Genomic DNA, 72,089 nt, shown 5'->3' on the forward strand with positions numbered 1-72,089 from the left:
AGAATGGTGATTGAACTGGTAAAGGACTCTTTGTGATGACATTGTGAAGAAGAGATTGAGATTGTATGATTGGATGACTTTGATCAGTTATTTGTGTTGTCATTGATGGCCACTGATGTTTTCTATGTTGTATTTTGTCATCTAACTCTTTTTGGTCTACTGGAAATGCCTTACTAGTATTATAGACAGTAAACTTGGAATTAGGACCTTAACTGGTAAACAAGGAATGTTTTGATTTGATCTGGCGATTGGTGATGATTGAAGTGTTGTGGTTTGGAATGTGAACTTGTATCATTGTAATATGTATTTGACCGTAACTGCATCATGTTTTGGTTAACAAAAATCATAAACATTTTTTCTAGGGTTTAAGAAGGGTTTAAGGATCGATAAAGAATTCTCTTAACCGGTAATGATTTTTGCTTTGGCAGTGATCTACATCAAGTTCAAATGTTGGTGTTGATGTGGCACAAACTGCATGAAGTGTTTGAAAGATGTTTTGGCATGTTTGGGAAGCGAATTTCTTGGGAATATGCAAAGTTCTTAGCAGAGTGTTCTAAGGGTTTGACTTTGTATCAGATCGAGATGCGATGGTCATTCAACGGTTGTAATTGATTGAACATGATCCATGATTATCAATGATGATCTGTAATGAGTTGTAAAAGATATGTGATGATCTATGTTGTAAGTCTTAGGGTTTTTTAACCAAGTTGTAAAGATTATTTATGTTGGTAAAGTTGATGTTTGGAGTGTCAGCGATTTTGAGAAAAGTGTGAAGCCAAACCAGAGTATGAGATATGCTAGAGTGTAGCAGATTTGGAGCTTAATTGGATCTGATCAAGCAAGCAGTTAAGTGTTGTGCCCAAATCATTCACTGTTGTTCTCTAACAATTGCAGCGGTCAAAATCCCTTAACCGGGTGACTCCTAACAGGGTCTGCTCCTAACAGGGAATCATTGTAGGCTTCTAATCGGGCTAGGCTCCTAACAGACCGCATTCTGAAAGAGTGCACAATTTTTGTGGGTGCCTATTCCCACCATGGTTTTTCCCTACTTGGGTTTCCACGTGAAAAACATGGTGTTCATATGATGAATGTTTTTATGTGTTGTTATGCTTTACTTTCAGTTTATGCATATTGATGAACACTTAATGAGTTGTTCTGATAAACTAGTTTAACAGTTGGTTATCAGTGATTACCGGTAATGGTAAAGAGTTTACTACTGATTTATGTTTGATTTGAAGAAGTTTTATAAGTTCAAGTTTTAAGATTGAAATTATTGTTAATACTGATTCACCCTCCGCCCCCCTCCCCCCACAGTATTAACTGGATCCTCTAAGATTATCAATTGGTATCAGAGCATTGGTCATCTATGTGCAGAAAGCTTAACAGCTTGAGGGAAAGATCTTGAAGAAAGATTATGAAGGAGGGTCCCAAGTTTACCAAGGACAACTACCAGACATGGAAAGACTGGATGGATATATACATTAAAGGATTGGGTGCTTCATATTGGAATCATGTGATGAACAAGTATGTTTCTCCTATGACTAGCCCCTTGACACCAAATGAACTTAAAAAGCAAAGAGAAAACATTCAAGCCTTGGAATAATTTATACGTACTTTATCTGATTTTCAGTATATAGAAGTTCATGGATTGGAAATTGCATTTGAGGTATGGGAGAAATTGGAATTGATTTATGGAGGAGATGAACATGTTCAAAGAGCAAAATAAGAGAGTTTAAGAGGAAAACTTGACGACATGAAAATGGTTGTTGATGAGAACATTGCACAATATGGTCAACGGATTAAAGAAGTTGTAGGTGGTATTAAGAGTGTTGGAGGTAAGATTGATGATGATATTGTTGTTAGTAAAATGCTTAGAACTCTCCTACCACAGTATGCTATTAGAGTTTCTACAATTCAAGAACTAATATCTATCTCTAAAGATAAAGTCATTTTGGATTCTCTTATTGGAAAGCTGACTGTGTTTGAGTTAAACAACTTTGATAATGGTGTTTCAAAACCATATGAATATGCTTTTAAAGCTTTTGTTACCGATACATCTGTTAGGAAAGGAAAGGATATTTGTCATAATCATGACTGCAGGTCTAGTCATGGCGGTAGTAGAGGTGAGGATGATAATGAAGATCATCTGATGGAACTTGAGGCATTATTGGCTAAAAGGTTTCCTAGATGCACCGATAAGTATAAAGGTAAATTACCCTTGAAGTGTTTCTCTTACAATAAAATTGGACACATAGTTGCTAACTGTCCTAACACTGATAAGAAAGAGAAATTCAGAAAGTTCAAAGGAAAAGGACATAAACACTGTTATGTTGCAATTGATGAAGAATCAGAAGAAGATGATAATGAGGATATAGTGTTTGTTGATGTGAAGGAAGATCCGACTGATGAAAAGGCATTGGTGTCTCACATGAATAGCAGTGATGAATGGATAATAGATAGTGGTTGTTCACACCACATGACCGGTGATAGAACCAAGTTCTTATTCCTTGGAGAATTTGATGGAGGTATAGTAAGATTTGGTAACAACTCACCCTGCATGGTTAAAGGTAAAGGAACTATTTGATTAAATGAAAAAAGCAATGTAGATGATGTATTCTTGGTTGACGGATTAAAGCGTAACCTTTTGAGTGTTGACCTCAATTAAATGATATGGGTTATCTTTTAGAATTTAAAAGTGGAGTGTGCAGGATTCTTGGAAATAATGGAGAATTGATTGCTACTAAAAAGCAGACAAGAGGTAATCTTTTTCATCTGAATACTAATGTGAATAGTTTTTTGGTGTCAAAGATTGAAGACAACTGGTTATGGCACAAGAGATTTTTTCATGTTAATTTTGACAATTTGATAAAGGTTAGTAAATCAAGTGTTGTGAGAGGTTTTCCTCAGCTTGTTAAACCAGATAATGTGTTATGTAAAGACTGTCAGATGGATAAGATGACTTCTGTATCTTTCAAGAGTAAGTCTTTCTCTTTAGAAAATATCCTTGATTTGGTTCATATTGATCTTTGTGGTCCTATGAGGACTAAGAGTTATTTTGGTGATAAATATTTCATGATTTTCATTGATGATTTTTCCAAGATGATGTGGGTAACTTTTCTGAGAGAAAAGTCGAAGGCATTCAGTAAATTCAGAACATTCAAAACTTTAGTTGAGAAAGAAACTGAGAAGAATTTAAAATGTTTAAGATCAAACCGAGGTGGAGAATTTACTTCTAATGAATTTGTGAAGTTCTGTGATGAACAGGGAATCAAAAGGCGTCAGCTCCTAGAACTCCACAACAGAATGGGATAGCAGAGAGGATGAATAGAACAATTTTCGAAGCTACTAGAACCATGTTGATTCAAGTGAAGTATCAAAAATGTTTTGGAGAGAAGCAATCAACACTGTTGTTTACACTTTGAACTGGGTACTTGTCAAGAGAGGTTACAACAAAACACCTTATGAATTATGGCATGGAAAGACTCCTACTGTAAGTTACTTTAAAAAATTTGGGAGTAGATGTTTCATTAAATGTGATGAATACACTGGAAAGTTTGATGCAAAGTGTGATGAAGGTATTTTTCTTGGTTACTCTATAAAGAGTAAGGATTTCAAATGTTATAACAAAAGAACAAAAAAGATCATTGAGAGTGCTAATGTGAAGGTAGATGAACTCTCTAAGAAGTTTGATGAGAGCAACAGATCTGAACATGAGAAAGATGAAGATAAACTTGTGTTTATTGAACCGGAGGTACAAAAGAATGATGAGCAGAACAATGCAGAAATAAGTGCTCAACCGATAATACCAAGATATGTCAGACTGAATCATTCAAAAGAACAAATCGTAGGAGATAAAAATGTTGGTGTACAAACAAGAAGGAAAATCAGAGAAAACTCTTGTCTGATTTCAACTATAGAGCCTAAAATAGTAAGAGAGACATTAAAGGATGATGATTGGATTAATGCCATGGATGAGGAATTAGATCAAATTGAGAAAAACAAGACATGGACACTTGTTCCCAGATCAGAAGACAAGAATGTGATTGACACTAAATGGATCTTTAGAAACAAGTTGAATGAAGAAGGCAAGGTTGTGAGGAATAAAGCAAGGTTGGTATGCAAAGGCTATGCACAAGAAGAAAGAGAAGACTATGGAGAAACCTTTGCACTGGTGGCGAGATTGGAAGGAGTCAAAATGTTACTTGCTTATGCTGCCTTTAAAGGATTTAAGGTATACCAGATGTATGTTAAATCTGCTTTTCTTAATGGCATCCTTGAGGAAGAAGTGTACATAGAACAACCAGATGGATTTTCTTTAACTAAGAATAAATATATGGTTTGCAAGTTGCATAAGGTACTATATGGATTGAAGCGGACATCGAGAGCATGGTTTGAAAGATTGCATGCACACCTGATCAAGGTAGGATTTCAGTGTACCGGTGAGGACAATAACATGTATCTTAAGACTGATGGAGACAAAGTATTGATAGGTGAAGTATTTGTAGATGATATAACTTTTGGAGATGGCGATGATTTATGTATGGCGTTTGTTGAGGAGATGAAGAAAGAATTTGAAATGTCTCTTATTGGTGAAAATTAAGTTTTTCATCGGGTTACAAGTCCAGCAATTGGATGGTGGAATATTTATCTGTCAAAGTAAGTATGTAAAGGAACTATTGAAAACATTTGGCACGGAGGATTGTAAACTAGTTGGCACTCCGATGGTGATAGGTTGTAAACTATCTAAGCAAGATGATTCACCCTTTGTTGATGAAAAGGAATACAGGTCCATGATCAGTAAATTACATTATGTTGTTCATAATAGGCCTAATATTGCACATGTTGGTTTGGTTGCTAGATTTCATAAGGATCCCAAGGAGACTCACTTGGTAGTGATGAAAAGCATATTCTGGTACTTGAAAGGCACAATAGACTATGGTTTATGGTGTCCTTACAAAAAAAAAATATATTTAATGATGCAGATTGGGCAGGCAATGTTGATGATCGGAAAAGCACTACCGGTGGAGATTTTCTTCTTGGAGGTAGATTGGTTGCTTGGACAAGCAAGAAGAAAACATGTGTATCACAGTCAACAACAGAGGCAGAGTATGTTGCAGCATCAATTAATTGCATGTAGGCAATTTGGATGAGACATGTATTAAAAGGTTTTAAACTTGATATGTTTGAACCAGTAACTATTTATTGTGACAATACAAGTGCTATTAATATTTAAAAAAATATTTTGTTACATGAAAGGACAAAGCACGTAGAACTGAAATATCACTTTTTGAGAGAGTGTAGAAGAAGCAAGTCAGAATGGAGTATGTGACAAGCAAATAGCAGCTTACAGACATTTTCACAAAACCATTGTCGAAGACTACCTTTGAGTACCTTAGAGATAAATTAGGGGTCAGACCTCTACATAAGAAGAACTAAGATGCAGGAGATGCATCAATCCAGTGAGCTTAATGAATATTTTTCACTGAGGATTGATGAAATGGTGGCTACTCTACAGGGGGAGCAACTTAGATGAGATTCGATGACTAGCGATGCATATGCACCTTTGGCATTGTTGTCAAAGGGGGAGAAGAAATGAAGATTCAGTTCTAGGTAAAGATGAACTCAGTGAATCAACAGAAGAGTGAAAGTACAATAAAGAAGTTTCAAAACTGAGCAGCAAGATTTTAGTTGAATATGTTGGAGTTTATGTTGGTGTTTCCATCAATGCCAAAGGGGGGAGAATGTTGGCATAATTGGCATAACTGATGCAGATCAAGAATGGTGACTGAATCGGTAAAGGGTTGTTTGTGATGACATTATGATGAAGAGATTGAGATTATATGATCAGATGAATTTGATTAGTTATTTGTGTTGTCATTGATGGCAATTGATGTTTTCTATGTTGTATTATGTTGTATTTTGTCATTTAAGTCTTTTTGGTCTACCGAAAATGCCTTTTTGGTATTATAGACAATAAACTGGGAATTAGGACCTTAACTGGTAAATGAGGAATGTTTTGATTTGATATGGCAATTGGTGATGATTGAAGTGTTGTGGTTTGGAATATGGTCTTGTATCATTGTAATATGTATTTGACCATAACTGCATCATGTTTTGGTTATCGAAAATCATGTTTATGATTTTTGTTGTATTTTTGCTAAGGTTTAAGGATCGGTAAAGAATTCTCTTAACTGGTAATGATTTTTGGTTTGGCAGTGATCTACATCAAGTTCAAATGTTGCCGATGACATGGAAAAAGCTGCATGAAGTTTTTGAAAGATGTTTTGGCACGTTTGGGAAGCTAATTTCTTGGGAATATGCAAAGTGCTTAGCGGAGTGTTCTAAGGGTTTGACTTTGTATTAGATCAAGATGCGATGATCATTCAATGGTTGTAATTGATTTATAATTGATTGTAATGATCCATGATGGTAAATGGTGATTTTTAATGAGTTGTTAAAGATCTGTGATGATCTATGTTTTTAAATCTTAGTGTTTTGTAACCGACCAAGTTGTAAAGGTTATTTATGTCAGTAAAGTTGATGTTTGGAGTGTCGATGGTTTTGAGAAAAGTGTGAAGCCAAAACAGAGTTTGAGATCTACTAGAGTGTAGCAGATTTGGAGCTTAATTGGATCTGATCAAGCAAGCAGTTAAGTGTTGTACCCAGATCATTCACTGTTGTTCTCTAACAATTGCAACAATCAAAATCCCTTAACTGGGTAGCTCTATATCAGAGTGTTAAATCCTCTTGCGAGGTTGATCCTAACAGGGCTCATCATCTAAATCCCTTAACCAGGTGTCTCCTATCATGGCATCGTTGTAAGCTTCTAACCAGGCTAGGCTCCTAACAAGGCGCATTTCGAAAGAGTGCACAATTTTTGTGGGTACCAATTCCTAGCGTGGTTTTTCCCTATTTGGGCTTCCATGTGAAAAACATGGTGTTCATATGATGAATGTTTTTATGTGTTGTTATGTTTTACTTTCAGTTTATGCATATTGATGAACACTTGATGAGTTGTTATGATAAAACTATTCAACAGTTGGTTATCAGTGATTGCCAGTAATGGTAAATAGTTTACTATTGGTTTATGTTTGATTTGAAGAAGTTTTATAAGTTCAAGTTTTAAGATTGAAATTATTGTTAATACTGATTCGCCCCCCTTCTCAGTATTAACCAGATCCTCTAAGATTATCAATTGCATAGGAAGAATAAAGGAGGAAAGGAATTAAAAATTCACTAGGGAGAGAGGGCACAAGAATGTGCAAAGAATTTAAAATCCTTTGACATGACCAAAGTAGGTGCATTTAAGGTTTGGAAGATGGAGGGGACAAACCATTTATGGCAAATGGTTGACTTGCTCCTAATCTTGGGGATTTAAGATTGTGCAAATGATTAGGATAGGCGATTAGATGGGTTAATGAGTGATTAGAGTGCAAGTGAGAAAGTTAGTAGGATGTGACATGAGGAGAGAGAATGAGTGGAAGAATATAAAATTGAGGGATAATGCTAATCCTGGTTCTCGAAGAATTAATTAGGATAAGTGAAGATTAGAAAAAGTGATTTGTAGGAATCACGTGATTAAGTTAATTCATTAGAATTAACTAACCAAGAATAATTTAGAAGAATTAATGATTTGAACAACTTTAGAAGAATGGAAAAATAATTATTTATTGGACTATGGTGATAAAATTAATTAAATTTGATTTAATTAACTTTGTGAAGAATAAGGATAAACATAATTAAATAAATTAATTATGTAGAAATGCTAAATTAATTAAATTAAATATTTAATTAATTTTAAATGTCTACAACAGGTATTGCCAAAATTTTGTCAAATTAAAGAAAGAATTGTTGCATATGTACTTTTCTATTAAAGATTAATACATACTTGAGCCTCTCTTTGATGGTAGAGGTTTTTCCTAAATGATTTTCTTCATGTACACCAAATTTCATGTTTTGAATTACCATGTTTTTTTTACTTGTATTTGTTGCTATACACTTTCACATAACCTTGTAATAGTTAATATAATACCATATTAATAAAATTTAAACTCGCAACACACAGTTTTATAAAAACATTTCCTTAGTAAAATGAGCTTTGCATGTGGTGGATGGCCCTGGGTGGCTAATTTTTTTCAAAATTATTAGCAAAATGACTACAGGAAAGGTTAGGAATCGATTTAGAGATGGTAGAGATCGGGTTAGAGCAAAAGGCAAGCAAGGCAAAGTATAAAATTGGACATAATATATTGTGGGCAGTATACGTAACCACCTAGGGGTAGAAGGTATATATGGCAAAAAGGGAATTTTGAGAATCCTCTTGTGGAGAGAAGGTTTTTGAACCATAACCAACCCTCTTTCCCGAATATAATTCCTCTCTCAGTCCCTTCCTTTATTTCACGACCAAACAATATACGCATTAATCATGGTAAATCGTTCAATAGGTTTTCAAGCCCCAGAGTGCCCTTCAATCCAAATTTTATTCTTAGTTCTAGTCAATGGAAAGATAAATCTCACCCTCCTTGCAAAATTCTTAAAGTTTGGAGAAGGAAAAAGCCCCCTCTACAAACAGTTGATGAAGAAATCCTGACTATGACTAGTGTGGGTAGAAGGGATTGTGATGGAGGCTTTAAAATTTCACTTCCCGAACACTTATTGGAGCCACAAGTTGCTGACCTCCAGAACAGAGCGCTCATTGGTAAGGCTTGGAATTACTATCTTGATTCTTCTAGATTTCAATCTTGGGCTAAGGCGCATTAGAAAGAGCTTGTTGAAGTGTTCTTTATTGATAATGGATCCGGTTTCTTCATTGCCATTTTCTCCTCTAATGAATTCTGTAATGAGGTGTGTAGATTTAAAGGTTGGTTTTTTTAAGGATATGGACTTTATACCATGCTTTGTTCCCCTAACTTTCAATCTAAAGATGATGTTATGAAATGTGCATTTTTTGGGGTTTCTCTCCCTACTCTTCCTCTGAAGTTTAGAGATTTAGATTTGGTTAAAATTTTTGCAAATCAGTTGGGTATTTTCTTAAATCATGATCTCATTCCTTTTGAGGTTATAGATCTTCCCATAAGGGTTTTCCTTTTGTTGGATTTAACAAAGACCTTACCCAAACAATTGTTAATTATCTCTTCTAAGTTTGGGATTTGTTCGCAACTGATCATTATTGCAGATCCTCCCACAGTCATTTTGCAAAGGAATTCTTTGGGGCATTTTACCACTCAATGTCAGGGGGATCATGTTTTATAAGTTTGAGTGTGGGAAGATCACATTTCAGATCCACATCTTTGTAGATTCTCAATATCCAATTGCAATGTTGCTCTTCAAAAATAATCTAATGCAACCTTTGCTCCACCTCAAGGTCCTTGGTAAATTTCAATTATTGTTCCACCTCTAGGTAATGATGCAAATTTAGAGATGGTGCCTTTCACAAAGAAACATGATTTCTCAGGATTCAATAGATATGTCTTTTATTCAAAATATGTTGCTCAAAATGTATCAATGGGGCATTAAGAGAGGTTCAATTTCTATGGGCAAAAAAATTACGAACTGGATTCAATAATTTATAATTCCTACTTCTATATTCTCAGTGGAGAGTTCATTGCTTACGAAAAGGAAAGCCCTATCCTTAGGGTCACATTATTTTGTTTTAGAAGACGACAAAGATTTTATTTTGCATTTTAAAGCAGCCTTCATGAATGGGGATTTGGATCAGATTATTGAGGAGCAAACATTTAAGGCTTGTTGTCAATTTGTAGAAGCACAAGTGGATCAACAGTGGTATATGGAAAAATGTTCAAGGTATATCTCTAATGCATGTTGTAGACACATAAATTTGGATATTAATTAAATAAATATTTAATATTTATTTTTATGTACTAATATTCCTCTATTAATTAAATTCACATTTAATTCATTCATTCAACCCCCATTCTGCTATTTTAATTAAATAAATTACATAAATTTATTTAAATTAAAAATCCCTATCTATAACCCAATTACTAAATAAATCTAATTTATTTAATTTCTCTCATTCCTCTCATTTAAATAAATTTAACATTTATTTAAAAACACAAATCAAATTCCCCTTTTTAAATAAATCAATATTTATTTAAAATCACAACCCACTTGCATTTTCCTACAAATGCAAGTTGAACAAATAAATAGATTTTATCTCTATATAAAATCTTATTTTCTCTCACCCACCAAAACCACTTGCATATCTAACCCTTCTTCTAGACTCTTCTAACCCCTTCTAATTAGCCTAATCCCCCTCTCTAATCATTTGCACATCCCTTAAGAAAGGTCACTTCTCAAAACAACTCAACAGTCTTCAATAACCATTAAAGGATTTGTGCCTCCAACAAGCTAACCTCTAAAGTCTTCTAAAACCATTAAAGGCTCTTACATGACCATAAATGGTTAACTCAAACTCAACCTTTGGTTGGAGACTTTCTCTCTAACTCAACCATCCTTTAACTCATGGGTCTCTTCAAGCATTCATTGCTTTGACCATGGTTATCCCTTTTACTCTTGCACAAGAGTTTGTCCCTTAGATGATAGATTTATCCAATAACCCAACCCACATGAGGTTACCCTCATGTCTCCTCGGGCATTAAATGCTCCTTCCCTCTCCTCTCAATCCATCTCATGTTGACACTTGTCATCATGGGATTGGGTTGAAAGCCATCACATGGATCCTAAACCTATCAATCTTAACCCTTCACAAGATCACTCAATCTTAGCCATTCAATCAATATTTTTCCCTATAAAAGGACCTCATTCCCCAAGAAATTGGAGGCATTAGAGAGCGTTAGAGCATTGTTATTATAGTGGAATTTACATAGATATTAGGAGCTTTCTCATAGCAACCCTTTTACACTTGCATAACATTTGTTTATCATCTACAACCATCTCCATATGGCATACATTGATAGTGCTAAAAGTTGAGAGCTACACTCATTTGAGACTTGGAGAGGGGAGAAACAAGGAAGAAGCGTCAAAAGGCATCATGGAAGCATCTTAGGGAGATTTCTCTTCCTTATCCTCTTTTATCTTGCTTTAATTATATGCTTTTTAATCTTTCTTGATATGTTTGGACTGGTTTTAGTTCTTTGTCTTGGTTTTATGGTTGGAAACTAACATTTTAACTTTTTTTTGCCTTGTCCCCATTTCCTCAACATCACATGCTTATCAATGTGTTCTTCTAGATAGTTTACCCCTATGCCTAGTCAGATACAAGTACTCTCCTTGGCTAGTTTAGAAAGGGCTCATCCATTATTGTTGTTATTAACTGGAGGTGAAAAAATTCAGACACAATTCAAGATAATAGCCCTCAAAACCAAAAGTGCATGGAAGTGCAAGAGTAGTCTTTGCCAGTATTCGGAGGTCAAGGAGATTTGGAGATTTGTCAAAATAATAGCTTCCTAGATCAAGATTGCAGGGATTTACAAGTCCATTCTAATTCTCAAATATCCAAGGTGGTTTCTATTTACCAAACTAGATCTAAAAAGGTCATAAGCCCCAAGAAGTCAAAAGGGAAAGTGGGCAGACCCCCAAAGAATAAAAGAATTTCCAAGAAGGCAAAAGAGAAGGTTAAAACATGGATTTAGTCAACATTGGATGATAAATTTAGTATCAGGAGAGCATCAGGCTCTCTAGGTTACTAATGAAGATTGTAACATGGAATGTGCCCCTAACAAAAGGCACCTCATAAAGTCTCAAATTGAGAGTCATGGGGCACATTATTTTGATTCAGGAAACAAAGTTCACTGAGATATCAAAATTGGAAATACATTACCTCACAATCTTTGGGTGCATCGAGTGGTTTAGCCATCTTATGGAAGGAAGCTAGTGTAAAGCTACAAAGTATTGCAGTAAAATCTAATTTCATTCAAGTTCGGGTTTCCACTAATCAAGTTTCCTTTCATTTGATCTCAATTTATGGGCCCCATTTCAACAATGGGTAAGAAGTATTTGTTGGAAGCTATTTCTCTAACCATGGCATCTTCACTAGATACACCTTTCATTTTAGGTGGAGATTTTAATGCAGTGTAATCTCTAAGGGATAATTCAAGAGGCATAATCCCTCCCCCCCAGGACAATGCAAGATTTCAATGATTTCGTAGCAAATAATGGTCTGAGAGACTGCGCACCTGTTAGGCCCAATATGGAAAGCTGATGTACTGAGAGGGGAGGGGTGAATCAGTACTTCAAAACTTTTCTTCAACAATAACTTTACTGTTATGCATAAACCGAATAGTGCAGTAACATAATATAAAGTTAAAACAAATAGATAACAATCATACATGATTCACTCCATAACACATATAATTTGGTTATGCAGAAACTCTTGGTTAGAGAGAAAAACTGCGGTGGGGATGGCACCCACAACTTCACTACTGCAATAATAAAGGTTGCTCGGTTAGAGCTACATGTTTAGCTATTTTTGATAGCTTACCCTATTAGGAGTATCAAGATCTATTAGATCTACCTTGCTAAAGGATTTTACAACACTTAAACTAAATGTTGCACCTGGTTAGAGGCTTTACAATTTATAGACTTGATTAGAGTCTTTTACCCTGTTAAAGGTTTCTCTTACAACTTCAAAATATTACAATAAAATCATTACAAATATTTGCAACTTTACATCTGGAATGTTATAGCAGATTCTATGTGCTCAGAATAAGATTACCTTGCTTATAACATACCTCGGTAACCCATATAGTAACTCGGTAAACCCTTTTGTTTACTCTGTTCTTTGACTGTTCTCTGAAATCCTTCTCAGTAACCTCTGTGTCTTTGTAATAGTCATAACACTTAGTGCTTTCACATGTCTTGCTTCGTATATTTCTATATCTTCCTTTCTATCATGCTACATGTATATTTCTGATCTTAATCCATGTTGTATAAATAGATCTCTTATATCGGTGATCCATTCATTGCTTCGATCTTACAAACATGTTTTATCAAATGAATAACCATGCAAAATATTTCATTGGTTAGATGACCTCAAAATCATACACAATCTTTAAGTGCAATTTCCAATGTGATAACGGTTAGATGTTCCTCAATCTTGTAACACGTTTTCATATGTATGTCCAGGTTCAATGAATCTGGTAACACATTTCACTCGGTGTATATCAACTCGGTGTGTCATCTTTGCTGCTCGGTAGACATGAAATGATACTCGGCAGATAGCTCGGTGTATACTACGCTCTGAGACTACTTTCTTCTATAACCGACTGGATATTTTGGTAGAGATAACCGACTAGAGTATATAGAATAACTTTGATCTTACAAACATGTTTTACCGAATGAATAACCATGCAAAATATTTCATTGGTTAGATTAACTCAAAATCATACACAATCTTTAAGTGCAATTTCCAATGTGATAACGGTTAGATGTTCCTCAATCTTGTAACACGTTTTCATATGTATGTCCAGGTTCAATGAATCTGGTAACACATTTCACTCGGTGTATATCAACTCGGTGTGTCATCTTTGCTGCTCGGTAAACATGAAATGATACTCGATAGATAGCTCGATGTATACTACGCTCTAAGACTACTTTCTTCTATAACCGACTGGACTGTGCATACCAACTGAATATTTCGGTAGAGATAACCAACTAGAGTATATAGAATAACTTTGAACATAAAACTAATGGCAACTTGATAAGTAGCAACAATCTCCCCTTTTGACATTGGTTGAGATGTTTGACAAAAAACTACTTTCAAAGTTATAACTCAATAATCTATATACTTGCAAAATTTGACTATACTGACAGTATATACAATAGTCAATGAAATAGTAAATCCAGATATACTCCCCTTATCGATATACTGTACAAAACTCTGATTTTACATGCTCAGTGATCTACTCTTGTTCTTTGCTTACTATTCTGTTCACCGCTTGGTTCACTACTCTTGGATACTCTGCTTACTCTGCTCGATATACTCCCCTTGTATACTACACTCCTTTTGCTTGATACTATACTTTGATGCTTTGAATACTATATCACTCCTCTAATACTATATCACTCCCCCTTTTTGACAAACATCAAAACTTAGTTACCATTCGGTGGTGGCAACTGGTCAAAAATGGATTTGTACTTTGTTCGTGCTTCGGTGAGAGCGACAGAGAGTGCATCCTTTACACTATCCATTAAAGAATTATGGGCTTGAATGTCAGTCAATAATGATATTAAGCCATCTAAAGTGCTTCCCTCTTATGTAGTAGATAGGTATGTGGCTTGGTTGATCTGTTCTTGGACGGATGAAAGATGAGGAAGGAATAATGTCTGAAGTGTCATTATGTCCATCCTAATCTTGTGTTCTTCATTTCTTAGGTCCAATTGTTGAGCCACGAGCTGTTGTAGCTTTGTATAGAAATTCTGAACTGAATTGGGCTTTGTGGTCAACTTATTTGAGAGATCGATGATCTCTTTCTCAATTGCTTCTGTTTTATTTTTGATGTCTTTAATGAATAAAGAAAATGTACAAAGTTTCTGAAATAAATAATGAATGTGCTTGAGTTGAGGAGTCAACTCAGCAATAAATTTGACAAGTTTAACTTTGTCAATAGCTATAGCTTTCTGTACCTCTTCTATCATTTTTGCAGTGAGCTCCTTGTCTTTTAGCTTGCTCCAGATGTCTCTATCTTTGTTAGGAGTTCATCCAGTTGAATGTGGATGGCTGCATCTATTGACACTGTAGCTTCAAGTAGCATATCTATTAAGAGTGCTTTCACCTTCTGAAGTACTTTATTTTTCTTTTGAATCACCATTTGCTTCTCTTGTTTGGCCTTTGCTTTTCATAGTTCACCGAAATCAATGATTGCTTGCCCCTTTAATTTGGATATGTCAACATTGGGCAACACTATTGGTTTTGACAAATCAACTTTAAAAGTATTCTTTTTCATCTTCTTTTGTTTACCTTTCACCGATTGAACTAAGACAATGGCTTGTGAGGCTTGATGACCCTTGGTGGGTTGCTCGGTAGAGGCAACACTTTGGTCGGTTTCTTTAGCCTTTGTAGAGTCCTTTGGTGTCTTGGTACTCGGTGTCTCAGTTACAACATTTTTAGTGCTAGAAGGTGCCTGAGACGTCTGTTCTTGAGTAGTACCTTCTCTTGTTGTAGACTTGTGACCTTCGGTGCCTTGATCTGTATCCTGAGGGGTTTCGGTTGAGACAGGTTGATTGACCGGTGGATAAGGCTGAACTTGTTCCAAGACTGATTCACTGGATACAAGTTTTGCATATGCATTGCCTTCTATCATTTCCTATTCCGGTGCCTCTGTATCCATGATATCTTCATCTATTTGAATGGTGTCAACAGGGTCTTGCTCGGTAACATCAGGATCTTGCTTGGTTACATCAACAATTTCAATTGTAGCTTGCTCACCAGCATCCTTGATTTTAAAGATTTCCTGCCACTTTGCTTTTGTCTCATTTTCTGCTTCAATATACAACTGATTCATCAGTTTTAAGGTTCTTTGTTTGATGAGAAACTTTGTGTTGTAGGTAGTCAAATGTTCTTTTATTTTAGCTACCGACATGTCAGGAAAGAGATGTATCGGACTTCTTTCTCTGATCTGTTTCTCTGAGTCCATTACATACTTCCACCTATTGTCAATATGCAAATATAATTCATTTGGAAGTGACTTAGATAGTTCCAATGGAGCCAACCGGAATTTTAGAAGTGTGTAGATGACAACTTCTTCAATTTGTCTTTTTTCATCATTATTTCTGGTTTCATACTTAACATATCTAAATCCTCCAAATCCACCATATTCTTTCATATTAGCACAGAAATTTTCAACACTATGTACATTTACCTTCTTTCTCTTGACAATCTAAAATTTGCTTGCATCCTCAGATTCGATGTCACTAGACTCTTTTGCCAAAATGAGTCTCCGAGTAGTTTTCTTGTAAGTTTTTGTTACCTTAGGAACGGTAACACTCTTTGCTTTCTTACTCGGTGAAGCTACAGATGCTCTAGTGTTAGGTCGCTTTGCTGGTGGAGTCGGTGAGGCCTTTGATGAATCCAGTTTCTTTATTTTCAACACTTTTCCCTTAGGAAATTCGGTGCTCAGTGTTATAGCTGCCTCTTGGGCTTCAGATTCCTCTTCGGTAATGGCTAAAGTGGCTTTGATAGGTGTGGAGGAAGAATCTTCTCCAAATTTCTCTGATAATGCCTTTATCATCTTTGTTGCCTTTCTTGTAGCTTTGGGTACTACAATGCTCATCTTTACTTTTTCCTTCACTTCTTCATAGGTTCCATACCTTAGCTCGATAGCATGCCTTGGTAATGTGAGAAATGCATCAATTTGTTGTTGCGTGATGTCGAAATCAATCTCGTAACCCATAGGTGACAAAGATTGAGTTCTCGGTTCCACAACATTCACATAATAGTAATCAGTGTCTTCTTCAAAACATATGTCATTTTTGTATTTCTCCACTAGCTGGGGTGGAATTCTATACCTGTTATGCATTTTCTCTTGAAATTTGCTGAAGTAATCATCCATAATATCATTGAAATTATCTTTTAGCTTCTTAATGAAGTCATTTATCTGATGGGTGATTGGTCGGTGTAGTTTCCAAACAATTTTACCGACTGATGGAAAGAATTTTTCAAAATAGAAAAACATGCATACAAGTAGTGATCCAAACTTTAGTGTATTAGCCGAGTTGTTCTTCTTCGGCTTCCTGATGGTGTTTAGATTCTCAAACAGGTTTTTCAACAACACCTCACAAAGATCAATTTTCATGCCCTTTTTCACAATTTTGTATGCTAGGTCTACTGCTGCACAGGGTACACTATTTTCCCTTGCCAATTGGAAGAAATAGTAACCTATTACTCTAATGGCAAATTTTCGTTCTGCATCAGTGACATTGTTCAATTTCAATCCTCTGCAATATGATTCCACTCTGGTTGAACTGATCAATTCCTTCTGTGATATCATCTTTTGAGCTCGGGCATGATCATAAATAGGGTAACCAGTAATCAGATGAATGATTTCCTTGGTAATATTAAATGGTTGCTCTTCTAGCCACATGAAGTCATCGTGAACTTTGCTCAGAACAAACTTGACCCACTGGGGTTTGAACACACGGGGATAGGTTAGGGCTTCAGTTAATCCCTTGATCTTAATGTGCTCAAACTTGCTATCCAATCTACCATCTGTGCACAATTCATCATAGGTGTCTTTGATTTCAACATGACCAAGTTCTTCAACATGACATTTGGTGAAGAATCTCACATCCTCGACTAATAACACTCTATTCGGGATGAGTGAAAATGCGGTTTTGTCATCCGATTCAGATGCAACTTTGGGAGTCAAAGAGTATTTTAGTGAGGGCTTTTCAACATTCTTAACAACAATGGGATCTTGGATCTTTGGTGCCATTTGTAGAGATTAGATAAAACTAACTAAAGATCCTTAGGGTTTGAGGATTTCAAACGGTAGATGCTTCACACTTAGCAGATAATGACAACTTGATAAGATCAGTAAACCAGCTTAACAATGCATTGAGATTGATGTAAATACCTTGAATTTGCTTTGTAGAAGGTTTGATCGCCTTTGAATCGATTTGCTCTGCTCTCTCGAAAACTTGGTAAGTGAAAAAATGACCGCGTAAATGCTTTAAATACATAATATGCCTTATTGGGGTCCGTGCAGGTTAGGTCAAAAACATTAAATGCACTCGGTTCCATTAAAAATTCTTCTTTTTTTTTCACTTTAACCGAGTAACCAAACTTCCTTCATTTACCGACTTGATAGGTTTCCTGTATTCACTGACTTGACAGGTTTCCTATAAAGTGCTCCAAAAGACTTTGATAGAATTTCAAACTTACTAATACATCTTTAAGTATGCAGATTTTGAATTAAGTACATAATAGAATAGGAACTATTAAGATTTAACCTTGAGAGAATGCAATCCCTTCATACCTTTACTGATTAATTTGGAATAGGTGCACCTAACTCGGTAGGTAAGGTGCTTTCTTCATTTGACACAATTTCCTTCTTTTTCCAAATCATCTTTAATTTGTCTTTTATTTCTTCAGTGTCTTTTCTAGGTTGATCTCTGTAATCTCCAGCCAAGTGTCCAACTTTGTGACAATGAAAACATGCCATACTAGGATTTCTCCGTGATCTTCGGTTGCTCATCCCAAACCTTACAAAATAGTTGGCACTTATATGTCCATATCTTACACAACATTCACACCATATCCTTGTATTGTAATCCCATGGTACTGCAGAATATTGTCGGTAAGGACCTGTGTGATTTCAATAACCTCTAGCATTTGCTCGGTGTGCAGACCACATATAGTTCTTTTGCTTAAACCAACACTTCTCGGTACTATGTCCATATCTATTGCAGTTTTTACAAAACCCTTTGAATTTTGCCTTTTGATAATTGTTAACACACTTTGTCCTACATTGATTAGATGTGTAACCATATTTATTGCAATTGTAACAATAACCATTGGACTTAGTGACATTCGGTTGCTTACCTTTTCTGATTTGGCACATGTTGGCAGTATGACCTTGATTTCCACAGTAGTTGCAAATAGGCTTCTTTATTTTGATGTTCTTCTTGATTCCAACTTGCTTTGATGATTCTCCTCTCTCGGTGGTATGGATTCCCTTTTCGGTAGAGTCTTTTCCTTTGTAACCGAGTCCTGCATCTTTGTTGGGTCTTCTTGTATTCAGTTGCTCATCCAACATCTTTGATGCTTCATAACTCTTCTGCAGTGTTTCTTTGGATTTCTTCTCTGTTTCGAGTTCATCGGTCAACCTTGATACTTCAAGTTTCAATGTTTGATTCTCATCATCTTTCAGATTTGCTTCATGATGTGCATAACCTAGTTGATCTAACAGGTTTTGTTGAATTCCAGTCAACCTTGTGATTTCATCATCCTTATCTAATACTAAGACTTCAAGTTGTTGTTTCTCTCTTTCTAGATCTCTTACTTTATTCTCGGCTGTCCTCAATGCATCAAGATTTTTAGTCATCTGTGTGCTGAAATGTTCATGTTCTCCTTTCATTGCTTTTAGTTGATCAGCCAGTGCTTTGTTCTTTTCTTTCAATACTCCAATCAATTCTCCAGTCTCTTTAGACATACTGTTCTTAGATGATGTCTCAATTTGTTCCACTAACTCTTGAGAGTCCTGCAAATCATCAGATAATCTTCTTCTCACTTTCAGAGATTTTTGCATTTGCCTTTGCATGTCTGCAATCACTTGATTTGCATGATCCAACTCTTCTTGCAGATACACAATCCTCCGAGATTGTTTATAGCCTTCCATTGATAAGATCTTTCTCTTTAGGCAGTTAAACCCTTTTCCAAGATTGAAGCTCTGATACCAATTGTTAGGCCCAATATGGAAAGCTAATGTACTGAGAGGGGAGGGGTGAATCAGCACTTCAAAACTTTTCTTCAATAATAACTTTACTGTTATGCATAAACAGAATAGTGCAGTAACATAATATAAAGCTAAAACAAGTAGATAATAATCATACATGATTCACTCCATAACACATATATTTTGGTTACGCATAAACTCTTGGTTAGAGAGAAAAACTGCAGTGGGGATGACACACACAACTTCACTACTGCAATAATAAAGGTTGCTCGGTTAGAGCTACATGTTTAGCTATTTCTGATAGCTTACCCAGTTAGGAGTATCAAGATCTGTTAGATCTACCTTGCTAAAGGATTTTACAACACTTCAACTAAATGTTGCACCTAGTTAGAGGCTTTACAATTTATAGACTTGATTAGAGTCTTTTACCCTGTTAAAGGTTTCTCTTACAACTTCAAAATATTACAATAAAATCATTACAAATATCTGCAACTTTACATCTGGAATGCTATAGCAGATTCTATGTGCTCAGAATAAGATTACCTTGCTTATAGCATACCTCAGTAACCCATATAGTAACTCAGTAAACCCTTCTGTTTACTCTGTTCTTTGACTGTTATCTGAAATCCTTCTCGGTGACCTTTGTGTCTCTGCAACAGTCATAACACTTAGTGCTTTCACATGTCTTGCTTCATATATTTCTATATCTTCCTTTCTGTCACGCTACATGTATATTTCTGATCTTAATCCATGTTGTATAAATAGATCTCTTATGTCGGTGATCCATTCATTGATTCAATCTTACAAACATGTTTTATCGAATGAATAACCATGCAAAATATTTCATTGGTTAGATGACCTCAAAATCATACACAATTTTTAAGTGCAATTTCCAATGTGATAACGTTTAGATGTTCCTCGATCTTGTAACACGTTTTCATATGTATGTCTAGGTTCAATGAATCTGGTAACACGTTTCACTCGGTGTATATCAACTCGGTGTGTCATGTTTGCTGCTCGGTAGACATGAAATGATACTCGGTAGATAGATCGGTGTATACTACGCTCTGAGACTACTTTCTTCTATAACCAACTGGACTGTGCATACTGACTGAATATTTCGATAGAGATAACCGACTAGAGTATATAGAATAACTTTGAACATAAAACTAATGGCAACTTGATAAGTAGTAACAAAGTTCATTAAGATATCAAAATTGGAAATACGTTACCTCACAATCTCTGGGTGCATCGAGTAGTTTAGCCATCTTATGGAAGGAAGCTAGTGTAAAGCTACAAAGCATTGTAGTAAAATCTAATTTAATTCAAGTTCAGGTTTCCACTAATCAAGTTTCCTTTCATTTGATCTCAATTTATGGGCCCCATTTCAACAATGGGTAAGAAGTATTTGTTGGAAGCTATTTCTCTAACCATGGCATCTTCACTAGATACACCTTTCATTTTAGGTGGAGATTTTAATGTAGTGTAATCTCTAAGGGATAATTCAAGAGGCATAATCCCTCCCCCCCAAGACAATGCAGGTTTTCAATGATTTTGTAGCAAATAATGGTCTGAGAGACTGCACACCTTCAAATGGCATTGCTACTTGGACAAATAGAAGACACGATTCTACCATATTTCAAAAAGATTGGATAGGTTATTTTTTAATCCAACTCGGTGTCTTTTGTTTGGTATCCTGCAATCCAGTATTCTTCCTTTATCAAGATCAGATCATCTTGCTTTGCAAGTGGATGTTCCATTCTCTCCATTATTCAAAAAGCATCGGGATCCTTCAGGTTTGAACACATGTGGTTTATGGATGTAACTCTCTTGCCATAGTTGCAAGAATGGTGGAGAAAATCTCCCTTTATTCGAGGATTTGGGATGTACCAATTTTGTTAAAAACTCCAATGGCTTAAATCTCAAATCAAGGTGTGGAATAGACTAGTTTTTAAAAATATATTTAAGACCCAAAGTGAAATAGAAGATAAAATTAGAGTCCTTAATGAGGAAATCATTTAGAATGTATCAATGAGAGTTCATATAACCAACAAATTGACCTTAACTTGCAGCTTCAAGAAATACTACAAAGGGAGGAGATATATTGGTTCAACATAAGTCAAGAGAGCAATGGCTTTGAGATGGAGATCAAAATATGCAGTTCTTTCATTCAACAGCAAAAATAAGGAGATCTCTTAATCTTATATCACAGATTAAGAGTGCCTCAATCGATGTTATTACAGATAAGGAAAAGATTCAATTGGAGGCGGTCTTGTTCTACTCCTCCTTGTTCTCAAATTCTACAGGGAAAGAGGCAGATATAGAATAAAAAATTCAAGAGGTAATTCAACATATACCTCCCCTAGTAATAAACCAAGATAATTTAGAATTAAAGCCTTTCTCATTAGAGGAAGTTACAACAATAGTCTTTTTCATGCATCCTAATAAGGCACCAGGGCTAGATGGATTTACTTGTTTCTTCTTTTAGAAATGTTCAGACTTCTTAGGTTTAGATATATGGAGGGTGGTTGAAGAATCCAAAAAGAATGGTAATATGCTAAAATAGTTTAACACAACTCTTATTTCTTTAATCCCAAAGATGGAAAATCCATCCTCATTTATAGATTTTAGACATGTTTCTCTTTGTAATGTGATTTAAAAAATAGTTACAAAAGCAATCTCAACCAACTAGCTCTAATTATTCCTGAGATCATTTTTCAATGAAAGGGAGGTTTTGTTCCAGGGAAACAAATGATAGAAGGGGCTTTAGTAGTTCATGAAGTGGTTCATTTAGTTGCATCTCGTAACTTGGAGGCTATGACCATCAAACTTGACATGTTGAAGGCATATGATAGGGTAAATTATTATTTCCTTCACATAGTTCTTCTCATTTTTGGGTTTTCTAAAATGTGGAGTAAATGGATATTATCTTGCATCTTTGGGGCTAAATTTTTAGTCATTGTTAATGGCATCCTTTCTGGGTTCTTCTACTCTTCCCAGGGAGTTCGTTAAGGAGATCCCCTTCCTCCATCATTGTTCATTATCATGGCAAAAGCTTTAAGTAGAATGGTCTCATCTCAACACAATGTAAACATCTAGAAAGGAATCCTTATTCCACAAACTTAGTTGGCAGTAACACATTGTTTGTTTGCAGATGATATTGTTCTATTTGGGGAAGCCTCGATTAGAGAAGCCAAGGTGATTATACAAACTCTTCAATTATATTATGACGTTTTAGGTCAAAAAGTGAATGCAGCTAAATCAAAAGTTTTTCTTTTGCACTAGTCACCTTTTTTTTCTAATCGACTTCTAAACACTCTTGGTTTCAAGAAAGCAACGTTGCCTTGTAAGTACCTTGGAATACCTTTATTTTCAGGCCTTAATAAGGGTTGTTTCTGGTCATCCATTGTGTCCTTAATTAAGAACAAAATAGCATCGTGGAAAAACACATGACTTTCCTTGGTAGGAAAAATCCTTATGATCAAATTGGTACCATCTACAATTCCAAACTACATTATGTATGTTCTCCCTATGCCTGAATAGGTTCAATCTGAATTGGAATCTCTCTTGAGGAAATTCTTATGGAAAGAGAATAAGGATCCAAAAGATAAAATTCATTTGTTGGCATGGGAGAAAATTTGTCTGCCAAAGAATTGTGGGGGAGTAGGGATTCAAAACTTTGAGGAAAGGAACTCAGCTCTAGGTGGCAAACTTGTATGAAAGTTATATGATGATAGTAGATCAATGTAGGCTTCTATCATTAGAGCTAAATATCTTGACTTGGAGGAGCCAAAAAAGAATTTTTACAATCTTAGATCCACTACAAGGGTCCCAAATGTGGAATTTTCTGCTAAACTGTAGGAAAAAATTTCTCCCTAATTTAACTTGGCTAGTTCATGATGGGAAGACAATTAGATTTTGGGAAGATTCATGGAATGAATATCCTCCACTAGCTCATTTGCAAGGTTTGGATGACATAAAGGAAATCAGGGTAGCATGTTGAATGATTACTTCAAGCTCTCCCATACTAATGACATGGTGGTAGTACAATGGAAATATTTCTCATCCATCCCTGCTCATTCCCATAAAAAATAAACCCTTCTTAATGCACTTTAGCATAGATTAATTTTATATAAAGATGCAAAGGATACTCTTATTTGTCTGCCCTCCAAAACTGGTTCTTATTCAGTCAAGTAAGGGTATAAGGTGTTAAACTTTAGAGATGATACATTTCCATCTAGGATATTTTCCTTCTATTGGAAAGAGGTAGGTTTGTAGAAAGCATGTGTGTTTTCCTGGTTGGAATTAAAGGGGAGAATTCTTGCAAGTGATAGGCTTACTTCTTTAGGGATAGCTCAACCCTTTGATTATGTTTTGTGTAGAGAATAAAAGGAATCCTTGGAGCATTTGCTCCTAAATTGCAAGTTTTCACAAGAATGTTGGATGTGGTTGTTAAGAAAACTCAACTAGATAATTCCTTTCCAACAACTTTTGTCTTGGTTTTTGAATCGTGGTCGAGGCTATTTGGAGATTCCTTTTTTGCAATTATTTGGGATGTTGTCCCAACTATCCTAGTTTGGAATATCTAGTAGGAAAGAAACATACACATTTTTCAGAAGAAGAACAATAGTGTTGACCTGGTTTTTGATAGAATTGAAATGACCATTTTAGAAGTTGTTAATTCTCATACAACTAAGCACAAGAAGCTTGATTTATCATTCACCTCATGGAACAATGAGATATTAAATGAATGGAAATTCATAAAAACTCCTTTCAAAGGTAGCCTTATGTGCAACTCAAGCAAAAAAGTAAATAGAAAAGAGAACAGATGGAAATCTCCTCGTATGAACTTATACAAGATTAATTTTGATGGTGCTTCAAGGGGGAATCTGGGAAAATCTGGCATAGTTTGTGTGCTCAAAAATCATAAGGGTTGAGTTGTCAAAGCTACAATTTCTAGGATCCCATATGGTACAAACAATGTTGCAGAAGTCAAAGCTCTCCTTCTTTGTAACATCCCCTTTGTTCTAGCCTTTCATTTTACCAAGTTTTATCCCACAAGTAAAAAGAAATACATTGCCAAAATACCAATAATAAAAATTCTTTTCCTTTTCAATTCCAGATACATAATTGAAATAATTCACTTTTCATTTTCATTCATCATGAAACATATACAATGTCATATTCATAAAAAATATAAATGCATTTAGAATATCCTTTTCAAACTTCTATTTACTTTAGGAATATTTGAATACAAATAAAACTTCAATTGAGCTCAAAGAGTACATAAGTGAAACATAATGGTCTAGATGTCCTTCCTGACATACATCCTCAAATATCGACCACCAACTGCATGAGGAAGAGCATCACTCAAGCGCTTTTCCACCCAACCAAGACTTAGCAACCCCTTGTGCCTCTTCTAGCTGAAGTAGGCCGACCCTTTGATGAAGAGTTTGGTTTGGTAACCTCACAATATAATATAGCCTTTTAAGCATAGTGTCGTGTCCTACATAACTAGAGTTACCATACATAAGCTACAACCTACATGTATGACATTCCTTGCCTAGTATGTAAACGTGGATCACAGTGAACCGACAGTGGCAACCTACACTACTTAGGCCTAAGAATTCATCACCCAATACTTCAAGCGAGAGTTGTATGTCCACCCACTTCATTGCTCTATTTGGTAAACCAACCATTTAACTAGCCCATATTCATCCAATGAGTTCTAATAGGAAACATTTAGGTTATTCCCAACCCTAGTTAATCTAACCCTAGATTACCAACTCATTCATTTCATATACTATAGATACACACCTTTCTCATAAGGTCAAATAATAAAATAATTATCTAGGTTTATTCGGGCATCTATGGATTCACCTATCCCTGGGATTAACCAAATCAATCACTCCCATGTACTATACATGCATATCATAGATTAGCTCCATCTTAGCTATTACATACATAATGTATATCTAATCATAAGGATTATCGAGTTTCTATCAACTCTATAATGTATATCCTATAAGTATCTTAATTTCAATCATTGATTAAATAAAGCATAATTAATCACCTACGTGAATCCAATCATAAGATTACAAGTTTCCATCACACAAGAAAACATGTACAACAAGGAACACAATTCCTATCATAGCTTCAATTGAGCCTACCCAACATCATAATCTATTTATATAATATCGATATAAAAGAGAGGTAGAATACTCATGCCTCGATTATAGCTACCATGCATTGTCGATTCCTTCCTCCATTGATGCTAGCTTCACAACGTATCCACTAACACAGACATTCCCAAGCCTTCCCCATTAGCAACTAACCCACTTCCTCACAACTCTTGAACTATCCTCTTCTCTTAACGAAGAACTTCGAAACAAAGAACAATAAGCAATGGAAAATATTATGGAGATGGATAACTGAGATGGAATGAGAGCAAAATGTGAGAGATGATAAAATCTCTAAGCAACGAGACAAATGAAATGGAATGGAATACAATTCTCCAAATGAGCTTATCTATTTATTCAAAAGTATGAGATATTTGTGGCTCTAATTAAGCTCTCCAATTTTCCACATCTCTCTTACCTATCGTCACCACTAAGACTATGTGGCTACTCTCTAGCTCCTTGGTCGACACATAACAATCCATAAAAATGATACTACGAGTCATCTCTTTACTTAGTCAAAATATGATGACTAACAACACTTACCTATTCAAATAAAACTCTATCACCAACTCTAGTTACCAAATGCAAACATAACTCTATCTCTAATTAACATATGCCTAATGACTAAGTCTTCCCTTATATTTAGCATGTCCACTAAATTATTACTATATTACTAACTCATAATTTCCTATGAGAAAAGAATATTTCCTATTAACTAGGTCGATACCTTCACTTGGGATATATAAATACTTAAACAAATAGGACTCCATCTCTATCCCATATATTAGAAATAGCTTATATTCCTATGAATTAATCTTTTTATATACCTAAATTCCACTTTCTATTCCTAGAAAAGTGGTTTGAATAAGTTGACCACAATATGCTCAAACATGGGACTTGTTATTATTAACATCCCCTCCCTTTTCCTTTACGAGTTGCATGGAATAATCCCACCAACCACGTGTGTAGGGTGGGAGTGTTTGACTTACTAAAGACTAGGGTGGTGGTTTAACTATCACTGCCCTCCCCCTTTGGCGTAGGGTGCGCCACCTTTTATGGTGGGCACCCTCTCCTATCCTTCTTTCTTCGTGGCAATAAACCGAGCCATTAAGAATTGCGTGGTGGCATGTATATCAACCACTCTACACTCATCATTATGTGGTGTTTGATCGACCCCTATCTGGTATAAATATTTAGGCCAATATAATATATAAATATATATTTATATACTTATTAATATATGTGTATATATATAATATTATAAATATACATTTATTAATATGTATATATTTATATGCCAAATAAACAAGTATTAAATTTGAACTATAGAACATTATAAAAATACTCAAATATATATTAATGTGTATATATGTATATATAAAATCGAATATATTAAATCTATAAATTTGATAATCAAATAATACTTATAATCAACGATCGATATATATAAACTCTTACCCCACACACACACACATCCATCAATTAATATATTGATAGATAGATATAAAAGCATAAAGATTGAAATTTATCATAGAGATTTGATACGATATTTCAACAAGTATACACAAACCATGACATATCGATACTTCACTAATCATAACCAACTCGACAAAAGGCATCTTATCTCTACCCAACTAATCAAACTCAACTTGACCAACTAGGTGGTGAGAGTGTGATAATTCAATAAGGCACATATATTAAGATTGTTGAACCAAATTTTTCTCTCAAGTGATACTCTTCCTCCCTTCTAGAGGATCATTCATTTCCTGCATCCAACTCAACACATTACAACAATAGTCAGTTCTTATTAAAACATCATATATTCCATCTTTAAATATCTCAAGATATAAGAATGATTGCACACTCATTCAATTTCCAAATATATTCTAAGCATATTCATATGCTTACAATATTTTAACCAAAATAAGTAAAAGTAAATAGTAATGTCAAAATGGGGTATAACATTCTTGGTGTTAAATTAGCATATTCTCGGAGAATTAAGAACTAGGTAATTGAAGGAGACTCAATGAATATCATTTTAGCTCTCAAAGGTGATAAAACACCGAAATGGAGAATCAACTACATTATTCAGGAAGCACATCATATTCTCTCTCACATTGGTAATTACAATATTGTGCATTGTTGTAGGGAAGCAAACCATCTTGCATATCTTCTATCGAATAAGGGTTGTGACATTTAGGAGGGTGAGAATTTTTTTGTCAGTAGAGGAATTTTGGGAGGATGAAGAGATTGCCAAAAGAATTAAAGACGAGTCTCTTGCAAAAATTGCGCCCCCTTCCTAGGTTTTTAAACTAACTCTTGTTGTTTGTGTAGAATGTAGGTCGTCCATCAATTGCTACACATAGTACATTTAGTTTAATGCTTAGGCCAGTGATTTGCTTTTCTCACCCATGATTGGTATGCCACAATCAATTATCATGCAATATAAAAGGATCTTTTGTCCTTTGACTGCTCTGAAGACAAAGTAAGTGACACTTGGTGCTTGTCGTCCCCTGTTTCAACAGGTCTTGCAACATATGTCTTTAGGCTTTGACACATTCGACTCACGTATCTAATCCTTTTCTACAACTAAATTTTTCAAGGATTAATATAAAGGACTCGATACTTATATCTTCAAATACAATAGTTGGTTTGTGTTATTTTGTTCTTAAGCATACTTGTGTGGCGGCAAGGTCACAAAATCAATAGTATGTCCTTTAAGCATACTGATCTCTTCGTGAGCAGCCAAGTAGTAGATTTCATCCTCTCTTCACTCGTGTCCACTCGCATTTCATATCAAAATGCATTGTTGGCTCGTGGTAGCTCTACATTTCATGAATGCAATATGATTACATATATTTTCATCATTGCAATGTGTGCCTACAAAAAATATAAGCAGGATGGGTGTGTGTTTTAACATTGTTCTCAGTTTGGCTTGCGCTCTTTGTAAATATTTGGTTACACATGACATTTCAGGTAACCCTACAAGGAAAGTATGTAGACATGCCAAGAGCACCAATTCCGCTCTTTAATCTATCTTCGGTATTGTGTTTTCCTTGCTCAAACTTTCAACGCACCATCACAATAGTAATTGGAGAGGAGTAGCTTCAATTGAACCCTTTCTTACTTCCCTCACGGGTATCATCCTGGTTTGGCACAGTCATAATGGATCTTACTTGGTCTAAAGACATCACAAAATTGATTGTGGGTGCTTTCATTCATCCAGCCTTATACACTTGGGAGAGTTTCTCTACATAATTGGATAGCTAGAATATATTTGATGGGTTGCAATGGATTAGTGGCTTGTTGAACAAAAGAGAAGTATTGGAAGTGTCTACTTCTCAGTCAATTCTCATTTCCATGATTAATGGTCCTTCAAATATCAATCTTCAACTCGCTTTCATTAATGGCTTTTCATGCACAAAGAAGTAATTGAGAAACATCTATTCACGAAAGCTCTTCACAAATTTGATGGAATTTGTGAGTTAATTAAATATGCAGAAGTAGATCCACACGACTATGTTTCCTCCTTCCCAAATCCAACTGATCTGGCTTACTTAAAGGAGGGTTAAAATGGGCTACGAATGTTCACTTTTGATCATATTGGTTGATGATGGACAATAGTTTTGTATATATTCTTTCTCTGTTGTTCAATGTTTTTTAAGGCTCTAGTCATCTAGTCTTGACCGAAGCTCTGCTTTTTGACTAGCTTCATATATTTTGTATGTCTTTTGATGTTTTTGGGTGCATATGCTCTTCACCCCTCTCATAGGTAGTTTTTGGCAACTTAGGAGGACTTTTGTCTTAATTATCTTTTTGTATTTTGTAATCATCTTATTATCTATTAATAATATATTATAGGCTTCGTCCTTTTGCCAAAAAAAAAAAATGAATTTGCATGCACTTTTTAAGAGCTAACATTTGGTGCAGTCTACCTTTTTTTTATAAAAAAATAGATAGTTGAAAATTATAAAGAAAATATGCATTTAATAGATAATTATCATTTAAATAACACCAAAAGAAAGGTTTCCTCATAGAGAAAATTGCTATTGGTGATTTCACCATGAAGGGAATGAAGAGATTCAATAAGGTGTCTAAATATTCCAATTTTTTAAGAATGACCATTAATGTGCATAGGGATTTTGACCTTGAAAAATCCATTCACAACTTGATGAAGGGGTAGAAAAGGAATGGTTATAAATATGGACACAATGGGGTAGAAGTATTGATAAGAAATTATAGATGATTTTGAGGAGAAAATTAAAGAGATAGGTGGGTAAAGATAACTAGAGATGATCTAGAAAATGTGTTGGAATTTCAATCCTTGTGAAAGAAGTAAGGTATGTGGAAATACTTACTACACCAATCTAAGAAGGAGAGATATAGAAAATTTGAAAACTTTAACAATTACAATGAGAAGATAAACAACATAGAACATAAACATTCAAATCAACAATTGACTTGGAGTAGTACTGGGATGGGTGACTCAAAAACTACATGGTTGAACCTTGATAGCAATATCATGGTTTGATTTGCTATGGAAAATACCTCCTACTTATCAATTGATTTGAATTGTTGAATACTAGGACAAAATAGGTTATTATTGAAGAGATTGTGTAGAAACAATGAGCTATAGTCATCATATGGATACACCAACATGGATTTGAGTAAAATAAGATGTCACAGATATGTTCCCAAAAGTTAGGCATAATTTTTTGGGACAAGGTAGTATCAATTCGCCATGGTCCTCCAAATTTCTCATGATCAAAAGCTGAACTTGTTCGTCTTTGTAAATTATGTTAATCCTCTCGAATGCAACTCTATACCCGTTTCCCGCACATAGAAAGAAAGGAGAAATTGTAGGGAATAGGGTTTGCCTAAGTAAAACCTTGATTTAGGAATTTACCTTGAATGAAATTTAATGCAAATATAAAAATAAATGTTGAATAGATATATCTCAGATCTGCAATTGTTGATGATGATGCTTTGCTCTTTGGATGTAATCACATATGTTGTATGAAATGGAATGACACATGCAAAGCCTTAATCACACACACATGCTTGCAAAACATTGATGTTATTTTGCTCCACAATGGTTGAATGATGAATATGCAGCCTCAAAGATATCTGGAAATGCTTAATTATTAATGCTTCATGGATACACAAGTATTAGGCATGGAGAATTCAATTGCTTAGATGAAATTAGGTTGAAAAAATGTCTCTATATAGGGGCTTCTAGGTAAACTATTGATCGGGCCAACCTCCAACGATTATGTGGAGCCATGAGGATCAAATCTTACCGATGAGATATAGCCCCTACCCCATTTCAAATTGGGGTTTGATTGAGCAGGACCATGGCATTTTGGGGCGCCATGGTTCAGACCAGGGGGTTCCCACCACAATCAAGACCAAAACAATGCTAAAATGGGGTGGGTATCACATGGTAGGACCCATAAAAAGTTGTTCATGGCCTCAAAACTGGAGAATAGACACAAATGGACCTAGAAAGGAAATGAGGGCAGGACACACTAAATTAGGGGCATAAACATGAGGTGTAAATTGGATAGATGATAATTTACGCACTATGAGAATAAAAAGTATTTGAGGATAGAGAGATTCTTACCTTTTTAGAATAGATGTAGGAAAGTGGAGTTGTTCTTCAATTTGTTGGTTGTGCTGATTGTCCTCTATGATTGCGAGGTTTGTGAAGTAGGATTTCAAGCCAAGAGTGGCTATAAGTAGAAAGAATTCAATCACTAGTAGCTTCAAAGTCAAATCAATGATCCTATATGAGATCTTTTTATCTAAGGCTGGTATAATCCCAATAGAGGCATCAATGATAATTCATTTGTTAAGCTACTTACTTAAAAAAGGTTGAAAACATGGAAAAGCATTGTTGGCCCAATATGGTCGTTGAAAAGAGGAACTAGGTTGTAGAAAGAAGACTTGAAACAAACATGTAAAAACAATTGGATGGGAAAATGGGGCATTAATTTGCATGAATGTCCTAATTCACTAATGAGGAGATAAAAAAGTTGGTGTTAGAAGAATTCAAGATTGTGATGTGGACATCGAAAAAAGATTAAAATGTCAAAGAATTCAACTCCACATGGAAGCATGTCAAAAACACATACTTGAGGTTTGCAATTAAAGGAAAGGCTAAAATTGTAATCACACAATTGACGACTAGTTCTCATCATCTTAGATGTAGAATAGGTAGATTGACAACATTGAGAATAAAACTTGCATTTTTTGTAGCAAAGGGCTTGGTTGAAAGTGAATGACACTTCATCATGGAGTGTGCAATGCATGGATTTATCTTAGTCAATTTGATAACAAATTGAAGGTGTTCAATATAAATGAGCTATTTGATGAGCTAAGACTTCACAAAACTATGAGTTTCTTGCTCAAGATCATAATATAATAACCGACATTGAAAATAATTTGAAAATGTTTTAATTTTGCATCTCTTGGGCCCTTAGACTGCTTGGTCTCGTGGACATCATTAAAATTCCTTCCTTCATTAATTCATTAATTCAAGTGGGAGCCTTGTTAACAATGAACTAAATACATGAAACCACAACAAGCTTAAAAAAATAGGTTATATCAAGTTGGCACAAAGTGAGGCTGATAGATCAACGAGATTTGGAGGCATAAGTTGCATGGCTTAAGAGACTCCCATCAAAACAAGTCACCTTTTTAAAAAGAAACTTGATGTGATATAATCCTAAAACATGATGATAATAAAGGTTTTGGAAATGGACACATAGAGAGATTATAAATCTCAATAGATAACAAAGTCCAAATTCTTAAGAATTAAACCAACAAAGCTAGAATATTTCAACAAGGCGTACAACACCATTCTTCCTAACAATTAAATTATTCAATTTGTAAAATATCAAAATTTTAACACTTTACTCTTTCTAATGCTCTACATAAATCCTAATTGATTTCCCCCTTACATACTTAGTTTCCCAAAGCTTAATTCCAATGCCATCAAGCTTATAATTAGTGCAACAACTCTGCATTTAAGGAACATCTCTAATGCATCCAACATTCCTCCATTAAGTTCTCGCAAACAAGAGCCATCACTTCATCCCACACAACTTTTATTGAATAAACCTCATTCTTCACTACTACAAATGTACCTCTAAAACATTTAAATCCTTACCATAGCTCAATTTGTTTCCTTGAATTGTCACACATTTTGTATGAAACAATACATGCACTCCAAATTTGTAAAATCTACATATAATCCAGTCAAAGTATGTGTTAGATCTCCATCCATTCCCAATGAAAATAAAGGTAGAAATTATCCGCTAATTTCATTCTCATCATTAATAGATATTCTCATCATAGGTAGATTCTTTACACTATAATTAATTTTAGTTCACCATAGCTCGGATTTAACCACATTATCTCAAGCCTTGCCGAGAGGAAATTTTTAGTTTGGATTAATGAGTAAACATTATATAGAGGGAAGGGCTCACAACTCTTTCTCATCTTGCTTGTGTAAATTGTGTGGAGTTGGATTGAATCAACAAGTTGACCAAGATAGGGAGAGAGGGTTAGGTAGACAAACCAAGTAAACGAGTCAAGAGAAACAAGTGTTATTAAATAGTTTCTATGCTCGATTCAAGATCCCCCCATTATAGACAGGTAAAAGTAGGGACAAAAAGGGGTGGGCGGGCTTGCAATCTAGGTGGTAGTATGAGTTCCAAGGTGTAGTGGAAAGTGAGAAACCATCATTACCTATGTGTAGTGGAAAGTGAGAGATGTTTCCCACATTTGTCTCAACATCTACTAACATTTTGTCACTACAAGTTCAAAATAAAGGTGAAGGCCATCATGTTATGTTGTGGTTAAGCTATCAATGAGTTGCATATCACTTGCTTTCCACTTGATTCCACTTTCTTTGACCATATACTACATCAAAACTAAAAATATATAACAAAATTAAAACACAATAGAAAATAATAAAAATTCAATTGAAATTAATTAATTTTACCATCTTACATCCTTCCCAAGCATTCTAGATTGTTGATGCAAGAACTGGATTCCATCCATGTAGCAATATCAATCTTTAGCCCCCACTCCATTAACAACATTTTATAAAAATTACAATCTTTTATGTTTTGTCACTTACCTAGGTAACTATTAATAACTTTTTTAAAAACCACAATTTTAATGTGTTGTCGAACATATCTCCCGCCATAGGAGCTCAAGATACAAGAGCAAAGCCCCAATGGCATTTCTGCGTCGCAAACTCTTGCAAAATGCATAAATTTCTCACCATATCAGGCCCTTGGGTCTTTTTCCGCCAAGCTGGATTCACCTGCAATTTAATCCAGAAAACGAACGGTTCAATTTGGTTCAGGAAGAATCGTTTTCTCCCAAATCCTCTACAAAAAGTCAATTTTCTTTTCCAGGTTTGCTTTCTATAATGCCCTTTTGCTACCCATGTTTTTTAAAAACAAAAATATGTTATTACTGTTCAGTTTGATGTTACCCGCAAAAAAAGTGGTCCGGTTTAAGCGTCTTATAAGGGCGATTCGCCCCTTTTCAGAGTTTGACGATGTTTTTTTAAGAGGTACAGATAAGATGGATTTATCATTTTAGATGATTCTTTTTACATAAGCTAAATCATCTGTATTATTTATTCTAGCGTGCTCTTTTATTCATTCAGAATATTGTTTTTATAGAGATTCAGTTTTAGAATTAATTGAATCATCTGTAGTATTAATACATGCTAAAGTTCGTTCATATAAAAAATCTAGATCTTAAAATGATATCCCAAGTTTTAAGTCAAATTCATCTGGAACATAATTTATCAATGTATGCTTATACTTCTACAAAAATGTTTTTATGAAAACTCATTTCTAAAATAAATACTCGAGATTTTGTATTATTGCGTCTGATTTAAGATCTGCAAGAATTTGTTTTATTGCGGGTGAAATATATAACAGTTTAATTGGAGATGTATTCGCCTTCAGCTTTCTTCAAGTTACACGCTTTTACATATTCTTTACATTTTGAATGTAGTTAAAGCCATTTTGTCAGAAAAATCCGCTGGCCATTTCTCATGTCTTTTGATGTTTTTTGATATTCACAATAGCCTTCAGATATCCAATTCATACAGTGATTTTTTCAACATGTTAACTGTAAACAGGTTTGATAAACTTTAGAATTTGCAAGGCTTCCATTGTTGTTTTTATCAGTGTGTTTACTGTGCAACCGCTCTACACAATTTAGTACGTGGGTCGTTTTTACAACATCTACACATTTTCTAGAATTTGTCTATATGGTCTCTGTCATCAGCATTTTAGCAAGTGGATAGTTTTAATTACTATATTTTTACTTCCTCTCTTAGTCTCTTTGGTGTTGGTTAGCTTTGACTCTTCTCTTTGTGTGTCAGCATTCTGTATGGTTTGCAAGGTGCGATATTTGCTTTGTTTTTTCCCTAATGCAAAATGGCCTAGAATCTGCTGTGATTATTTTGTGTTGTCATAGTACTAAATTTATTTCCTTTTTGGCTTGTAGAGAATTACAAGAACTCAATATTGGCCATTTCCCAGATAACGCCAGATAACGGCTTCACTTGTCCAGAAACAATCACAACAATTTTCTTACCCATTCATCTTTCCTTTCATTTCAACCATGGCAACTATGGCGAATAATTTCAGCTCTAGCATCCCACAAGGAGTTTCTGATGTGCCCTCAGAGCCTATGAGAACCTTCCAAGTGGTGGTAGCTGCAACATCAGCAATGGGCATTGGAAAGGATGGGAAGCTTCCATGGAAACTACCTTCGGATCTGAAGTTCTTCAAGGAAGTCACATCTCACACTTCAGTTCCTTCAAAGAAGAATGCCATCATAATGGGACGCGGGACATGGGAAAGTATTCCAAACAAGAATCAGCCTCTTCCAGGCCGCTTGAATGTTGTGCTAAGTCGGTCAGGTAGCTTTGACATTGCAACCATGGAGAATGTAGTTATGTGCGGGAGTTTGCATTCAGCTCTTCAGATGCTTGCAGCTCCTCCATATGCTTTGTCTATAGAGACAGTGTTTGTCATTGGAGGTTGTCAGGTTTTTAGGTACACCCATTGCTATCTCAAATGCAGTGGTTTATCTCACAATTTTAGCTTTAGTATGTCATCAGATTGCACTAAAACAGTTCCATTTATGATTTTTTTTCAGAGGAGCCCTCATTGAACCTAATTGTGATGCAATCCACATCACTGAAATAGAGACTCCATTTGAATGTGACACATTCATGCCTCCCATAGATAAATCTATATTTCGGCCTTGGTATTCATTATCACCCTCTGTGGAAAATGATATTCGATTTTCTTTCTCAACCTATGTTCGATTCGGAAACTCTTCTAGTATGGACACCTTAGTGTCTTCTCAAAGCGTTGACAATGGATCTACAACCAAGAATATTTATGATGGGTTTGAATCTCGGCGATATCAGTTTCTTCCCAAATTCATCTTTGAAAGACATGAGGAGTATTTTTATCTTAGGTTGATACAGGATATCATTTCAAATGGGATTGACAAGGGAGATCGGACAGGAACTGGCACACTGTCAAAGTTTGGTTGTCAGGTTTTTTGTTTCTTATTCTTTTTAGTGAATTAAATTTGCTTTGATTATTGATTTATTGTTTACTTATATAACAGAGTTAAATGAATAAACCCTTGAATTTATTAGTCCTATTTCTGATGTTTTAATATCTTTCCAGATGCGCTTTAATCTACGCAAGTGTTTTCCGCTTCTAACAACAAAGGTGATAAGTTGTCTTTGTCCATCTCTATGGGTTAATTTGTTAAAACTCAATCTATTTTGAAGTTATATGTTGTCTTATTGTGATTATATGTTTCAGTCAAAGTTTTCATTTTCCCTCAAAAGACATACAAGAATGATTGCAAGTCCGTTCTGTATATTTTCATGGTTGGAAGTCTGTATTATTGACTGTACTGTTTCATGTATTACCATAGCGAGTTTTCTGGCGTGGAGTGGTTGAGGAACTACTATGGTTCATAAGTGGTTCAACAAATGCAAAGGTAAATTTCAAATTGCTATATACAGTGACATTGAGCTTTCTGAAAAAAATATTCAACTGAATTTAAGATGCATGGAAGTAAATGTGGCAAATGAGGTGAAACTATTCCAAGGATATCTTATATATGCTAGCTGAATGTACTTAATTGACCAATTGACTAGCATGGTAGTTATCTTAAAATATCGAATAAACATGAAAGAATTCTGATTCATTCCTCAATTATAATATCTGTAATTTTACGTTTTTGTATTCTGAGATAAAGTGAACTATCACATTGAACAACACATTTTTTTTTAATACAATTAACCCCATTTTTATCTCATTCTTTATGCACATATTTCTCCTTGCTTTTCTATAAAGAGTTTCTTCATGGTACTTTTCAAGAAGTTTTGCTTTTGTCATTTGAGATTTGGGCTTTGTAGAGAAATTTTCTAATCTGCAACTTACCATTTATTTGGGAATCCATTTGATCATTCTATTTTTTTCATTTGGATTTCATCTGGTATTGTTAGCTTCCATAGTTAGCAAGAGACCTTAGACATAGGGATGGAGATATCATTTTTTAAATAGGGTATGGGACTTTAAGAAGGCTATGGCTATATTTATATTATATTCACGAGGTGATATAGGCATCTTTCTCCCAATCCCTAAACGTGAGTGTTTTGGTGTCTATTTTATCATCTATACCTAGGTTGCTAGTCTTCGTATGGGTACATTGGTATGGCTTTTTTTCCTTTGGGTAAGAGTATGGGTTCACACAAACACACGACACAGACACAGACACAGCCACACAGACAAACACAGACACAGACACAGACACAGACACGCACACACACGCACACATGCACACAGACACAGATACAGACACACGTGCAGACATGCACACACACACAACACACACAACACACACACACGTGTACACAACACACAACACATGCACACAACGCACACATGCACACACACACACACGTGCACACACACGCACATGCACATGCACACGCACACGCACACGCACATGCACACACATACACACATGCATGCACACACATACACACATGCATGCACACACATGCACGCACACGCACACGCACACGCACACGCACACACAGACACAGACACAGACACAGAGACGCAGACAGACACACAAACACACACACACACAGAGACACACATGCACACACACGCACACAATACACACAACACACACGCGCGGGCGCACACACATGCGCGGGCGCACACACACATATCGACACACACACACATGCGCTCACGTGCACACATACGTGCACGCACACACACACCCACATGCACACACGCACGCACACACATGCACACACAGACGCACAGACGCACAGACACACGCGCACACACACAGATATATACAGTAATATTAAAAGAGTAACACTCATTGGCAATAAATGAAATATTTGGATACCTCATAATTTGCAAAAAAGAAAATACTGAAAATTCATAGTATAATAATTCAATGATTGTCAAATGTCAATTTTCAATGAAAAATACGATCAATATTCAATAATTTTTATATTGCTCTTCATTGAAAACATCAAACTCAACATTTAGTTCAATGTCATTTGAATCACAAACAACTATAGTGCCACTACCACTAACCATGTGGTGCAGGAGCACCCGAGGTTTCTTGATGAATTTTCAAATTTTGGAGTGAATGATCCTCATTGGGTCAATGATTGAATAAAGGACTATTGAAGAGTCCAAGAATGTGCTTGAGTTTGTTTTGTAGTTTGTTGGTCATTAATCTTAGCTTGTTTACTCAGTTTTGGCCTATGTGCCTTTGTAAGCTTAAAATGGCATCATATAGCAAAATTGTGTAAAACTCCTTGTAAGGCCTCATAAGGCTTTTAAAAATGTTTATTTGATGGTATGAAACCATCCTAGGGGGTTAAGAGTGTGAAGATATGCAAAAGTTGTAAAAATGCATTGTGGAGTAAAAGTTGTCATGTTTGCTTGACAACATTTTGCAACAATGTGAGCAATTTTTACAAAATGCTCAAATCGGTAGTTAGAGGTCCGATTGGTGGTTGGTTTTGATTGAGTAGGCATATATAAGGCCTCTCAAAATGTTGTAGAAGAGTTGGAGGATCAAAAATTGAATTTCTCAATAAGCAACTTGAAGCAATTTCCTAATTTTCACAAAAACTTGTTAATTTGCTTATAGCAGTCCGTACTAGATGGATTAAATTCCGTACTGTACCTTCATGGGTGCTTAGTCTGCGCTGTTGTGGTGCTTAGGAAGTACTTGTGTCATTTCATTATACAGATCTAACTGGTGTTTTGAAATTCTTTCTTGTTTCACTGCTCTCGGCCTGAGTAAAGCAGTTAAGGCCCTAGGAATGGCTCTAACTTGAATTCCCATTGTGTTTTCTCTATGGCCCTTGGGATTTGAGTAATGGAGTCCGTGTACAGTGTATATACAAAGTTTCAAGACCTAGAAGTTGCTTTTGAGCATTTTGAAAGCATGCCCTAGGTGAGCTTTGCCATAGCCCGACTAGGGAACATGACTGTTATTCTTCCTATTTCTTGCAGGGGTGATCAGATTTGATAGAGCCAAGTGTTTGGTATGAAGGAGGGTTGTTGTGCAGAGCCTCAATATGAGTGTGGAGTCCCATAAAACCCTTTGTTGAAAGCACATAAACCTTAAACCCTTGAAAAGTGCCATTTTGGGGGCCGTACTTGTATGGACATATCAGACCACCTCATCTCCTAAATCTTGTAGAGTGTCCAAATGGGTATCCGAATCACCAAAGCTTTTAGAGGGTCCTTTGAAAGTTTTTAGAGCAAATGAGCAAAAACCACGAAGGGAGGGCTAAAAGGGGCTCATATGGCTACATGGCCTAAAATATAGGAATCTTGAAGGCGATAAGGAAATGAAAGGGAACAAACTCAAAAGCCATATGAAGGGAATTGACAAACCATCTCAGACCCCTCCTAATCCCTTGCAAGTGAAGGATAATGAATTAGACATGTTGGTGGTTGGACTTACTCATGTGAGTTCTAACCTTGCTTGAGTAACTGGAGCAACTTAAGTGGTAGAGAGTTCTCCAAAGAAGTTGGGTGTTGGGATTGATTCAAACAAGGAGAGAAGCGCATAAGACAAACAAGGAAGCCCACAATGAGACCTATTCCTAATGTATAGGCCAAATTGCAATGAGACCTATTCCTACCTCATCTGTAGAGATTTCAACAAGTCGTGCAATTGTAACCTTTAAGTTGGCACACTCAGGAGTTAGATCCTAATTCCTTGTCACAGTCTCATTGTATTTAAGTCTCTCATGAGTTATGTGATAAGAGACACAAGTTGGAGTGCACAAAGATCAAACCCTCAACCTTTTTTTGCACCCAATCGGTTGCACTTAACTAAGTGGATAAAAGAGTGGATACTCCTACTCTTTTTAGTCGAAGAACTTGCAACTAGTTGAATTTGCATACAACATATACAATTACAAAACATAAATTATTAATTATAATATATAGTAGCAAATGAAAAATGAGTTAAAATAAAAAGATGCATGTTTGAAAGAGAATTTTTATTACAAGAGGTTGTAAGTGAATTAAGTCTTGATCATGTATGTACCACCATTCAGGAGCTTTTTTTGTATTTGTCTTGAAAAGTGCAAACATCATGATTCTTTGAAGGTGCAAAGTGGCTAAACTCATTCACGACAACACTTTGTATATCTACATTTGGGAATATTCTTTTGAAATGTAGTCCTGTAGCCAACAACAATCTCTTTATCTCTATATGGTGTCACTCTCCTCAACAAAGAAAGTTTCTCTAAGGTATAATATTTCAGAGACAAAGCAAATGCTAGAAGATGCAAGGGTGTGGTCATTTTGTTCCAATAGTCAACAATTATCTTTTGCACCCTTTTGAAAAATGTTTTTGTGAAGTCATGTTCTTTGGCTTCTATTATGGTTTTTATTTTTTCAACCATGGAGTCCATGCCATTATATATTTCACTTAAACATAGGCAATGCATACCAACATATCTAATCATGTCGATGATGGGCTCAATGAAATTCAAACCATATTCAACATGAGCCTACCACTCATCATCTAGGATCAATGCTTTGATATTTTGGGTACTCTTTGTATTTGATTTCCTCCATACACTCCAAAGAGTGTTGATGACCATAGCACTCAATGTTTCTCCCACCTTCACAAGTCACTTTAAGATGATTATATGTGATGCAAATTGAGTTTTGACAACTTAACATGGTGCAAACAGTAAACAAATTAAAATGTTAAAAGATAGATGACATGTTGCATATAAAAAATAAAAAATTATATTGGAAAGTAAAACTTTAAAAGATAGATGACATGTTACATATAAAAAAAAAAATTATATTGAAATGTAAAACTTAAATCCTTCAACAGCTCCAAGTTGGAGAAGGTCTTGAAGATGGCTTGTGAAATATAATGATTTGTCAAAAAATGTTGAATCTCTTCAGCCTTTGTGGAGATTTCTTTGACCCACTTGATCTCTGTGCCAATCTTTTGCAATATCAAGTTGAGTGAGTGGACAATGCACAATGACCAAAAAATATGTGTACATTTACTCTCCACTATTGAACCAACCGTTCTACAATTTTTAGCATTGCATGTTATGACTTGAACAACATTTTTGGGGTCCATTGTCTCAATGGATTGTATGAGAATATTGGCAAGGAAAGTTGCATTTTTTACTTGCTCCTCTCAATCTATTGCTTCCAAAAATGTTGGCTCGTTAGGGGACCCGACAATGACATTGATTAGTGGTCCATTTTTGCAATCTTACCATCCATTAGAAATGGACACATTTGTTTCAAGCCATGTATTTTGATTATTCTCAACACCACCCCTACAAAAGTTTTTTCTTTTCATAGCTAGGACTAATGTAATTAGCAGGTGCATTGGCAGTTATCATCACTAGTTCCCTCCAATATGGTGATCTAACAAGGTCAAATGGAAATCTACTGCTATAAATGAAATGAGCAGCACTTTCATTTGCAACCTCCCTCGCCCCATTCTTGAAGGCCTTTTCCAATGCTTCTCTTTTATGCAAAATAAGGGCCCTATATCCATCTTCCCAAGAAGATGGAGGCATGAAAGGTTTTAAAAAGGGTGGGGGAATGGGTTGTGTATGTTCAGGTGTGGGGTTTGTTTTTGAAGTTTTCTTGAAGCCTTTAAGATTGCATGTTTTACTGTCGAACTCATTAACAAAGAGGAATGACTAAGTAAAAAGATTATTAGTTATGCTCCAGTTTGACCTTAGGTGGGATACTAATAGATGGGCTTGGTTAATGAGTTTTTTTGTGTAGGGCATGATTGGTACATTTTTGCATCATGCAAGTGGCATTTCTTTTTGACCATGACTTAACTCGTATTCAATAGTATAATGATTGTAGCATGCCAACTTTGTTTATGGTAGTCCTAGCATATTGAACAAGTTGTCCTATGTCTAAAACAAGCTAGTCCTTCACTTTGGCTTTTATTGTGAAGGTGTAGAGTTCTACAACAGAGGATGTGTATTTTGTAGATCTTGTGATCATGATTAATTATTGTTCTATTACTTGGTCAAGCTTATAGTTTGGTGGGGGTAGTGCCATTTTCATAATTTTTTATAAATCCTAGATGGGCATGTCATAAATCAGATAGGCATTGAAAGGTTGTAAGCTAAAAAAAATAACTAAAATGTGCTTGTGTACGTTAGGGAATGGGTAGTTGTCCTTGGGGCAAAATGTAGCTTGTAAAATTTTGATGTCTTGGGGATGCTCTTGAAATTTTGTTAAAAAAGGGTCTGGGTGGAAAATGTCCCTATAGGGGGTGAGATCATTTTGGGCAGGGAATGCATTCCCAAGGAGCATAGTATGTGAGCTAGCTAGTTGTGATAAACTACTAGAAGGATTACAAAATTTTTTCATGGAAAGAGGATACAGTCTTTCCTTTGATCAATTACTCACTATTTTGGCATTCGCTTGTTCTTTTACATCCCATTCTTTGTTGCTTTGAACCCTATTTTATTTGGCTTTTCACTGTTTGTGTAGGTTTTTATTTTCTCTTATGTTAGGGAATATTTATTTTTCCTACACATTATTAAGCTTGCTTAGCTTATATTAGAATTTAAAATGAGGACATGTGGCATAATCCTACAATCACATGTGTCATTCACACTCACATTTGGGTGGTTGAATGTCACACCATCCTTTGGATTTATTTGCCACCTCCCCATAACCATTTTTTGTCTTTACTTGAGTTGGCATAACCATGTATTTGGCATTTACCAAGTAGGTAAAACTCCCTCCTATTTTGGGCTACAGGGAGTTATTATTCCTCTTGGTTTTATATGCCTACATTTTTCTATATAAACAAGCCCTCACCTCTCCCTATGTTAAGTACCGAGAACCAGAACACTAGCTCAGATTGTGAGTCTAGTTTAGTGCTAGGAGAGTGCTGAGTTTTGTTCATCTTTGGGTTCTTGTCTTGTTTTCCTTCAGTCACATTGATCTTGGGTTGCTTCACAACTAAATTTAACATGGTATTAGAGCTAGCTGTGAGTTGTGGGTTAGCATATATATATATATATATATATATATTCAAAGAATTTAGATTCATTTCATTCTTGAAAGCATAGTATGATTTCTGTTGCATCCGATGATGTTTTGAAGAGTCAGAAAAGCTTCAAGGAATTGTAGCTTCTAGGGGGGTTCCTAATTCTTGCTTATCAATATAGGTGTTTTGGAGCTTCCTGGAGGAAATTTGAGCTCACCTTTCAGTTTAGAGCAGCCGCGAAAGTCAGAGTTGTCATTTGTTTCGTCTAGATCAGACCCTGGATGCAAATTTTGTGAAAGTTCCTAATAGAGGTTTCGCAACCAGATTCAGAAGGTAGCTGATCTCTCGGTGCATTTTCAAGCCAAACAGATAGCACCATCGCGTCCAAAAGGCCCAAAAACGCTAAGATTGATTGTCAATTCATCAATTTTGGTGATAGTCAAATTCGAGGCAAATCTTTTTTAGCAGATGAGCCCTATTGCCCACCTGCCCAATATGGTATGAATTTTATTTATTATAAATTTTTGAAAGTGAAAAAGTATTATTATTGTTATTCAAAAATATCATTGTAAAAATTTTGTTTTGAAAAAAAAAAATCAAAAATCATTGAAAAAAAATCGAAAGCAAAATAAAGCTTTGAAAAAATTTAAAAAATTATAAATAAAAAAGAACCTGTGCTGCTGCGCAGGCCCGTACCTTCAAGGAATACCAAAAAGGTACATAGCTGCTGCTCCATACTTGTACGTAGCTGCTACAGCCATTAAAGTGAGCTGAACCCTTATAAAGGGTTGTGGGATGTGGTCTTTTGGTCTCCCACCCAATTTTTTAAAGAATTTTAAAATTTTTTTTTGTTTAAAAGCAAAAAAAATACATTACCAATGCATTCAGCCTTTGGCCTTGAAATTTGGTTCTACACCCTCTGTACTTGCTGCTTAAATCTTGGTATACGTGTTGGTATTTACCACGTTTGGTGGTCTTGCTAAATTTATTGTTTTTTCAAAATTTGGTGAAGATCCACTTTTATCTGGAGATTTCTACAAATTTGATAAAAAGACAAATCTGGTTGTTCAACCAATTTTGGTGTTGTTCCAGATTTAGTAGCAGCTCAACCAAATTTGGTGGCAGTTATTTTAAAAAAAAGAAGACCCCTCACCATTGGAATTTTCTATTTTTCACCCAAATTTTGGAGAACTCGTTCTCACTCATACGAAGGCATTTTGCAGTGCAATTTTTTTTGATTTGGGGTAGAATTTTGCGCTCTTCGCAATGGAGTCATCATTTTTTGCTCAAGTGTTCCCAATTTTTTCAGAATTCAATTTTCTCATCAGAACTGAAGGGCAATCTTCATTTTTTCAACTTCAAATGTATGTAACTTTCACATATGATCTCAAATTGAGGTGATTCTTTTTTTGAAAGATGATATTTTTCCGAGTAGTACACATTGGTGCTATTTTGAGGTTCTCATTCTGAGATTTTATTGTACTTTCAGTATTTGAGTCCACATTTGGACATTGTAAACTTTGGAAAACTACTCCAACATTGTAAGCGCATTGATTTATAAAGTGCCAAATCATTATTTGTTGGGGGGGATTCTTGATTGAGTGAAAAAGGGGGGGTCTCTCTTGTGTGTGTGTGTTTATGATCTACTTGCTCGTGCTCTTTCATTTTTCAGTTATGGGTTCTCCTAAATTTCCACTCTTAACTCCATATAATTATGCAACTTGGAAAGTTAATGCATGGAGTAAACTAATGGAAAAAGCTTTAAGTCATTATGCTGATGGCACAATTTCAAAACCCTCATATTTTAATGATCCTAATTTGAAAATGGAATGGCTCATCAAAAGTTCTATGGCTCTTGGAACACTAAGAAAGTATATATCTCCTAATCTAATGTTTCACATTGAAAAGTGTAAGACAATCAAGGAAGCTTGGGATAAACTTGGCAAATTATATGGTCAAGTTGATGAGATTAGAGGTTACTCACTTGAAAGTGATCTCCTAAATTTGGATCCAAAGAATTTTGATACAATCCAAGACTATGCCACTAGAGCAAATGAGCTAAGAGCACAATGTAAAGAATGTGGCATTGAGAAGAAGGATGCACAGTTGGTTTTCAACTTGTTGGGCAAGCTTCCTTTCGAGTATGCAACTTTTGTTTCTAGCTTCCAAACCCATAGATTGACAATGGGTAGTGCTTACACTACATCTTCATTTGATTCATTTATGGAAATGTTAATGCTTGAGAAATCAAAGTTGATCGCAATGGGGGTTCTTAAGTGGTTCTTAAGTTATCTACACCACATGCTTTTGTGGCTAGACAAGGGAATCAAGGAAAGGGTTCTAATAAGAAGCAAAAGCAATCAAAGAAAAAGCCACATACAGATCAAACACAACATAAATCATCTTTAAAAGATGATTCATCTAAGAAGGAGAAGTCTACTTGCTCATATTGCAAAAGAACTGGACATGAAGAACATTCTTGTTATAAGGACATTGTTGAACTAAAACATCTTCTTAAGAAGAACAATATTGATCTACCTTCTAGAATGTCTGAGTCAACTTCTTCTCCTTTTAATTCAAAACAATCAGGATCTAATAAGGTAAAAGGTCATGCAGGACTTGCTTCCGAAGCAACTAAAGGTAAAGGTAAAGTTCTTTGTGCTACTAATCAGGGGGATGGCTCCTAGATTTTGGAGCTTCTCATCATATGGCTTCTACATAGTCTATGTTCTCTTCTTTTGAACCTTGTGTTACGTCACCTATTTTGATGGGCAACAACACTTACATGAGTATAATTGGGAAAGGTTCCATTGATATTGGCGATGGCACTTTCAATGATGTTTTGTGCGTACCTCATCTGTCAAACAATCTTCTTTCCATCTATCAGATTACGCATGGTGGAACTGGGAAGACTGTGGAGTTTACAATTGATTCAGTCATCATTCAAGACTTGGAAAGCAGAGAGATAATTGCTACTGGGATGGTTAATCATGCATTTGGTTATATACCTTTTCAAACTTTGCACTCGATGATGGTTCTAATCCTTTGGCTATTGATGACACTCCTAGTGTGAACATTGATTTTGAGAACTTTGGTTACTTGAACTTGGGTATTCTCACATCAAATCCAGTTCTTGTACCTTGCATTCCTTCTCCTCCTTCTATTGTTGCTTTTGAGGATACTTGTGTTGCTACATCCATGGCTACATATCATTCGGTGCAGCAAGAAACACATTGTCTTCCATATCCAATTTCATGGGATGACTACTTGACAGACATTGCAGGTTTGTTTGTGGAGTCTCATATTTCAGATTTGGGAGACACTATTCATAACATTCATCTTCTCTTTGATGAAGTTCAGTCTTCTTCAGTTGTTATGGAGGAAGCTATGGATCCTCTTGTTCATTCTCCACATGATCATTCATTACAGTTTGACATGAGTGTGGATACTTTTGAGCAGCATTTGGAGGAGGAACCTTTATCTTCAGAGGAGATACTTGAGTCTTTGGATCTTGTTCGACATACATCTCTACTAGGTTTTGGATTGTCATCTTCATCAGTGTGGCCTAGAACGCCTGATTTGATTGTGACAACTTTCGACATCAACATGGAGACACATGAGTAATATTCAGAGACTTCATACATTTTGCACTTTCTTCTTTCATATTCCTTTGAGGAATGGGAAGACATTCTTCATGCACCTTTGGTTTTGTTTCTTCCTAAGGGGAGGAATGTTGTTTGACGATTGTGGTCCATCTTCTACATCCAGATTCGAGCATCAAGCATTGGTATAGTTTGTTAATGCATGATAGCCTCAGATAGAGCTCATGGTAGAATCGCCGACTGAGGCAATCCACACAAGAGCTTGTGGATAGAATCGCCGACTGAGGCAATCCACACAAGAGCTCATGGATAGAATCGCCGACTGAGGCAATCCACACAAGAGCTTGTGGATAGAATTGCTGACTGAGGCAATCCACACAAGAGCTTATGGATAGAATCGCCGACAAAGGCAATCCACTCAAGAGTTTGTTAATAGAATGGCTGATAGAGGCAATTCACATCTTGAAACTATGGTCCTGTTACCAGATTTTCACCTACAGGCTCAATTAGGTAGAGCCACTAAGTTTTTGAGCAAGTGGTATTTAATGGCCTCTCTATGTTGCATTTCATTACAAATGAAATAACCTCAAAAGAATGTAGAAAGCAAAGATTGCAAAGAAAGCATGTCATTGATATAAATGTACGAGCATAGAAAGATTAGGCAAGTCTTTTGGAAATAATGTAATCTTTATTAAAATGATAGAATGCATGTCTCACACAATAAGCTGTGAGACTGACCATGTTCATTCAATATGCATGATGCACATGAAAGCTAAATTATACATGAATGAGTAAATACTAAAAAATGCATGTCTAGAGGGTGACCAGTCATTGCTTGAATGACTGGCGCTTGTTGGCTGATCCATAAATCTGTTGGTGTTGTCCTGCTCCTCCTTGCTTCCCAGGGCTTCGATGCTCCTGTTTCCTGCATGATCCAATAGGCAATAGGTTAGAATTGTGTTCTAAGCAATGAAAGGTCATACACTATACATGAGCATTCACTTATACATGTATAAATCAGTCTTGATGTGCACTGTCAAAAGAGATGCATATTTTAGGTGTCCAAGAGAATCAAGAGAAATCATCATACATGTGCATATTATTTCTAACATGTTTGCTTTATGTGCAGCTATAGATATGATCATGTTCTTTTTCAGCATGTGGGGTAAAATGAGGCTCCCACAAGGGTTGAGCCCAGCATGCCACAGGTAAGCAAATGAGCTATAAGGGGACAAGCGAATCAGGCTGGTATACAGTACAAAATAATGGAGTCACAATGAAATAATGCTTTCATTCCCAATATGCATACTAGGCAAAGACAATCATCTTATCAACAAGGGGGTGACATTGAAGTTTAAATCATGCTACAGTAAGGTGATTGCATTTAACAGTACCATTTGATACCAAAGGACAATCGCATTCACCTTTACGATTGAGATCACCTTGAAAACAGAGAAGCAACATAAGGAATATGACAAACTTTTTAGTCAAGGGATCAAGGCCATGACTTCATAACAATGTTATAAAAGTATACAACAAATGCAGTATCAACACTAATCAGTAGCCTTACTCAAGAAAACTCCAAGATCCATGAAGTGCAGTGAAGGCAAAAGGACAAAGTCTGTATATAAGGAATCAATGCTAGTCATACAGGGCCTACAAAAATACAGTCATACAAATGCTTCTAAACTTCAATTACCATCACGGGTATTCATCCCCAAAGGGCAGACTTCAATTGTAGCTTGGAGATCATAGTTATTTTCTATTGAAAGACAATCACAACGAAATGAATGGTGGTTGTAGCAGTCTAAAGCAGCAGAAAGGAGAAAAGAGAATACTGAAGTAATGTTACAGTAAAATCGCAGTCAAGGCATCATGGAGTTCGGATAGAAATATAATCACAACAAGCAGCAATTTTTTCACAGTATTTTTCTTCCAAGCAAAATGCTTTTAAAAAAAAATTGAATTGTTTTGTGCGTAGAAGAATGTGCACCTGAAGCGGCCATTAATGGCGTAAAACTTTGCAAGGCATTTCCAGAAAATGCCCTTTCTAACCTGCAAAATGTGAATGCTTTTTGACGGCCTGCAATTTCTTTCAGAAACCTTCGAATTTTTCTAGAAAACCATTACATGGCGGCCAAAAAGCAGATATAAGAACAAAAGTGACAAAATTAAAAAAAAAAAAAATCAGTCAAAGCAACGGCTATGTAGGCCCAAATTTGCCTTGAAATCGAAAAAAATGGAGGTCGGATTTCCAGTTCTATAGCTTACCACGCTTTTTTCACAGGAAAATCTCATGACAAATACTCAGTGAATCGACAAAATGGTGCAAATTCTTCCAAACCCCATGGCGATGCCCAGGCAGAAGTTTCCAGCTAATAAAAAATATCAAATGAGGAAGAAATGAAGCATTTTAGGGTTCTCTTTCCCTAAAATATCCATCGAATAGTCTAAGACTTTTTGCCTTCTATTTTATTTTTCTATTTCCTCTCTATTTCCCCATGAAAGCCTTGGGGGTGATTTTATCACTTGATACTCTCATAATGTTAGGAAATATTTATTAAGTGATTTTCTTTTTTATCACTTGATAACTTTTATAATGTAGAAAATATTTAATAAGTGATTTTTATTTACCACTAAATAAACATTAGCATCTAATTAATGTTAATTAAGTGATACATAAAAATAACTTATTAAATATTTTTCATAGGTTATTATTAAAAGAAATAATAAAACTATCTATTAAAGTGATTTAATTAATACTCACTTTATTAAATAGTTTATTTGGATTTATTAATATTGACTTAAAAATGTAAAAATGAAATAATACAAATGTTTAATAAAGTGATAGGTTATAAATCACTTTATGAGATATTTATCTTATTTTCATTTATTAGAAGTCAAGGGGATATTTTTTACATTTATGAGGGTCTGCAGGTCTGATCAGAGATATTTGAGGGTCATTTATTGTGCAATTAATGGTTTTTATGGGAAGACATGGGGTGGCTTGACTTTTGGCTCAAGTGCATTCCCTTTCAAACATGTTTGGGGCCCTAAAAGGTGGGTTTTTTGAGTTTGCTCGACCCGAAAAGAGGAGGTGGAGTCCTTTTGACTGCCTTTGGTAAAGCATATATATTGTAAGACTTCACATTTTCAGGGGTTCTTCTTGATTCATCTTTTTAGTAGACTGTAATTTCTGAGTTCTCTTTGCAAGAAGGAATGTTTTTGTAACACATTTTTAGGAATTATAAAGCTCGGTGATACCTTTTTGGCAGAGATAATAGCTTGGTTGACCTCTCTACTTCTCATTTTTTCTGTTATTGTGTCTTTAGTGTTTAGTTCTTTGTGGTTGGCTTTTGCCCCCCCTTAAAATTGCACTTTTTGTTGATGCCTTATTCAGAAATACATTTATTCTTGCAGGTCATAAGCTGTGTTTTTCAGTAATTATCAGTCTTAGGCTGTGAAAGGAGGAGTTTTTTTCTCTTAGGACTGTGATTATCCAGCCTTCTTATGAAGTATCGATGCAAAGATTATGGGTTGTTGGTTAGTGTAAAAGAGCTTCATTATCACTGTTATACTATGTATCTTTTGCTTAGTTGAATTTCGACATATCATCTGGTGCAATCACCTTAGGTTTAGATTTCAGTTTCACATGTTCTCCTCTTCACTCTTTTCCTTGAAGAAATTGTTAGTTTAGGTGAAGAATTTGAAAAGAACCAGCTTACTCTGAAGGTCCACTTCAGTCTTTAGGTTACCCACAACCTCGAAGTGTTCCCATGTTTCAATAGGCAGCTGAAGTTCATAGTTTTAGCAGAGGGTGCAAGGCTTTATTGATAACAGGTCCCAAGATAAGCATCATACAATTTATGAATATTGCTCCCAATACCTTCTACATTTATCTTACCTAGCTAAGAGGGAGTGTTAATGCATGATAGCCTCGGTAATATAAATGATTGAATGAGAGATAAATGAAGTCTCTCATTCAAACATTTATTATTGTGAGGGGGCACGATCAAGTGATGTCTTGATCGGCCATGTTCAAAAGACATGGCCGGTCAAGGCATCGCTTGACCATACCCAACCCACTACATATACCAAATGAAATGTGTGAGAATGGACATTGAAACAAATTCCTCCTCTCCTGCAACATAAAAGAATCAAATTTATACAACAATTCAGTGATAGATAGTACATAGAACAAGATAAATTTTAATTCTGATCCACAAAATTAACATAGTTGATTACTTTTTGGGAGGCTACTATGTTTTTCTTATCCTTTCTATCTTGGAGAGTATTTCCTCCTTGCATGAGATTCTTCTTGTGTTGGGAAACTTGTTTGCTTTTCTCTCTTTTGGGAAGGAGTTTTGTCCCACTGGGTTTTCTCTTTTTCTCCGTTTGAGAGAGATTTTTTTGTACATGGGTACGTAACATGGCCTTGTAGCTCGGACCCATCTTTGTGTGTTTTCACCCACCTAAGCTACACTTAAGGGGGAGTGTTAGTGTAGGTTTTTATTTTCTCTTATGTTAGGGAATATTTATTTTTCCTACACATTATTAAGCTTGTTTAGGTTATATTAGAATGGTTAGAATGAGGACATGTGGCATAATCCTACAATCACATGTGTCATTCACACCCACACTTGGGTGGTTGAATGTCACACCCTCCTTTGGATCCCATAACCATTTCTTGTCTTTACCCAAGTTGGCATAACCATGTACTTGGCATTTACCAAGTAGGTAAAACTCCCTCCTATTTTGGGCTACAGGGAGTTATTATTCCTCTTGGTTTTATATGCCCACATTTTTCTATATAAACAAGCCCTCACCTCTCCCTATGCTAAGTATTGAGAATCAGAACACTAGCTCAGATTGTGAGTCTAGTTTAGTGCTAGGAGAGTGCTAAGTTTTGTTCATCTGTGAGTTCTTGTCTTGCTTTCCTTTAGTCACATTGATCTTGGGTGGCTTCATAGCTAAATTTAACATTTACAAGTTTTTATTCTTAAGTGGTAATAGTGCAGAAATGAGCTTTCAATCAACCATACAAGCTTTTATATGAGCACCCACATTGGCTACAAAGGCAACAATAGCCCCCACCACCAAAATGTTGTCCAATTATGGTTGTATTTTGCCAAAGAGGTGACATTGCATCAAATTTAAATGAGCTCTCTACATTTGGGGCAAATGTCATGTCCCCTTTCTAGAGTGGACATCGGAGACGGAGGAGTTGGCCTATCATTGGAGTCTCGTAGGCTAGCAGAGGTTGATTGGGACTCATTCAGTGCATATAGTGATTGGATTTTGGCTTTACAGGCAGTTTGGAGCCAGTTTGGAGCAGTTTCTAGATTTTAGGGGGTATCCCTAAATTTTAGGAGGTCGTGACAGTTGCCAGTCGTGAGGTTATTCATGACCTTTTAGATGGTTTCAGTTTCAAAGAGATTGGGCTTGTTTCCTAAATTTTAGGAACATCCCTAGATTTTAGGGATGAGACTACCAGTGAATCCTTGATTTCCGACTTCAGTCACAGACAGGTGACAGGATGATTTTAGGGTTTGTAATGTCAGTTGGGCATTTTGTGGCTATTTGGGTTATATTTTTAATATTTCCTAAGTTAGCGTTTAATAATTAAATAAGGCTAAGTTGTTAGCCATTTTGGAGTAATAAGGGGATTTTTGGTCTCATCTGGATGCGCATCCTATTGTGTGATAGCTCGTTGGAAAGATCTTGAAATTCTTTAAATCTTTCTCTTTGGTCTCAGGGCAATTCAGTGAGCGGATTTCTGTCTATGGGGAAAAAGGTCATTTTCTAGTAACATGACCACTTTAAAATAAGAAATTATAACATTTCCACTAGACCACGCCACTTGGAGACAATTAGGGTTCGATTTGCAATTGAGAGGGGTTATAAGGGGATAGGAGCTTCATTCTATGATTATCTTTTACACATTTTACATCTTGGATTTGAGATTTGGCTCTGGAAGAGCTTTTCAGCATCTGGGACGCCAACCCCAATGCCTTGCCTGTTTGGGACGTAGCCCCCAATACAGTGGTTTGGATTTGTTTGCAGCTATTAGCATCTTGGAGATTGTACGGCATTCTTTCTGGAGGTTCAGCAATTCTGATAGAGTTCAGCGTGGGCTTTGGGGTTTCTAACCAGTTGGGTGTACTTGGCAGCCGTACGGCTGTACCTGGCAGCCACTTTCCTTCCCACGTGCAGCACTTGGAGGGCTGGAATCTTGCCACAACTTCATTCCTAGTTATGTTACTCTTTCAGCATCCAGGTTGGAATTATTCCTGATTGTAATCTTCCTGAAATTATTGGAAATCTTCATCTGGTCAAATATTTGATTTTATATTCAGAAATCTGCCTTGAATCGAATTTGTTTTGGCTGTATATGAACTTCATTTTCAGTACTTTGTTCATGTACTTGTACTTCATTATTTACTTGTTGAAAAATCATCAAAATACAAAAAGAATTCAACCCTTCTGCAACTTCTGTCTATTTCTGAAAGAAAATATTAATAAGCAGGAAAAATCAATTTAAATAAATAAAAATTACAGCAGATTGGTAAAAGAGATCCATCAGGGATCTTTCAGCAAATGAACTAGAACCATTAGCCATTTTATATGAGCATAACAAAATAAAAAGACATTACAAATTTACAATCTTACATCCTTTTTTTTAGCATTATAACCCTTGTATTATTTATAAAAAGGTTTTTAAAAAATTCAAAACTTAAATCTTGAAAATAATTACAAGATTCACTTGTCTATGATAGATAAATCTTTGTGCAACTCTCTCTTGTTGGTCTAGGTTTTTCTCTTTTGTAGCTTTGACCTTCAAAGAAAAATGTAGCAACCTTCATAGAATAACAATGGGAGCTTGGAGACAAAAATGTTGTTATGCTCACTTGTGTTTGTGAAATGAGGCAAAAGAAGTTAAGTGCCTTTACTTTAGGGCAAAATTAGGTATTTAGGATGCCTTTTGTTTTTAGAAATCTTCAATTAATTTTTTTCTTATTTTGGTTTTTTGGTCAAGTGGCTTACAAGTTTGGCCTAGGTTCACCCAAGGTCCACTCGGGGTGCTCTTGTTGCCCCTATGTTAAACCTAGAGCTCTCTCGACACTGGATTAGACCCTTACTGTTATAGGGGCTAGGGAGGAACCCAATAACATAGCTGTAATGTCCCCTTTTCAGTTCTAGACTGATGGATGGAGTCTTAGCCTATTTTGGAAACCTGTAGGCTAACCAGAGACTAAATTAGGGTTTCTGTCTTCAGGAAGGTTTTCGGAGAGGTGTGTGCAGGAGTTCTACAGTTTGCTCTCTAGATTCTTTCTGGGTTTTTTGAGAGCTCCAACGTGGTTTGACATGCAAATTCTTCGGAGATGATTTCGCGACAATATTTTTAGTAAGTCATGATTGCTGCTTAGAATGTGATGAAAATGACTTTTGACACACAATTTCTAGTAGTATGCTATTTATAGTAAGTGCTATTTTTGGCAGGGGTTTTGCAGGTCAGCTCAGTGGCTATGTTTGGCAGTGTTATTTTTGGTAGGATCCCATTTTTGAACTCAGATGACTATTTTCTAAAATGCAGTTCAGTACCTTGGCTTCAACTCATTTTGGCAATATTTAGTTTTTGGAAGAAAAAGTATTTTTTAATACTTTATTATTTCTCATGGCCTAGGCGTAATTTGTGTTGTGATTTCAAGGGGTCGCCATGATGTTTTTAATTAAATTATAACTTAAGGCAAGTTGGATGATTTTCTAAGTAAGATTGCCTAAGTTATATTATTATTTATAAGTCATTGTTGAGCGCTCATTTTACACATTATTGGCAATTTAATAAGGTGACTATGCTATGTTCTTGGACGACTTAGAGAAGGGAAATATTATTTTTATCCTAAGTCTATTTGGCGAAATATTCCACCTTCATATTGAGACGCCAAAGTGCAATTTCATAAATATTATTTAATAAGCATTATATTTATCAAAGTGGCGATTAAGGGTGGATGTGACTTGGGCGATTTGGTGAGGTATTGAAATGAAAAGTAAATTAAAGGAAATTTGATTGCCATTGTTTAATCCCATATTGGAGGGAGAAGAAGTTCAATTTGGGGAGAAGGTTATAAATAAGTGCCTTGGCCTTCATTTGGGGGCATCCATGAAGAAATTATAACGAAGTGTTGCTGAAATTTGGAATGAAGCTTCAGAGAATGCATACCTCCTAGCTACCGCTTGATTTTTTGTTTGCAATACAGCAACTAGTCGAACTTGTGACCTTTCTTCAATTAGGAGTGTGGATTGAAGAACAATTTTGCAGATTTGTGTTTCATATTCAGGAGTTTGGAGTGTTTTCTGAGTGTTCTTGTTGCTGGTCGTGAAATGTGCTGAAGTAGATTATTGGTCGCTGGTCTCAGTGCGTTATTCTCCTCGCTCTGGGTATTTCATCTATCTCTTTGTTTGGTTTAGGCGATTCATTTTGTGAGTTTATAGAGCTTAAAATGGTGTCTTGGATTTTATTTTAGCAAATCACCCCCTTAGCTGGCCATACCATGTGGCTGAGTGCTTTGGGATGCGTGCATAATGTATTTGGGTCAGTTTGCTGTAGTTTGTTGTTCTAGGCTTGGTCGCCTACCTCCTAGGAACCATATGCTTTTAGTCTCATGTCATTCGGTTAAGAATTGAGAGAGTTGTGAGTGTTTTAGTGGGATTTGGTGTTGCTGGTCTGTGTGTTTTCAACGTGCTGGGAATATATCAGATTTAGAGATTTCTGAGTTTGGAGTGTTTTTTCTTGTGTGGAGAGTCCCTTATACTTGTGGAGCTGATTGAGCAATATGTGCAGTTGTGTTCAGTGATTTACCTTTGTTGCAGACATGAAAATTATTGTAATGCTGAATAGTAGTACTATCGGCAAGTTATATTTGGAATTGCTCTTCATTTCCCACTGAACAAGTGGAAGAGGTTGGCTTGCCGCCTATATCTGAATTTTGTAATACTGTCTTCCCGTTGCATAAGCGGTAGAGTTGATTGTTAATTTCGTTCCTAGTCGTCCTGCTGGATAAGCTGTTGAGTGATTGTTATTTCAGTTTCTTGGCTTGTCTTTGGTCGGTTTACCGCAAAGTGATTTTCAGTGTTTTCAATATCCCGCTGTATAAGTGGAAGGGGTTGGCTTGCCGCCCAAGCATTGTAATAATTTCCAGTGATTTGAAGCTAACGATCCCCTTAACACCGTATGCTCTCACCTTCCCATGTTGGGCACTTGGTGATCAGAAAGTGGAAGGGGTGCATTTTCAGTATTATTGTATTTTCATTTGCTAACCCTAATGGGTTCTTGTTGTGTTGTAAACTGGAAATTATCAAAACAAAATTGTGGGGATATTACAATAGCTTTATATGCAGCTGAATTCCTTTGAATATTTCATATGTTATTAAGCAAGTAGATAGTATATTTTGTGTATGCACCACTGGAACTAGATTTGAAATTTCAAGGAGAATGTGACAACCATGATAACCATCAATATACGAATTGGCTGAAAGGGCACAGGATGTGGGAGCCTGAAGTACCTGAAATAAGAGATCTTAGAGGCCCAAGAGGGTGCTGAAAGGGACAAATGGAAAGGCTTTAACCTAAAAATACCTTAAAAAAAAACTTTGGAAGTAAAGTGTGTAATTTGACCTGAGTCCAGAAGTCCATATTAGCCATTTGTATCACAAGCATATACTATTTATAATGTCCTCCATAGCACCCTTATATGGTATTTTGAATCAACCATGTAACAGAAGTAAATATTGTTTGGAAAAAAGAGCATCATTAGATCTGCTTTAATGTAAAATGTAACAAGGAGTTTACTTGTTTACTTCTCATTTTCTTCAATATTTCTTCTCTCCTCAAACCTATCATAGTTGTCTAGGGAATTCACCTGTTTTAAATTAAATTTTTTTGCACAATTTTTAAGAGCATATTTCATATCTTCAGCGAAATACATATGCAATTAGTCATCTTTATATATTGACTGTAAGATGATCTTGCTTGCCATTTCTTTTTTTTTTATTTATTTATTTTATTTTTGGTTCTCATATTGCAGGTTTTGCAAGAAAAGGGAATACATATATGGGATGGAAATGCATCAAGAGATTACCTTGATAGGTATTCACAGCATCCTCTCTCCTTATGTATGAATAATCATCCTCTTTCCTTATGAATGAATACTCATTGTGATGTGATATCTGATAATGCAAGAGATTCTAGTTTATTAGTTTCTTTTCCTCCTATGAGATTTATACTCAAAAAACACTTTTCAAACAATGGGAGCATTGCAAATGGGTGGTGGATCTTGTTGATTGTAAAACTGTTGCAATAGTGATACAGAAGTGTGGAACAAAAGAATTGAAAATGCCCATGGTTGTTGAGTTCAGAAGTCACAGGAATGAGCACCTTAAGTAGAAAGAGGTTAAACGGCTGGTAAGCTGTTCTTGATTTTGGGATTTGTGTGCCTTAAATAAAGAACAATGGGTCAACTGTTTACTTTCAGCCCCTTAAGTATGATATCTGCAAATAACAAAAGATAAAGTTTAATAGGAACTAAATTGATTTCATTGTGGTTTTTAATTATGGTGCATGTACAAATTTTAGTTTTCTGCCTTAAAATTTCATGTGCTTTTTGTTTCAGCATTGGGCTGAAAGAAAGAGAAGAAGGTGATTTGGGACCAATATATGGATTTCAGTGGAGGCATTTTGGAGCTAGGTTGGTAAAGTTTTCTGTCAGAAATTTTGATATAGTGGGTTTTTTTTGCAATGAAATCTGCCTACAAGTAGTCGTAATGTTCAATATGCTGTTTGGACAGGTATACTGATATGCATGCAGATTACACTGGCCAAGGCTTTGATCAACTAGCAGATGTAATTCAGAAGATTAAATTCAATCCAGAAGATCGCCGGATTATACTTTCTGCATGGAACCCTGCAGACCTCAAACTCATGGCTCTTCCCCCATGCCACATGTTTGCTCAGGTCAGCTCTTAATTGTATGATGCCAAACTCCTCCATCCATTTGCATTCATATTTCATTGTTCTATTTAGGTCATTCTGGTGTTTTTTTGTACAGTTTTATGTGGCCAAAGGGGAATTGTCATGTCAAATGTACCAGCGATCATGTGATATGGGTCTTGGTGTGCCTTTCAACATTGCGTCCTATGCACTATTAACATGCATGATTGCTCATGTTTGTGGTATGCTGAATATGTGCAAAACTTCATTAACTCAGAATTATTGTTCTATTTTAGTCATAAATTTGTGTTTTGTTTTCTTGAATTTGGGTTTTATTCATTTTATGTTATCGTGGGATGAATTATGAATGTATTTTCAGACCTCCTGCCTGGTGATTTTATCCATGTGCTTGGAGATGCTCATGTATATAAAACTCACGTTGGCCCTCTCTTAGAACAACTTCAGAATTCACCTAAACCATTTCCAGTAAGTCTGTTTGTCTAACCATTTTTGCTACTGAGGTTTGCAACTGTTTTTTTTTTCTGTAAAATTCTGCAGGACGGGTTTTATTTTATGGCAATATTTCTGTTGTTAATTTCTTATTATTTTGTACAGCAGATTTTGAAAATCAACCCAGAAAAGAAGGATATTGATTCTTTTGTTGCAAGCGATATCGAGCTTCTTGGATATGATTCCCACAAGAAAATAGACATGAAAATGGCTGTATAGTTGTGAGATTGTGAGTAGTGGTTCTTAACTCTAGAATCATAATGAGGTTGAGTTTTATGTATTATTCTGGATCCAAAATTGTGTAATTTCCAATACTTGACAATGTGAGCAACATAATCATTTTTTGTAATTGCACACTTGACAAAGGAGAGGACAAAATAGGGTTCCTTTAAGATGCACCAATGCCTAAAATTGATCATGAAAAGAATGATATGTATGAGTTGTTGGGTTTTTCTATTCCATCTTTAGAAGATGATCTGGAACAAGAAGACAAAACAATAAGAGTTACTTATTTTTGATAGCTTAGAATGCATGAAGTTATATTCATTTAATATGTGAACATAGTCTTTTCAAAATAATTTTTAAATTGCTATATGTTGTGACCATTTCACACATCGCCCCATTAGAATGGGGACCCTCTCTTTTTCGCTTTTGTTTTGTCTGTTCTTCTCTCTGCTTTTGGGGTTTGAGTGAGTGAGTTGTCTGCCTGGGCTAGAGCTAAACCTTAGGGGTTTTCTTCTGATGTTATTCAAGTTGAGTCCAGTCAAATTTTGAAAGTTATTAAGCATCCTTCCAAGGATTGAGATTATTGAAGTAAGGTGAGCCTGTCAGGAAAGTCAAGTAGATCTCAGGTTAGGTCTAGATTCAGGGTTTTTTGGGGTAAAATCCAAATTTTGTCTAAGTATTAGCATTTTGAAGATGAAATTGTGTTTTGCCTAGGTAAATTTTGATCAATTTTTGGAGGCAAGATGATGCCTGAAACTGACTGGTTACTGGCCTTGAAGATGATTTAACTCTGCTTGGTAAAGTGACTGGAGACTTAAATTTTGTATATTTTAGCCAGAAAGGATAAAGAGCGCTCCTGTCCCTCTCTCAGGGACCAGGGCGAAAAGGCTTATTTGAGTCATTCTTGGCCTTGTTTGGTCAAATTGAAACATCAAAGACATGGTGAAGGACGAAATGAACATGAAAATACATCCAGACTTGATCAAAGATGACGAAATGATGGAGTTTTTGTCTAGGAAGGCAAAAAGTGCTCCTGTCCCTCACTGAGGGACCAGAGCGATTTTCTTCATATACACATTTTTAGACCTTCTTTGGACTTGAATTCTTATTCATGGCGTGTAACAAGGTGAAATCTTCCCTAGCAAAGGAATTTCATGATGAAAGATGAAACGTTTTGGCCTAGAGGGCAAAAAGTGCTCCCGTCCCTCACTGAAGGACCGGAGCTTGAATTTCAAATTTGCACTATTTTTGCAGGATCAAGGCAATTTTATGATTTGAAGAGATCAAGGGAAGCATGTTTTGTCCATTGAATATAATTTAAGTGGCCACAAAGGAGGAAATCAACTCAAATGACAAAAAGTGCTCCTGTCCCTCTCCAAGGGACCATGGCGTTTTTTTAAAATTCTCCTCTTTGTTTGAGATTTTAAGGCAAAACTTGGCTTGGATAGGAGGGAGAAAGGATGTTTTATGCCTTAGACGCGATCGAAGGTTTAAAAGACAAAGAAGTACGCCAAGAAGTGAAAAAGTGCTCCTGTCCCTCTCCAAGGGACCAGAGTGATTTTTCTAAAAATGCAAATTTCTTGCAAAGGCAAGGCAAGTTTCGTGATTGAAATGAATGAAAGAAGGCAAGATTCATCCATTGAAGATAATTTGGAAGACTAGCAAAGGACGAATTGGCTTGGAATTGCAAAAGTGCTCCTGTCCCTCTCCAAGGGACCAGAGCGAAGTTATTGGCATTCACTTTTTTTACCATGCTTGGGCGTTAACATCTTCCAAATTGCATTAGATGCCAAATTCGCTAACTTTGGGATATTTAAAAAAAAATAAAATAAAATTAAATTGACATTTAATAAAGGCGCATTGGTATTTAATAATTAATTTTGAGCCTTTAGAAAATCGATTTTTTTTTTAATTATTATTAAGGCATTTAAAATTAATTTTTATTAAATAAAAATTAAAAAATGGAGTGCTTGGAGGTTTATTTTCATTCATATTATCAAGTCGGCCCTTTTGCAATTTTATTTATTTTTTTGGCCTATTTTGCCAAGTCGGCTTATGAGGAAATGAAATGGTGAGCGCTCTATATCTTTGGGGTGTGTTTTTCATTATTCAAATCATTCACTCATTATTTCAAGTGCGATTTGGAGAGCAAGAAGGAAGTGCGAAATTTGGTCTAGTTGGAGCAAATTTACCTCAAGTGTTGAAGACTAGAGGTGGTGGAGTTGATGCTTGTGAAGACTAAAGGAGGCGCATTTTGCTAAAGGGATGACTTCGATCTACATTTTGCCTAGCCAAAATTCTCCTATTTTTGCATCATTTTTAAGAATTAATTCCCAAGTGGAGGTATGGTGTAATCACCTTGGCACCATTTTTGAAGATTTAAATTTTGCGTTTTGTTTTGAAAATCTTGAGTTTAATATAGTTAATTAGGAAACGATAACTCAAGATTTATCATGAAGTTTCCTAATTAGAATCTTGAATCTTCCTTTCTACGCTTCAAAATATATTACTCATTATGAAATGTTGTGTAGGTGTCAAGATGGCGACTCCAAAGGTAGGAGCATCTACTAGTCGTCCAGCTCTCATGAAGGAAGATCAGAGGACTGAAGAATTGGAGACCAAGATCGTGTCCAAATGGAGCAACATCGGAGATACCAACTTGGGAAACTTCAGTGTCAAGAAGTTTCGAGAGGTCCCTTACATTGGAAAGCCATCACCTATCGCAAAGAGAATAATTGAAAGTGGCATCATCAAGGCGGCCGGTTTCCCTCCAGCAGTCCAATGCCATGAGCTGATGATCAAGTGTGCTCGCCATTACGACTCACAATCAAGGTCGATCGTGTCCAAAGAAGGAAACACTTTGGCTTACCTATCAGAGGAGGCTATAAGTGAAGCTCTCCATCTTCCAGAGCATAAAGATATGATTTACAAAAACCTAGAAGGAGCCAGATCAATGTATGAAGATGATCCAGACACCTGCTTGAGCATCATCAATAAGAATTGGTTACTCAAAAGTCATCCTCGCCTGAGCAAGATTCCCAACACACCACATAGGATCGACTTCCAGGAGGAGTACAGAGATTTGATAACTTTGCTCAATCGAATTACAGGGGCCCCTCAAGCCTTCTATTTTGAGAAGTGGATGTTCTATTTCATTCAGGTGATAGTTCAAGGAAAAGGTACAATTCATTGGGCTAGAATTATTAGCCATTGCTTGGACGTGCAGTTAAGAAGACTAAAGCCTACCAAGTCATTTCACATGAGCTCATACGTCATATATGCCTTGATCAGGAGTTTTGAATATGTAGGACTACCTCACAGAGGAGTGATCGGAAGAGGACGCGGAGAAGTGAGAGTTTGTGACTCTTATGTTCATTTGCATCATCCACCTGGGAGTGACTACAAGTTAGTCAATGATACCTTCACGATGAACATCACCAGGATATTGCAAGGTGGGATTCACAATCAACTATCTTTGGATGCACAAGAGCTTGTAAAGAGGTATGGTGCTTGGTTCATCCAGTTTCCAAAGTTTACATATATCAGAGTTCATGGTTGCCCTTCACCTCCCTATATGTTGCCGAGGTATCTGACAGACAGGATAGTGCTACTCGAGATGACTAGGCAGTTGGCAGACTATGTGAAGGCATTCAGACACAGGCATAGAAATGGAATTCCCGTGCCCATCATATTGGGAAATTCAGTTGAGGTATGTCCTAATGCTCTAGCCTTGGATGATGCAGAGAGGGAGTTGGCTTCATATTCATTCACGTTCTTTGCCTCAAGGGAGAATTTTGATCCTTATGGGTATATAGAAGAGACATATGGTAGGAAGTACAAGCACGAATGTCAGGTAGAAGACTTTTGGATGAATCTCTCAAGTGACTTAGAAGTGAAAAGAAAGATGCATTCCAGATTACCTTTAGATTTCATCAGGAAATGCAAAGTTTACAGAGTGGTCGATCAAGCTCAAGACAGTGGCAAACATCTCCAGTCATCATATGACAGAGAAGACAAAGCAGTAAAGATAGATTGGAACGAGCCTGAGATTTCAGACTTGAGAGCTTTGATGGCCCCAGTGTTGTCATGTACTTGCAGATGGGTGGATGTACAACATCAAAAGTTAAGAGAGCAGAACGTACCGATGACTTTTACTTTGGAGGAAAGACCAGAAGGAGGAGGAGCAAGCGCAAGTGAAGGCAATTCTCATCCTAGAGGCGCGAAGAGGAAAGAAAGACCCGAGAAAAGGGAACCCTCCAAGAAGAAGCAAGAGGCCAATCGAGATTGCTCATCAGGTACATCTTCTCGACATGAAAAAAGGACAAGTCAAGTCGAAGGACAAGAGAAGACGGTACCTGAGGTTGATGAATCTATGGAGTCAATAGTACAGAATGATAGACCTGAAAAGGGGAAGACATCTCAGCATCCATCAAGTCAATCTCCCCAAGTCAATGAGCTACATGAAGAAAAGAATGATGATGAAGTGACATCTCCTCTCCGAGAAGATGAACCATTGCTTAAGGAAATACAAGTTAGAGAGACAAGATCTGCCATTCCAGATTGGTTAAAGGAGAGACCGACAAGGGTGATTGTGATTGATGATGAAGATGATGTAATTGACTTAAAGAGCCTTATAGGAAATTCTCAGGAAACAACAGAGAAGAGGAAGGCCACCAAGATGTCCAAGGTGATCAGAGACGAGACAAGGTCCAGGAAATTGCAGATAGCTACACCAGTAGTGGACAAGTATGAAGGTGAAATCCTTGCAGAAGAGTATGATGTAGAAACATTTGAGCTTGGTCCACTCACTGCTGAACAGGCATTGGATGAGGCAACCGATTCATTTGAAGTACTTAAAGACAAGCTTAAGGAAGAAATGGAAAAGAATAGAAAGCTTGAGAGAGAGGTTGGTGCTTGGAGAGGCTACTTTAGCCATCTCAATCAGCCTTTGGGACGTCAAGATCCAGCAATGTCTCCAGTGCAAGCACTTCCCCTTAAATCAGTTGGCGAGGTAGAGAGAGTCAAGAGCTTGGTTCAGCTTATGAGCTCTTGGATTGACAAATCCCACACAGTAGCCGTTGAATTTGCAACAAGAATGATGCAGACAATTCACCGAGCTATCCAGGTCCTTGAGATCGTCCACAACCTAATGATAACAGTAGCCGCTTTCGCTCACACTAGAGATGTTATCATTCTTGTTCTGCAAGTGATCAGGCAAACACCAAGGAAGATCCTAGCACAAGAAAAGATAATGGATGGAGGAGCTCATAATTTACTTCAGTGGTCAACTCTACTTCAGATGAAGGAAGTTCTTTTCGAGGACATCAGCACCAAATGCAATCAAGTTGAGGGCGTCATCCATCCAATTCAGGACAAGGTGTTTGAAGTGTTGTGTACCATTCTTGGCAGGAGGATCGAAGTTGAGACAGATGTGGACCTTCAAGAGTTGGAAGAAAGAGTCAAGGTCATATTTTGTAAAGATGAGAATATCATCACAGATGAGCAGCGAAATCTAATGTTCACTATTATGCTCCTGATTGAGAAGACCAAAGAACTCGAACTTGGATGGGATACTGCTCTCCTCAAAGCCTTTGATCAGGTTATCCACTTGGAGGAACAAATGAGGAATCTTCTCGAGATTCCCATTGCTGAGATTGAAGGAATTGTGTCTAGATTCATTGCATATGCTAAGAAGGAACATTGGAAAGGGAATAAGATTCTAGAAGAGAGGTTGTTGTAGATGATGTGGCACCTTAATTATCATTGGTCTATGTTTCCTAGATTTTTGTGCCAATTAAATATTTGGCTATGCATTTAATAATGTTCAACTAAAAAGGGGACTTTTTGTAACAAACCCTAATTAGGGTTTAGGTGTCAGAATCTCAGCCGTTGATCTTCTTTTGATCTGGGCCGTTCATTGTAATTGAGGATGCTATATATACCCTCACTCATTTTCATTTTGTCATTAGATATTAGAGATTAGAGATTGGATAGTTAGAAGTTAGAAGATTAGAGCTTTTGGAGAGAAGAAAGTTATTTTGTAGCAAGATTGAGCATTGAAGAAAGAATTTCAAGCAATTGTTGTCTATTTTGGCTTTGAGAGCAATAAAATATTGAAGTTATGGTGTTTTATTGCAATTCTTGTGGTTATTTTCATGGTTGTTTACTTGCTTGAATCATTCTCAGTCGAAGTAGTATTTAAGTTTGAAGGACTAAGTGTTGGGCTTGATCTTTGGTGAGATTCACGTTCCAAACCACTAGCTTCTTACTGATTGTAAGGACGCCTTGTGTGGTCAGCTAGAGATATTTGGATTGCTCGAACCTTCAATCATTATTGAACTATTGATATTTACCTTTATGGTAGTATCTATAATTCTTGATGATTTGAAAATCATTAAACACCTTAGAAGATCGCATCAATTTCAGTTGAGTTGTAATCGCTTGGCAATATTGAGATTGGTAGAATCTTACCAAGTCTAGGCTACATTGAGTCATTCTTAGGATTAGATTAGAATTCATCTCTTGCAAACCCTATCTTTTGATCTTTTTTGAGAACTTGTTAGTTTTAGAAAATTCTGTTCCTGCAATTCGGAAACGTAAGGCCCCTTGAAGAAACAACATTCACAACGACCACTGGTGCTTATCCACACGTAGAGATCCTACAGCGAAGAACATTGAAGTCACCCTGATTGATCCTTTCTCGCGATATCTTCAGCATTCAGAGACTTTATTCAAGAGAGGATAAGGTACCCTTGGGTATTTTATTCTGTGTTTGATAGTGTACGGAATACATGTCAACACTATAAAAGCTAGCTTTTGTAAGATCATCTATGTTGATCTGATACTTCACAATGTTCACATAGCTTTACAAGTTTTGGTATTTTTGTTGGCACAGTTCATCTGATGTTTTTTTATTTGATTTCATTTGTTATTATTCAGGGTGATTCCATTTTTCAGAGAAAAATAATAGCTGTGTTCAAATTTTAAGCAATTTGTTAATGATAGCAGGATATACTTCACTGGATACGATAATTTCTGCTTAGATGGCTTTCTCTGTTTAGGATAGATCAGTTTAGATATGCTCTATTCTTTTAGATAGTGATGTGGCACTTATGATTATGGTTCACTTTTTTGTAGTAATGATGGATTTGCCTGCTATTATTCACATTCTGTTTGATTATTGTGATTTACCATTTTATTTTCCTGATCAATGTAATTGTCGACTCTTATGCATGTAGATAGGTTATCTTTTCTCTCATTGCCTCTGCCCCTTGATTTGTATCGTTTTGATTGTATGTCTACCATTCATGCAAAAATTCACAAGGGCTATTTAAATACGATTTGAGAGAAACATGCAAACAATTTTATTTTCTATAGAACTCTTCTATCTGATATTGTTGGAAAGTGTTTTTTTGTTCGAATAAGTTAATATTTTCCAAACCATTTTTAGTTTGGCCAATGTTGACATGTATTGCTATCATATTTCAAAGATATAAGAAATAGGGATTGCGTAGGAGTGTGTATAGATGCTACTTCCCAAGCTTCTCTTGTTTTCATCATGTGGGCAAGAATCAGATCATGGGACATATTCAAGAATCAGATCATGGGACATATTTCCTGGTACCTCCCGTTTACTATTTTTGTATTCTACATACTCTCTCGTGTCACCAAGAGTATATTTTATCTTTTCAATGTTATCATTTGAAAACCCAAGAACCTTCCGAATGACCATTGGTGGATTTGGATTCGCTAAACCAATTGCACAAGATATGTTCTTCATGCTTTCTATCAATATTCTAGTTGGGGCCCTCTTGACTGATTTCTCCCTTGCCTTAGCTTGACTTCCATTTCCATTGCCTGCCTACAGCTGGTTCTCTTATTCTTTTCAAGGGAGTGAATGTGACCCCCACTTGAATCCTTGTTGCTTGCCTCCACAAGAACTTTTTTTTTTGCTGCTATGGGAGATTGGTTAGATCACGACTTGAAACTATGACCTCTAATGTGGTCCTACCTCCTTCCATCTGGGCTTTAATGGTGCTTGTATCACGCCTTTATTAGATTCCTTTGCCAGAATTGTTCCTTGGAAATTTTAACAGGACTAGAAGTGGCTATCCACCTTTTTCCCAAATGCATCTTTTCTCTATGCTACTGCAGTTTCAAATCTTTAATGAGATTATATATCTCCTAGGAAAATCACCTATCAGGTTCAAAATGGTCTTCCAATGTCTAAAATTCACCATGAAGACAGACTTTAATTATGCTGCTAGAGATCGGGAAGGGAGGTTACCAATAGATTCTTTTCCGAAACCGTCCTCTAGACATATTAAAGTCATCCATATAGCCAAGTTTTTATTAGCAACATGGTTCTACAAATGACAATGTGATGCTTGTGCATTATCTGAGTTCAATCTGCATCTTGTAGATGGCTTCAACAGATATTTTCAATGTACTGATTCAATTATAGTCAAAATTTCTTAAAAATTAATGTTTTAAACATTTTTCAGACTTATTAACCTTCTAGTACATGTTAGAATATTTAATCTTTACTTGGCTTAGGTTTATTTGTATTTAGTTTAGGATATTCCTTTGGAATCCTTACATGCAATTTGTCCTCTAGTACATGTGTGAGGACAGGTCATTTCTTTTATTAAGAAATATTAGTTTATCCTCCTTAAGTAGACGTTGACACATTGCACACACATTATGAATGGTGACATTCATAGATTTGGGAGTTACTTTGTATCTCCTCTTCTCATCTCTATTTAAGAGATGCTTCTCTCATTCTTCACTTTGGATATCATTGTAATGAGCTTCTCTCTCTCTCTCTCTCTAGGATTTGCCTTCATTCATAATACATAAGAGGTTTTTCTTTGCTTTTCCTCTTTCAAAAACTCTTGTGTCTCCTATTCAAGTTTTGGGTGATTGCTCTCAAGTTGTTCTCTACTTTGGTAACATTACTTCAATCAACATACTTACTTGGATTTATTTTTCATTTTCTTGCTCTTGTATTTCCTTTCATGATATCAGAGTAGGTTACTAATCCTTGTTTAAGTTGGAGTTGATGAAGGTTGCCATTATTCATTTTGGAGCTCACCTTTCTTGGAAGCACTCTTTGAGAGAAGAGTGGAAGTTTATTCTCTAATTTGTTTTGTGCAGGCTTTGGTTTTAGTTTTTTATTTATTTTTCAATCTTGTTAACAAGTTTGTATGCAAGATTAATCCATTTTTATTCTAGTTTAAAGTTTTTTTTAAAAAGCTTTGGAAGACTTGCTGCCAAATTCTTTTTTCTGGTTTTAGTTTTTGGTTTTGGAAGGCTTGCCGTCAAGACATTCTCTGTTTATTTGTAGGTTTGTTTTAAAAAAAAACAAATCTCATTTAGTTCTTTGATATTGTTGTTTTGCTAAAATCTCATAGTTTGTTTTGCATGAAAGATTTAGTATTAACTAATTATTCTTATCAGATCAAATATAATCAATATTGATATTTGTGTATTCTATTTCTCCATTAATATCTCTGTGCATTTCATTTTCAAGAGTCTCCTTTATTTGTAAATTTTTTCTTACTTCAAGAACATTGCTTCCATGAAAAGTTCTAAAGGTGTTTGACTGGTTCTGCCATCTGGATCATAATGTTTTCATGGTGTGATCACTGTGATCAGTAGCTTCACATTTATCTATTATTAGATCTAGTTTCCCCTCTAACGTATTACTTGTTTATTACATTTTTTTGACATTCTCAGTAGCAAAGAAAGTTATAAACGAGAAAAGAAAGATATATAATTAATACAAAACAACAGAAAGTCAATAACATGAACACAAAACACAAGTTTAACGTGGTTCACCACTAAGTGGCTACGTCCACCAAAAATGTAGGGAGTTCTTCTATTAATCAATAACACAATACAATACAATACAATCTTATCAAGGATGGACTGTACTCATGCATTTACAATCATATAGTCTTCAAGTGAAGAGTCTCCAGAAGACGAATGGTCATGATTGTTGGGCTTCACATCCCAACAATCTCCCACTTGAAGCCCAACCGACACATCCATGCTCTCAACATTCCCTGCATTTCCAATTCTTCACATCGCAATCAGACACATCAAAGACTTTAATTTCACCAAATTTTGCTCATAGATTGTACGAATTAGTCTTCTCCAAACCAAATCGCAGTCAATGATATCTCCTCCTACTACTTCACCAAGCACAAACTCATTCTCAGTCAGTCCACCTTGTAGAGCGTTGTCCTGTGAACTGTATATCTCATGCACCTCGATGTTAACACTGCCCTCTCCAAAGCTCCTAAACTCTGCCTCCAACGAATACTTCACAACAAATTCCAAATCCTTGCACCATGCATCTACAGTCAGCACACTGTTGAACTCAATATCGAGATAATCCAAATCCAATGCTTCCAAACTATCCCCACCATTTCTGCCCCGTATATCAACATAAACATCAATACATTGCTCTAGCTGATTATGCACGGTCAATCTTTCAAAAACCCCTTGCAACTTCTCAACCACCACCCCAGGTAAAAACAAAAATGCAATGCATGGCCTATTAGAAGGTGATATATCCTTGGCCCGTAATAAAACTGTATGCTCCACATGAGCCCTCTCTTCCTCTGCTCTCGTGGGAAGATAGACGGTCCTTATGCAGTCGCGAATGAGCCCAACAATTTCTCCAGCAGGCCCTAATTCCTCTACAAACATTACAAACGCAGGGGCGTGGCAGATGCAACAAATGGGATCATGCATGAAGGCAGTAAATAGCAAAATCTTCCCGCTTGGCCCAACTTCAGACCACTTCTCCAAGCACTTCACTTGCTTCACATCTCTCAAACCCTCGAATTCTCCAATCGTTACATGCTGCGACTCTACTAATGGGTCACGTGAGACATGTGTACTCATATGCCTGTTCATACTATCCAAACTGGTCCCTATTTTCTTCAGCGCTACCACCAAATCCCTCGACTTCTTCATTGCTAGAAGAATGACGCACATCCATGCCATCGTCTCGTCAGCTCTCACATACCCGAATGCACTTGTAGGAAGTGGAATAAAAACGGGAGGGTTAGGTGAAGGGGTATCGATAGGAGAAGGGGAATCTTTTATGGTTTGAGCTTCAACGGGCTTGTAGACCATATGTGGTGCTTGCTTTGACTCTTCCAGAGAAACATTTTCATGGCTTTTGAGGCATTTTGAATTAGCCTCCTCCCACCCGCAATTTTCATCCTGCTGAGTGCTGCTGCGCTTGAGACTACTGTTGTAATCAACAGCATGTCTCGGATTCGAAGATGTGGGTGAGGAGTCACTCTCAATAGATAAAAAAGGCATCCCTTCAACTCCTTGTAGTTCTTTAACCGGTTCAGTCTATGTGGCTTCACATGTTTGCTCATCAATGCCAAATTCGATGAGAATAGAATGTCAGCCAATTCCTCCTTTAGTTGTTTATTTCTTTTCTCTTCAACAAACTCCCACTCTTTGTTTAATTTCTTCTTTTCGAGATTCATACGACAGTGCCAATTTTCTATTTCATCTTCCATATTGAATATTTGCTCCCTGAGCATCAAATTCTCCTCCTTCAGTTTCATAATTTGGTTATTCTGGTAATCCTCCCAGCTCTTCACCTCATCTTCCTTAGGTTCATCTTAATTCGCCAGGTTCGAGATTGCATCCTCCTCACCCCGAGAGGCATCCTTCTCATCCTAGAAGGCAAACAAACCAGTCTCTTCTTCTTCAAACAACAATACTTCAAACCCTCTTCTTCTTCAGCCGAAGTCTCCTCCTTTTTCCGGCCATCCCACCAATGACGTTTGGTTTCAACCTCCACTTGGACATCACTCTCTATAGAGTCTAACTGCCAATAAATTTTTCGATGACTGATTGATTCAGCCTCATCATCTAAAACTTCAACCTGTTTGTTGATAACATAAAAGCACCTAGCTTTGGGATTGAACAAAAAATAAGGGCACCCATCTCCAGGGTCAACCACCCAATCGGATCCCATCTCTGCTCAACATTTCACCATAGCTTTGATACCAATTGTTAGTTTAAATGAAGCAGAAAAACATGATAATCAACAATAAAATAAAGAAACCAAAACATAAACGAATACACAACAACACATAACACAAGTTTAATGCGGTTCACCACTAAGTGGCTACGTCCATCAGAAACGCAGGGAGTAATCTTTATTAATCAATAATGCAAATACAACACTACATCAAACATGGATTGTACTTAGTATTTATACTCATATAGAGCTTTCAAACGAAAAGTCTCCAGAAGACGAATGGTCGTGACCGTTGGACTTCACATCCCAACATTAACATTTGTTGCTGTGCTAACATCTTTGTAACTCTTAACTCTTATTATTTCAATACGTATTATTTTCTAACATCTTTGCTCTTTTATTGATATCTATGCTTAGAAATATTCCTTCCACTTAAGTTTCAAGTTTCTTTTAAGAATCTTATGTATTAAAAGTTTCCTTTATTACTTACCTTTCACGTATATTCAAGTTTTAAAAAGGTTTTAAATTTTTTTTTCTTAAGTTTAATTTTTTTTTACATTAAGTAAAGTTTCTTTAAAAGTTTAGTTTAGTTTATTTTAAAAAGTTTATAAAATTTTTTAATAATTTTTTTAATATATAAAGTTTTTAATATAAACAGTTTTATTTTGTTATTATTAAGATTTAGAGTTTTTTTTTAATATAAAGTTTGCTTAAATAAAATTAATTTTGTTATTAAAGATTTAAAAGTTTTTTAGATATTATTATTGAAATTTTAAATCAAGGAGGTTAATTTTTGTTTATTAATCAATGGGCTTTTTTTTTTTTTTTTTGCAATTAACCATTATTTGTTCAAGCTTGCTTTTTTATCATGTCTACATTAATTCCAGAAATTAAATTAAATAGTTCTAATTATTATTCATGGAAAATGCATAATTCTTTTATTTTTTCGTTTCAAGCACATTTTTGGATGTTGCTACCAATAAAACCTCTGAGCCTGCTTCAACTACTCCTCAAGTTGGCTAAGATAGATGGAATGCTCAAAATGAAGAAGCACTTGGTTTAATTAGTATTTCGATGGTTCCTGAATTGTATGTTCTTATTGGAAATTGTACAAAAGCGTATGAAGCATGATAAATTTTAAAAACAATTTATGATAGCTCAAATGAATCTCGAAAAATTCATCTTCAAGATCAATTCGAAGATGTCAGGTATACAGATTTTAAATCCATGGATGAATTCTTATTAAAGTTTGATTCTATTAATAGTCAATTAACTGGTTTAGGAGTTAAACTAGTTGATATACATTTAATTCATCTTATTCTTAAAAAATGTCTTCCTCGTCAATTTCAACAATTTATTACTAATATTCATGCTCAGCTTGCTATTCCTAGTTTAGCTACTCAATTATCTCATGATATCTTTCATAATTTATTACGTCAAGAGGAAGTTAAATTAATTCAATTTGGTACTCATAAAAGTAGTGAACATGCTTTTATGTCTAAAAATCAAAATCATAATAATCATTCTAAATCCAATAATAATAATCTTAATAATGATTAT

At 35.9% G+C, this 72,089-nt stretch overlaps 1 protein-coding gene across 2 annotated transcripts; it reads left to right on the top strand.

Annotated features, from left to right (window-relative positions):
• Positions 1–33,736: 33,736 nt before the first annotated feature.
• On the top strand, positions 33,737–58,848 carry LOC131028859 (bifunctional dihydrofolate reductase-thymidylate synthase 1-like). Of its 2 annotated transcripts, none has more exons than XM_059209974.1 (11): positions 33,737–33,984; positions 35,096–35,649; positions 35,753–36,161; positions 36,298–36,342; positions 36,554–36,619; positions 56,874–56,935; positions 57,459–57,533; positions 57,634–57,799; positions 57,894–58,017; positions 58,155–58,261; positions 58,394–58,848. In XM_059209974.1, exons 2-11 carry the CDS (start codon positions 35,213–35,215, stop codon positions 58,502–58,504), a joined length of 1,602 nt encoding a protein of 533 aa, XP_059065957.1. In that variant the 5' UTR covers positions 33,737–33,984; positions 35,096–35,212; the 3' UTR covers positions 58,505–58,848. The 2 variants fall into 2 exon arrangements, with proteins under 2 accessions (XP_059065957.1, XP_059065958.1); XM_059209975.1 differs by lacking the exon at positions 33,737–33,984 and adding an exon at positions 34,034–34,145.
• The last annotated feature ends 13,241 nt before the right edge of the window (positions 58,849–72,089 follow it).

The sequence above is a fragment of the Cryptomeria japonica genome, chromosome 8 (genome assembly GCF_030272615.1).
Source record: "Cryptomeria japonica chromosome 8, Sugi_1.0, whole genome shotgun sequence".
Taxonomy (NCBI): Eukaryota; Viridiplantae; Streptophyta; class Pinopsida; order Cupressales; family Cupressaceae; genus Cryptomeria; species Cryptomeria japonica.

Bases quoted from the DNA above. Each gene is read 5' to 3' on its own strand.
- LOC131028859 (XM_059209974.1), top strand. From the start codon at position 35,213: ATGGCAACTATGGCGAATAATTTCAGCTCTAGCATCCCACAAGGAGTT. The intron at 36,620-56,873 runs GTAAATTTCAAA...CTCATATTGCAG, and splicing joins GTGGTTCAACAAATGCAAAG to GTTTTGCAAGAAAAGGGAAT. The intron at 57,800-57,893 runs GTCAGCTCTTAA...TTTTTTGTACAG, and splicing joins CATGCCACATGTTTGCTCAG to TTTTATGTGGCCAAAGGGGA.